We start from the raw sequence: 72,089 nt of genomic DNA, 5'->3' as shown, positions 1-72,089 counted from the left end.
GTTGCCAAGAAGGCCAATGGCATTTTGGGATGTATAAGTAGGGGCATAGCGAGCAGATCGAGGGACGTGATCGTTCCCCTCTATTCGACATTGGTGAGGCCTCATCTGGAGTACTGTGTCCAGTTTTGGGCCCCACACTTCAAGAAGGATGTGGATAAATTGGAGAGAGTCCAGCGAAGGGCAACAAAAATGATTAGGGGACTGGAACACATGAGTTATGAGGAGAGGCTGAGGGAACTGGGATTGTTTAACCTGCAGAAGAGAAGAATGAGGGGGGATTTGATAGCTGCTTTCAACTACCTGAAAGGGGGTTCCAAAGAGGATGGCTCTAGACTGTTCTCAATGGTAGCAGATGACAGAACGAGGAGCAATGGTCTCAAGTTGCAGTGGGGGAGGTTTAGATTGGATATTAGGAAAAACTTTTTCACTAAGAGGGTGGTGAAACTCTGGAATGAGTTACCTAGGGAGGTGGTAGAATCTCCTTCCTTAGAGGTTTTTAAGGTCAGGCTTGACAAAGCCCTGGCTGGGATGATTTAACTGGGAATTGGTCCTGCTTTGAGCAGGGGGTTGGACTAGATGACCTTCTGGGGTTCCTTCCAACCCTGATATTCTATGATTCTATGATTCTATGATTTTCAAAGCACCCAACCCACATTGAAATCCTTTTGAAAGTCCCACTAGGCATGTATATGCATATTTAGATGCCACATTTCTTTAACAATCTGACCCTAAGTCACTTTTAAAAATGTAACTTAAGATCCTAAATCATTTGATGCATCTGAATATCCACCTCATTCCTTGGTCTTTACAAATTATGAATCACAATGTAAAGTTTTTCAGACTCTTTTGAAGAGAACCACCCTTTCCCATCTGAGCATGTCTTTGAAGGCACCTCTTACTTTCTCATTCCTGAGGCTGTATACGAATGGGTTTAGCAAAGGGGTGACCATGGTATGAATAATGGCTGATGCTTTGTAGAACCTTGATGAGTGGCTCTTTGGGGGTAATATGGACATGCATCTGAAGAAGTGGGTTTTTAACTGATGAAAGCTTATGCCCAAATAAATCTGTTAGTCTTTAAGGTGCCACCAGGCTCCTCATTGTTTATATACATGAAAATGGAACAGCTGTAGAAGATGACACCACCGTGATGTGAGCTGCGCAGGTGGAAAATGCCTTTTAATGACTGGTGGTGAATGGGATGTGTGGTATGGTGGTGATGATATACATGCAGGACTCTGTTGTTAAGCAAAGAGCTAAGCACCACAGTGGAAGTGTATAGGGAGCCCACCTATTCAATGATTTGTGTGTCTGTACAAGCCAGTTTGAAAAGGGATCTTATGTCACACAAGAAATGGTTAATGTCATTGGGGCAGCAGAATGGCAAGCAGGACACCAGGATGGCTGGGCAGGGAACTGATTTAAAGGCTCCCAACCAGGCACCAATAATCAGCTGGAGAGGCAATTGCCCATTCATGATGGCCGGTCAATACAAAGGCTTACAAATAGCTATGTATCTATCAAAGGACATCACAGCTACCAGGGTATATTCCGAGGTCCCAAGGAAGAAATAGATTTGGTTGAAACACCCACTGATGAATCTTAGGTTAGCACATCAAGCTATTTCTTTCATTGTTTTGGGAAGGATGACTGTGGTGAACCATATCTCCGTGATGGACAAGTTGCAGAGAAACCAGTACATGGGAGTGTGGGGGTGATAATCACTCCACACCAACACTATGATCACCACCTTCCCCATAAGCGTCAGCACATAGATCACCAGAAGTAATTTCTTATTTACAATAAAGCACCTCAGTCTACTTTAGATCAGATTTTTCAAGGAGTAAAAGGGAGTTGTCCAACTGTCCCTGAAATTCAACGGGACTCGTGTGTGTTGTTTTTGAATAATGATCTGCAATGGCTCAAATGGTATTATGTCCTCAAAGATTATTAATCCAAGAGTAATACAGCCCTCTACAGCATGCAGAAAGAGGCCCTACTTTACCACGCTGGGTGGATGTTGAAGAGAAGGGAGTTTGGTCCCTTTCTTTGTACCTGGTGGAATGCTGACAATATTCACTCCCAAACTAACTTTCCAGATCTTTCCTTTCATAGGATGAGAGACACAATTCCTTTTGCAGGGAAAAATACTTTCCCCCGACATAAATATAAAGGGACCGGTAACCACCTTTCTGTATACAGTACTATAACATCCTTCCTGGCCAGAGGCAAAATCCTTTCACCTGTAAAGGGTTAAGAAGCTTAGGTAACCTGGCTGGCACCTGACCCAAAATGATCAATAAGAGGACAAGATACTTTCAAATCTGGTGGTGGTGGGGGGGAAGGCTTTTGTCTGTCTGTGTGATGCCTCTGCTGGTGACAGATCAATAAAGCAAGCAATTCAACTCCTATAAACATAGTAAGTAACCTAGCTAGAAAATGCATTAGGTTTTCTTTTGTTTTTTGGCTTGTGAAATTCACTGTGCTGGAGGGAATGTGTATTCCTGTTTTTGTGTCTTTTTGTAACTTAAGGTTTTGACTAGAGGGATTCTCTATGTTTTGAATCTGATTGCCTGTAAGATTATCTTCCATTCTGATCTTACAGAGTTGTTCTCTTATCTTTGTTTGTTCTTCTAATAAAGTTCTGTTTTTTTAAGAATTTGATTGGGTTTTTTGGGTCTTAAAAATCCAAGGCTGGTTTGTGCTCATCTTGTTTATTCTCAAGCCTCCCCAGGAAAGGGGGTGTAAGGGCTTGGGGGGATATTTTGGGGGAAGATGTCTCCAAGTGGTCTCTTCCCTGATTCTTTGTTAATTCGCTTGGTGGTGGCAGAATACCAGGTTTTAACCTAAGCTGGTAAGACAAGGCAAAAATTGTGCCTTGGGAACGTTTTTAACCTAAGCTGGTAAAAATAAGCTTAGGGTTTTTTCATGTGGGTCTCCACATCTGTACCCTACAGTTCAGAGTGGGGAGGGAACCCTGACACCCCCCCCCCATTAATTTCACCGTGTGTTCAGTTTTTCTTAGTGCTGATGGACCATAAAAGAAATTATTTAATTTACCTAACTGATGAGTATAAAGGAATCTCTAGCATCATTATTACTCATAGCTGTAATAACTACCAGTTCTTCATGAGCTAAAAACATCTTTCAATGGGTCATTATTTCATCTATGATAGAACTTATCTGTAATAATAAGTACCCCTTAATAATTGCTCAGTGTTGTTTATAACATACTGCTGTAGACACTTTTCAGAAGTTTAAGGGTTCTCCTCCCTGGCCACCTGGACTCTATTGGTAAAGTCAGAGTTAAAAAATTGCACATATTCCATCTCGTTCCCTTTACGTTTAACTGAAGGTCAAAATTTTTTAGATTCAATACGTATAAGGCAATAAGTGTATTCACACACACACACACACACATACACGGGCTTTTGTAAACAAATGAATACATATAGTATACAAATGAATGACTAGAGCTCAGCATATAAAAAGTTAGTGAATATTAACATCAGCTTTTTGAAACCCCCAGCCTTACCCTTAAAAATTAAAGAGAAGTGGCAAATGGAACATAGTCAATAAGACTCTACATGGTGAGAATACCTCAGAGCAGTGATGTCTTCTTATTCTAGCAGGCAAAGGCATAATAAGACCGGTTGGATGGAAGTTAAGGCTAGAGAAATCCCAACCAGAATTAAAGCACTGATTTTTAACAGCAGCGTGGGCCGGATCACTGCTTTCCCCATCTCCCATTGATTGGGAACTGAGAACCGCAGCCACTGGGAGCTGCAGGGCTCCATGCCTGTGGATGCTCAGGTAAGCAAACCACCTGGGCAGCCCACCAGCGGCTAAGCCTGACGAACCACTTCCAGCCTGCAGACCAGAGGTTCCCCACCGCTGCTCTAGGCTGTTATCTAACTCATTGATGAAGATATTAACAGAACCGATCCCTGTGGGACCCCACTCGTTATGCCCTTCTAGCATCACTGTGAACCACTGATAACTACTCTCTGGGACAAAGGGGGATTTTGATGAAAGCTTATGCCTGAATAAATCTGTTAGTCTTTAAGGTGCCACCGGACTCCTCGGGTTTTTTTTTACTCTCTGGGAATGGTTTTCCAACCAGTTCTGCACCCACCTTACAATAGCTCTATCTAGGTTGCATTTCCCTAGTTTGTTTAGTGAAGCTTTTGATACTGTCTCACATGACCTTCTCATAAAGTCAAGATATACCATGTCTACCGCTTCCCTGCTATCCACAAGGCTTGTTACCCCATCAAAGAAAGCCTTCAGGTTGGTATGACGTGATTCGGTCTTGACAAATCCATGCTGACTGTTACTTATCACCTTATTATCTTCTAGGTGTTTGCAAATTGATTGCTTAATTATTTGTTCCATTATCTTTTCAGGTCCAGGGCAATAGCCGCATGGCCCTCAGTCCAACCCAGCCTTGCACTCCATAAACCTGCCTTACACTGCTCAACCCCCCACCCTCACCCCCGTTGGAAAGTGCAAGCTCATACATCTGTCATTTTATCAAAGAGAATGAATCTGCACCGGCTCTTGTTAATCTGAGCAGAGATTCCCCAAACAAGTCAAGCAACATACACTGGTTTAGATTATAACTTAAAAGAATATTGTCTTAAATGATTAAAACCAGTTAAAATTTCAGTGATACAGGCACAAAAGGTCAGAATTGGTTACAAAAATAAAAGATAAACATGAGTCCTATTCCTAAGCCTCTACCAAGCTAAATAAACTTTGAAGCAAACAACTTTTCTCACTCCTTTGGCTGTTGCAAGCAGTTCACAGTTCTGCATATACGGTCTGGATTCCCTTCCCAGCTGGTGACCAATCCCTCCAGCTCAAAGTCTTTCAAACAATCTTGTTTCAGTAGAGCTGGGAGAGAAGAGAGGCCATAATCTGGAAAATGAAAGGGACACTGCTGTTTTAAAGTCCAGCTTTTACCCTGGGGGATGTCACATTATCTCCTCGTCTGAGTGAGCATATTTTCACCAATATGATAGCTTCACAGTCGAGATCCAAAATCACATGGTTAACAAAATTACCTTTCTTCCGCTACAGAATACAATTGCTTTAGTAATGGAGCATGCCTTATATATTCCTACTGATACTGCAGTTTATGTTACAGGCCTCACCATCATATTACTCTTCTTCAGTATATAATTCACACAGTTATTTCCTTTCCTGGATATTCTCACTCACAGAACCTGGACAACTGCTTTTTTCATCAGCATCTCCAGCCTCAGAGTGTGACACAACTGCTTTTATTATAGCTTGGGTCATGAACTCCAAGTCTGTAGTTTACACTCCCAGCTACAGTCAAACACCAGTGGGACCAAATGCTCATTAATACATTTTTTTTCCTGAGCCTGCATTCACCAATTAAGATGATGATTCTAGTATGAGTCAAGGAGATAAATAAACATGATTTCCTTGGAATTATGTTGATTTAAGGTAAGCTGAGGATCTGGTGCAAGGAATCTATGGTTTTTCTAGTCTACGATTTTCTGCCTCTCTGCTGGTTCCTCATGAATGTTCCTTTATGGTCCAGTGCAGGAGTGTTCTCTACAGAAATAATATCTTTTGGTTAAGGGACTCAGAAGATCTGGCTTTAATTCCTGGCTCCGTCAGAAACTTTTGGGAATTTGGGCAAGTCACTTAATACTTGTGCAATGGATGTAAAGAGAGTTTTTATCCTCACACTACCAAGCTGAGATAGCATTCTTTAATGTTTGCATGGGGCTTCACCAAAAAATCAACCTTCCATTTGGATGACAAATTAAAATACAACTGCTGGGTTTACATTTGCCAAGGAGTTACACAGGGTAGTCATGTCATATCTGCTAACAAAAATCTCTGTCACCTAATGTGTAATGAGACGCATTCATTCCTGATGTATCTCCTCTGAAGGCAATGGAGGTTTGACTGAAAAGTGAAATTCACCTCTGGGCAGATGGCCAGAACTAGAGTTGTTTGAAGATATTCTGACTGAACAGTTTTCCCTCTGAAAATGCTGCCTCAACTGAATAAAAAATGTGAGGGAATAGATGGATTTCATTAAAACTTTCATGGGAAATTATTGACATTTCATTCCAATGAGGTGAAAAGTTTATTTTGATGTCCTCATGTAGAGATTTCCCTTTTGCATAGAATTTGAAAATTTGGGGGAGGGTTGTTCCCAATCAGCTTGCAATCAAATTCCGAGATAGTGAGATCCTCCCTGAAATGAAGTGACCTTTCTCTTCACATCTCTAACCATACTTCATTTTGCATAATAGCTTAGCCCATGAGAAGATTTAGTTGAGGATAGTAGCAATGTAAAGGATTACCCCTTGGGCCAAAGTGTGAACCCAATACTCTTAGTTTATCACCTTTTCTCATTCAAGATTCCCATTGGTGTGCAAGGGACACTGCTTAACTGAGCAATAGCTCACCAGCGGCATTACAGGACTTCAGAAACAGTTGTGCAGTGTGAATAAAGGTGGCAACATCTCACCATTGAGTAAATTCTGGGTACGGCTGGTAGGGTTATGTGCTATGAACTACATTGTGAAACTCTTACTCATATTAGTGAGTTTCACAAAGCCAGTGAGACTCCCCCTGCAGCCCACCTATGTGATGGGAATCCAACTCCTGGATTTCAAAGTTCTCAACAGCAGTGTTTCCTCACTGGTGTATTTCTTGGGCACTGGCTCTCAGTCTGTTACCCCATCATGGAAATAGAGGCCCTTCAGCCAACCTGACTCAGTTCCCAGTGGCAACCCCCTGCCCCCTACAAGATACCCAAGAGTTTAAACAGCCTTATCCAGATTCCCACCGAAGATGAGAGTTTTCTAGGTGGCTGTTTAACTGTTTCAGGACGCACGTGGTAGTTGTGAGCTTAGTCTTCCCTGGGGGTTTCTTTGGGGACCATCTGGGATTCAGGTAGCTAAGCAGGGTCCCCTGCCTCATCAAGCTCCTACATGCTGGGTTGCTTCTCCTAATTGGAGTCTTTCAGCCCAGCTTGCCCTCTCTTGGTCCTTGACTGGTCTGTTCCCTTCCTCTCTCTTGCCTAACGCTTCCTGTTACTCTAGTCATCCTGTTGGTCCACTACAGTAAGGGAGGTGAGGTGAGAGTTCCCCACTTCCTCCTCCAGCCACGGTATGTGAGGCAAAGCAGGTGCCTCTCCCATTGGCTAGCTTAGGTGGCTTCCCAACCACAGTGTTTAAAGCTTCTGCCACTAACACCGCTGCTGCTTTGTTCTCAAAGAGTAAAGTGCATAGCCTCCCCCTCCCCCCTGCGCCTTAAACTTTCAGTAAGATTTGGGCATCTAACTCCTTAGGTCCCTTTGAAAATTCCAACCAAAATAGTCTAGATAGTCTTTCATCCTACAAAAAGAGACACAGCGATGCACACAAAAGTGTGTGTGTGTGTGTGTGTGGGAGAGAGAGAGAGAGAGGGAGAGAGATCTCAGTGGTTTGAGCATTGGCCTGCTAAACCCAGGGCTGTGAGTTCAATCCTTGAAGGGGCCATTTAGGGATCTGGGGCAAAAATTGGGGATTGGTCCTGCTTTGAGCAGGGGGGTTGGACTAGATGACCTCCTGAGGTCCCTTCCAACCCTGTGACTCTGTGTGTGTGAGAGAGATGGGGGCTTAGGGGAATAGAAACAGACAGAGATGGGTGTGTATGGGGATAGAGAGATTGAAAATACAAAAGTCAGAAGAAAACATTTGCTGTTTTTTCTGTTCACTGCTAACAGGAAGGTACTGGGAGGAAATAACTTTTGTTGGTTTGCCGGATGATACAGTTGCTACAGTAACCTGGACCAAAGAGGGTTATTGCTTGTCAAAATAAATCCCCTCCCCCCACCATCCTTCCCCTGCACTATGTCAGTTACTAGCAGGCGCCCAAATGAGGCAGGATGCTGCGGTGACAGCCGCTCAGCTAGTCACGCCATGCAAAACAACAGCCTCATGCTCATTTCAGAAAAACATTTTAACCGCCACCGTCTTTGATGTGATGTTTTTCTGATGCTGACCTCAGTGCCCCAGTTTGATGCTAAGTGCTGGGCTGTAGGTTGAGCTGTGAGGCAGGGTGAAGTTCAAAGTCTCAGTCCTTATCTCCATGGTGCTTAGTGGCCCAGGAAACCTAAAGCTTTGGAAAAGTGGAATATTCAGTCATAAGAGTAACACTGGTCCATCCAGAAACCAGAGATTTTGTGGTGGCTGGTCTGGGACTGGGGAATGATCTTCCACAGGAACTAAGGACTACCCCAAACCTCACTCCCTTCCACTCCAAGTACAAGCTTCACTTAATCAATCTACCCTCTGTAACATGGACACAGAGCAGCATGAGACATTTTAAAAATATCTACCCCACCCCCCACAACAAAACCCTACCAAAACACAACGCTCCACCGCAGATACAACTCTCTCCTCGGAAAGAGGAGGAGAGAGAGAAAACAAAGCACGTGTGACAGATGTTAGTTGCAATTAAGGGGTCGGGACAAAATTTTTTGCTCTGTCGTCACCCTTGTTGTCATCTCTGGAGGGCCCGAGTAGAGAAGAGAATTTTTTCTTTTTGACATTTGTGTAACTCTTTTCTAGAGGGCCAATCACCCACTCTGCTGGACAAACACCAATTTCCCTCTCCAGTCAACTACAGAAAATAGGTCAGACAGAGACACACATACACTTTGCTGTTCATGTCACAAGCTACCACAGACGTTCTGTTGTTCTGCAGATGAGAAATGTTTCCTTAACCAAAGCAAGCTATTTTGTGCATGAAGAAGCAAGACTCTTTCACCCTTGGAAGGAGACGGGCTAACACATGGGCAACTGACGGACTTGGGGACATAATTACATTGGGAGAGGTGCTAAATCACAGAGTTACTGTTATGACTAACAGTAATGGTGGTCACTAGTCAGAGATAGAGGGTGATGGAAGAGGTATAAGGAAGACAGGTAGCAGGGTGAGTATGGAAAGATGTAAATTGGGATTTTCAAAGAGATTTAGATGCCCAACTCCAATTGAATTTGAACGTCTAACTCCCTTCGGCCACACACTTAATCTGTTGTCCTTTTGGGAAAGGACACCCAGGATCTCCTTATGGGACCCCATGGAAGCTGCCTTCGGAATTTGACACCAAATTCCCACGTGAAATTAATGGGAATCAGGCCATCAAATCCCCTAGGCACTCTTGAAAAGTGCAGACTTAATGCCAGATGCTACGCTTAAAGTTACTTCAAAAGCTGTTACTGAGGGTGTTTCCACATACCCCAGAATATTCTCACAACTTTCTGTGTTTGCAGACAACCAGCATGAAGCCTGAGGTCATATATGTGTGTCAGTTTATGAGAGGCACTGGGTCAAAACCAGTTAGGGTTAACACAAAAATACATGTTCTTTTATACCCCATTAGCCCACAGGGGGCAGTAGATGCACAAAAACCAGACACATTTCCACAGTGATAAATAGCAAGTTTACCATCCTAATTTTTTACATTAGAATCATAGAATATCAGGGTTGGAAGGGACCTCAGAAGGTCATGTAGTCCAACCCCCTGCTCAAAGCAGGACCAATCCCCAATTTTTGGTCCCAGATCCCTAAATGGTCCCCTCAAGGATTGAACTCACAACCCCGGGGTTTAGCAGGCCAACGCTCAAACCACTGAACTATCCCTCCCCTCATTTCCTGTAACTCTTCTGGATTTAGTTTCGACAGGCACCCTGTTATGAATCTATGTTCTATGCAGGAAATCAGAAAACAGGTGATTTTCCAGGGGAGTCAAAGAAGCTGTTTTAAGAGGTAGATAGGCACAGACTTCCTATAAACTCCTTCAATTTTGGTGTGAGGAGAGCCTGAGATATTTAAGTGCCTATTGATGCAGATAGGGCCTGGGAATGGAGTTTGAAAGGTATTTAGGTGCCTAAAGAGGGAGATAGGCTTCTAATGGAGTTTACAAAGGCACCTAAGTGAGTTAGCTGCCTAACTGCCATTGACATAAAAAAAAAAAAGTAAGAGAAATTAAATATTTTGAGGTAGAGAATCATCTTTGCAGCATTTTTGATCTAGACTTGTTCATTTGGTCAGAGGGGGCGAGGCTTTGGACAGCTTTTTCTCACACACTGCTGCCTACATTTAGCCCACCTTTATCACAACTTTGGTTAATAAGTTTTTCCGTCCCATCTTGACTGCATGCTTTCTTTGCACAAACCAGCTTTCCCCCGTGCCAGAGATTCAATTGCACTGTTTAAAACCACAAAGTCTTCTTATGCCACAGAACTCCCTCCCCCTTAAATATGCTATACGTTAGGTCTGAAAGTATGAGAACTGAGATTCTAGGCACTTTCCAAAAAGAGAAGGAGGAGGATCCACCCCAGGGAACACACAATGTAGAAATAGACAGAGAAGTTAACAAGCAGAGGGTGGGTAGAGGAAAGATTTGCAACCAGCATGGAGTTGTATAAACAAATGATATCAAAATACGATAAAAGCATTATAGTGAGATTGGGTTCAATTTTACCACTTCATATTTCCTCTAGAAACATTAACCTGAACATATATGTCAATGATAGGTTCAGGGTAATGTTGCTGGGACTGCAATTAAGGATTTGTGTTACACTGTTGGTGGCAGAAAGAAGATCCCTGTGAGGTGCCGAGACCTTCACTGTCAGTGGAAACTTACTGTATAGAAAGTCCTTTATGGTTAAACTATGTCCCATAACTTTACCCTCCATTGCTTTTCAGTATGTCTCTGTGTGTGTGTGTGTGTGTGATATCAGCTTTGACTACCCTTAACTGGATTTAGACAATTGTTTTCTTTGTGGAATCCTGTGCGTAAGGTGAATTCTCTTTTTATAATGGAGATCTGTCTACCAGGCTACAAGCGCATTGGCAGTGCAAACCATGCTATGCTGCCAGAAACCAAAGGGACTCTTCTGATAGAAGACAAAGATGAAAAGTTGAACAGCGAATCATTTCAGAACCGGGCTTGCTGCAGTTCCAAGGAAGCATTTGCCCACATGGGCAGCTCCAGGTAGCAACTCATTTCTCTGGAATACAATTCTCAGAAGTTGTGTTGAATCCCCTCTGAGCCACAAAGACAGTTTATGTAAAGAGGTTTAGCACGGTGACTGGGATATACAAACACAGTGATACAGACACCATAGATCCCTGCACAAAAACCTTGAACATAACAAACACCTTTTTTCCTCAGGCAAATGTCAAGCCTTTGGGTTTTTTTGACATTTTCAGAGGAAGTTACATGAGAAGACAGAAGAAAGGGCCAGCAAAATGTTTGTCAATGTCTTTCTAAAAAATAAATAAATCTTAATTATGATTTACACTTTTAAATCCCTAGTTTTTTGTTTATTGTGAAGGAAAAGGGAGAGATTATCCATATGTTGTTGCATTGGTTTAATAATAATATTTTAATTACTTCTTTTACCTTTGCACATTTCTTTATATGCTGTAGAGTACACATGCCTAATTACTCGGCTTTAGGGTTTTATCCTCATTAGTTAAATTAAAGAAGTAAAACATCCATAACTATTTTTATTATTTGCAAAACACAGTGTTGCCTTGCTACACGGTCCCACATATGGCATGTTGCCATTCTTTGGGACCCCTAATCAATCCTTCTCAACCCACTGGCAGATCTTGACTTTGAGAGATGGAATTTGTTTCTGAAAGCAGGACATTTTGGGAGTCAAGCATCAAAATTCTTCTGTAAGGCCCTGCTCCTACAGAAACTGAGAGTGTGTTTAAATTTACACATTGTAATAGACTCACTGAAATGTGAATAGGGCTACTCAGCGGGACAGATCCTCAGCTGGTGTAAATTTTTATATTGGCTTCAATGGTGCCAGGACTATTTACACCAACCGAGAATCTGCCTCAGGTTATACAAAGTCTTTGCAGGACTGAGGCTTCAAAAGAATAAGAACAGGTAAGTGCTGGAACAGGTTACAAGGGAAGGTTGTGGAATCCCCATCTTTGGAGGGTTTTAAGAACAGGTTAGACAAACAGCTGTCAGGGTGATCTACATAAACCTGGTTCCATCTTAGAGAGGAGGGCTGGACTAGATGACCTCTCAAGGTTCCTTCCTGCCCTACACTGCAAACGGCACAGCGGTGCAGCTGCAGCATGTCAGTGTAGTTACGACCTATACTGATGGGAGAGTTTCTCCCTTTGGTGTCAGTGATCCATCTCCCCAAGAGGTGATAGCTAGGGTGACAGAATAAACCTTCTATTGACCTATTTCCTTCTATGTAGGGACTGAGGTTGCTTTACCTAAGGCCTTTTCTACACTGGCAAGTTGGAACACATGAAATCAGCGCCGGGTGCTGTAGCTCCTGAGATGTCCACATTGGGAAGGCACATAGACCGCCCGGACTCCACAGCTGGAGCGCTCCTGGTAATCCATCTCCATGAGAGGTGCAGAGCTTTCTGCGCCAGGTCTCTTACTGCGCCCTAATCGGCCTCCAGAAGTGCCCCACAATGCCTGTTCTTGCCACTCTGGTCATCACTTTGAACTCTACAGCCCTGCCTACAGGTGACCAACTGTCAGCCCAGGGCTGTTCTTACTCATATGCAAGGTACACAGCTGCGCAGGGCACCAGGAAATTTGGCACCATTTCCTGGTGCCCTGCGCAGCTGCTTGCAGCTCCAGTCCCTCCAGAACCTCTGCCTCTTCCCCATGGCCCCCACCCTGCTCCTCCCCACCCCTGCCCCACTCCACTGCTGCCCCAACCCCCCGCCTTGCTCCGCCCCAGCCCCGCCCCTTCCCACCCCTGACTCTGCAGCAGGGCAGGGCCAGCACTAATCGGTAGCGGGAAGTGCAGTGACCCGGTCCAAGCTACGCTGCGGAGGGGCTGCGGAGGGCCCCAGAATAGCCAGGGACAGCCCTGCATCAGCCCCACCCTTTAAATTCTCTGGGAATTTTGAAAGTCCCCTTCCTGTTGGCTCAGCCAGGCATGGAGTGCTCTCAGCGAATCTGTCCAGGTGACCATGCCTCCATGGGCCAGGCGATCCCCAGCATGGAGCAATGTTGAGGTACTGGACCTCCTCAGTGTTTGGGGGGAGGAGGCTGTCCAGTCCCAGCTGTCCAGTCCCAGCTGCGCTCCAGCTGTAGGAATTACGATACCTTCGGACAGATATCAAGGGCCATGATGGAAAGGGGCAATGACCGGGATGCAGCGCAGTGCAGGGTAAAAGTGAAGGAGCTGCAGAATGCCGACCACAAGGTGCAGAAGGCAAACCGCCACTCTGGTACTGCGCCCACAACCTGGTGGTTCTACAAAGAGCTGGACGCAATACTTGGGGATGACCCCACCTCCACTCCAAAGAGCACCATGGACACTTCAGAGGCCATGCCAGCCAGAGGAAGGGCACTTTCAAAATTTCCAGGGAATTTAAAGGGTGGGGCAGTAGAGTTCAAAGTGATGACCAGAGTGGCTAGAAGAGGCATTGTGGGACACATCCCAGAGGCCTATCAGAGTGCAGTAATAGACCAAGGTGTCCACACTGGCATCGCAGCGCTTCAGCCCGGGCACAGAAAGGTCTATGCTTCTCGTGGAGGTGGATTACCAGGAGCGCTCCAGCCATGGAGTCCAGGCGTGCTACGTGCCTTGCCAGTGTGGACACCTCAGGAGTTATAGCTCCCGGGGCTGATTTCATGTGCTCCAACTTGCAAGTGCAGACAAGGCTTAAGTCTCATGTTGCTTGTGATGGCTTTCCAGGATAATTTTATTCTTAAAGGCTTTGGAGATTCCTCAGATTAGTAGGCGCTAAAGTTACATCTTTCTTACAACCTTCTTTTCCAGGTGTCCAGGCACAAATTAGATTTGTGGAATCTGGAAGGGATGTGAAGCAGCCTGGTGACTCCCTCCACCTCTCCTTCAGTTTTGGAGACCACTGGCTAAGCTGACTCTGACTGTCTCCTGGCAAAGGACTGGAGAGGGTTGCCACCATTATCTTTTGGACAGGAGACACTAAACATTATGCTGCTTCTGTAACAGGGCGGTTCAGCATCTCCAGATCCAATGCCCAGAATATGCTCTATTTGCAAATGAATAACCTGAAACCTGAAGACACAGCTATAGAATCACAGAACTGGAAGGGACCTCGAGAGGTCATCAAGTCCAGTCCCCTACACTCATGCAGGACCAGCAACATTTAGACCATCCCTGACAGGTGTATGTCTAACCTGTTCTTAAAAATCTCCAATGAAGGAGATTCCTCAACCTCCCTAGGCAATTTATTCCAGTACTTAACCACCCTGACAGTTAGGAAGTTTTTCTTAATGTCCAACCTAAACCTCCCTTGCTGCTATTTAAGACCAGTGCTTCTTGTCCTATCATCAGAGGTTAAGGAGAATAATTTTTCTCCCTCCTCGTTAACAACCTTTTAGGTATTTGAAAACTGTTATCATGTCCCCTCTCAGTCTTCTCTTCTCCAGATTAAACAAACCCAGTTCTTTCAATGTTCCCTCGTAGGTCAGGTTTTCTAGACCGGTAATCATTTTTGTTGCTCTTCTCTGGACTGTCTCCGATTTGTCAATATCTTTTCTGAAATGTGGCGCCCAGAACTGGACACAATACTCCAGTTGTGTAGAGTGGAAGAATTACTTCTCGTGTCTTGCTTACAAGACTCTTACTAATACAACCCAGAATGATGTTTGCTTTTTTTGCAACAGTGTTACACTGTTGACTCATATGTAGCTTATGGTCCACGATGACCCCTAGATCCCTTTCCACAGTACTCCTTCCTAGGCAGTCATTTCCCATTCTGTAGGTGTGCATCTGATTGTTCCTTCCTAAGTGGAGTACCTTGCATTTGTCCTTACTGAATTTCATCCTATTTATTTCAGACCATTCCTCCAGTTTGTCCAGAACATTTTGAATTTTCATCCTATCCTTCAAGGCACTTGCAACCCCTCCCAGCTTGGTATCGTCCACAAACTTTATAAGTGCACTCTCTATGCCATAATCTAAATTGTTGATGAAGACATTGAAAAGAACTGGACCCCAGAACTGATCCCTGCAGGACCCCACTCTTTATGCCCTTCCAGCCTGACTGTGAACCATTGATAAATACTCTCTGGGAGCGGTTTTCCAGACTGTTATGCACCCACCTTATAGTACCTCCATTTGGTTGTATTTCCCTAGTTTGTTTAGAAGAAGGTCATGCGAGACTGTATCAAAAGCCTTTCTGACATCTAGATATGCCACATTTACCGCTTCCCCCCTATCCACAAGGTTTGTTACCCTGTCAAAAAAAGCGGTCAGGTTGGTGTGACAAGATTTGTTCTTGACAAATCCATGTTGATTATTACTTATCGCCATATTATTTTCTAGATATTTGCAAATTGATTTCTTAATTATTTGCTCCATTATTTTACCAGGTACAGAAGTTAAGCTGATTGGTCTGTAATTGCTTGGGTTGCCCTTGTTTCCCATTTTATAGATAGGCACGATATGTGCTCTTTTCCAGTCTTCTGTCTTTCCATGTCTCCTGTCTTCCACGACTTTTCAACGATAATAGCTAATGGCTCAGATATCTCCTCAGCCGGTTCCTTGAGTATTCTAGGATACATTTCATCAGGCCCTGGTGACTTGAAGACCTCGAACTTGTGCAAGTAACTTTTAACTTGTTCTTTCCCTATTTTAGCATCTGAACCTATCCCATTTTCACTGGCATTCACCATGTTAGGCGCCCAAATACTACCTGCCTTCTCAGTGAAAACCGAAACAAAGAAGTCATTAAGCACCTCTGCCATTTCCACATTTTCTGTTATTGTTTTTCCCTCTTCATTGGGTAATGGGCTACCCTGTCCTTGGTCTTCCTCTTCCTTCTAATGTATTTGTAGAATGTTTTCTAGTTACCCTTTATGTCTCTAGCTAGTTTGATCTCGTTTTGTGCCTTGGCCTTTCTAATTTTACCCCTATATATATGTGTTAATTATTTATATTCATCCTTTGTAATTTGACCTTGTTTCCACTTTTTGTGGGACTCTTTTTTTGTTTTTTAGACCATTCAAGACCTCCTGGTTAAGCCAGGGCAGTCTCTTGCCATACTTCCTATCTTTCCTACTCAGGGGGTTAGTTTGCACTTGTGCCCTTAATAATGACTCTTTGAAAAACTAAAAACTGTCTTCTACTGTTTTTCCCCTCAGACTTGCTTCACCTGAGACCTTACCTCCCAACTCCCTGAGTTTGCTAAGTCTGCCATCTTGAAATACATTGACTTTATTGTGCTGTTTTCCCTCCTACCATTCCTTAGAATCATGAATTCTGTCATTTCATGGTCACTTTCCTGAAGCTGCCTTCCACTTTCAAATTCTAAACCAGTTCCTCCTTATTTGTCAAAATCAAATCTAGACCAGCCTCTCCCCTAGTAGCTTTCTACACCATCTGCAACAAAAAATTGTCTCCAATACATTCCAAGAACTCGTTGGACAATCTGTGCCCTGCTGTGTTATTTTCCCAACAGATGTCGGGGTAGTTGAAATCCCCCATTACCACCAAGTCCGGTGCTTTGGATGTTTTTGTTAGTTGTTTAAAAAAAGCCTTATCCACCTCTTCTTCCTGGTTAGGTGGTCGGTAGTAGTCCTCTACCATGACATCACCCTTATTTTTTACCCCCTTTATCCTTTCCCAGAGGCTTTCAACAAGTCTGTCTCCTATTTCCATCTCAACCTCAGACCAAGTGTATACCTTCTTTATATATAAGGCAACACCTCCTCCCTTTTTTCCCCTGCCTATCCTTCCTCAGAAAGCTGTACCCTTCTACACCAATATTCCAGTCATGTGTATTATCCCACCAGGTCTCTGTGGTGCTAACTATGTCATAGTTGTGTTCATTTACTAGCATTATGAGTTCTTCCTGCTTATTCCCCATACTTCTCGCATTAGTATACAGACATTTAAGATATGATTTGATTTCCCCCCGCCTCCAGTTCTGTCTTGCCTCTCATTGATCTCTGCTATTAAAGCCCATGCTCCTCCAAATTGTTCACCCTTCTCCCAGGTCTCCATGTCTTGGACTTACCTGTGAGCTTTGCTCTCCTTCGCCCTTCAAACCTAGTTTAAAGCCCTCCTCACTAGGTTAGCCAGTCTGTTTCCAAATATGCTCTTCCCCTTCCTCGGTAGGTGGGCCCTATCTCTGCTTAGCAGTCCTTCTTCCTGGAACAGCATCCCATGCTCAGGGAAGCCAAAGCCCTCCTGGCGACACCATCTTAGCAGCCAGGCATCACCTCCAGGACGCCTCTGTCTCAGCCTGGGCCCCTACCCTTGACCAGAAGGATCAAAGAGAACACCACCTGTGCTCTGAGCTCCTTCACCCGAACTCCCAGAGCTCTGTAGTCATTTCTGATCTGCTGAGGGTCAGACCTTGCAGTATCATTATTTATTATTGGAGCCAAGCACAGTGTGTCAGAGTAATTCTGAGCTCACACAGGAGCCTGGAATCGTGGCTGTTCTGGGCGGAGAGTGCTGCTGGCCAGATGAAAGATCTGGACACTAGGGCAGAGAGTTTTAAAGCCACATACAGGACTGTGATGCACAGACCTCATTGTAATGAATAGGACGTCCTCAAAAAGGCCTTTCCATGATAAAAATGACCCTTTCACTGGAGGTCTTCCCATTTATCGCAGACACAATATTATGAGCTTCAGAGGGTTAGCCGTGTTAGGCTGTTTCAGCAAAAACTACGAGGAGTCCTGTGGCATCTTAAAGACTAATAAATTTATTTGGGCATTGTAGGGAGCCAGGGTGGCCTCCGTCCGAACCAGAGGGTAAAGAGCTGCTCTCTCATCCTGAGTTGGTGGAGCCAGGCCAAGCCTACTCCACCCCCCGGAAAGGAAGTGGGTGGAACAGGACGTACAAAAGGCAAGGCCCTTAGCTCAGTCCGGGCAGCACCAGGGAGGGAGACAGACACAGACTGCTGGCTGTTCCCTCCAGACCCTGCTGCAGAAGCAGGAGATGGCCTGGACCAGGATAAACCTGACCTGGAGGAAGGACTCAGGCTACTCAGGCTGGATGCAGAGTCCCCGAGGGCGGGAGGAGCCGGGCAGCGGCCCGAGCCCGAGTGAGCCCAACACTGAGAGTGAGCTGGAGCTACTGGGGCTACCGGCGGTTGAATATCCCAACGAGTGGGATGAACCAGAGGGACCTACTCAAGTGATCCGGTAGGAGGTAGCTCGGGGCGGAACTGGACAGTGTGGTGAGTTAGTATTTGGTCAGTGTGTTGCGGACGGATCCCCGCTGACCCAGTGGCGGGACCCTCTCCCCCCTGTCAGGGCCCTGGGCTGGAACGCAGTGGAGTTGGGTGGGCCTGCGTTCCCCTGCCCCTGCCACCCAGACTCGGGTGGCAGAACCCCGATAAAGAGCTAAGGACTCTTGCCGGCACTCCCCTGCCTCAGGGGCGCTTCACTGACCCTTGTCAGCGCTCCCCTGCCCGAGGGGCAAGCCATGGACTCTTGCCGACGCTCCCCTGCCTCAGGGGCGCTTCACTGACCCTTGTCAGCGCTCCCCTGCCCGAGGGGCAAGCCATGGACTCTTGTCAGCGCTCCCCTGCCTCAGGGGCGCTTCACTGACCCTTGTCAGCGCTCCCCTGCCCGAGGGGCAAGCCATGGACTCTTGCCGGCACTCCCCTGCCTCAGGGGCGCTTCACTGACCCTTGTCAGCGCTCCCCTGCCCGAGGGGCAAGCCATGGACTCTTGCCGACGCTCCCCTGCCTGAGGGGCGCTTCACTGACCCTTGTCAGCGCTCCCCTGCCCGAGGGGCAAGCCATGGACTCTTGCCGGCACTCCCCTGCCTGAGGGGCGCTTCACTGACCCTTGTCAGCGCTCCCCTGCCCGAGGGGCAAGCCATGGACTCTTGCCGACGCTCCCCTGCCTGAGGGGCGCTTCACTGACTCTTGCCAGTGCTCCCTGGCTTGAGGGCGTGTCATGGACTCTGGACGGTACTCCTGTGTCATGCCAATTACAACGGCACATCTCCCTGTGCTAATTCCCCATTGACAGAGAGGTGTGACCAAGGCCTTTCGATGAGGCAGTAGCTCCCCACCGCCCCCAGCAGCTTGGCGGACCAACTGAGACCTTGCTACAGGCATAAGCTTTCATGGGCTGGAGCTTGCAATATTATGAGTCTTACAATCTCTTTCCCCCCTTAGGTGGCTAAACTGCTAAATTCATAGAGTCTGTGGGAGACATTAGAAAAACTTCAGACTCTCACTACCTCTCCCGTAAAACCTCCAGATTCAAATTTGGTGACTACTGGATGAGCTGGTATCGACTGTCTCCCAGCAAGGGACTGGAGTGGGATATTCTGTCATAAGGGTAACACTGGTCCTTGCAGAAACAAGAGATTTTGCAGTGGCTGGTTTGGGACTGGGGAATGATCTTCCACAGGAACTAAGGACTACCCCAAACCTCACCCCCTTCCACTCCAAGTACAAGCTTCACTTAATCAACCTACCCTCTGTAACATGGACACAGAGCAGCATGAGACATTTTAAAAATATCTTCCCCGCCACCCCTCAACAAAACCCTACCAAAACATAACGCTCCACCACAGACACAACTCTCTCCACAGAGCAAGGAGGAGAGAGAGAAAACAAAGTGCGTGTGACAGATGTTAGTTGCAATTAAGGGGTCGGGACAAAATTTTTTGCTCTGTCGTCACCCTTGTTGTCATCTCTGGAGGGCCCGAGTAGAGAAGAGAATTTTTTCTTTTTGACATTTGTGTAACTCTTTTCTAGAGGGCCAATCACCCACTCTGCTGGACAAACACCAATTTCCCTCTCCAGTCAACTACAGAAAATAGGTCAGACAGAGACACACATACACTTTGCTGTTCACGCCACAAGCTACCACAGATGTTTTGTTGTTCTGAAGATGAGAAATGTTTCCTTAACCAAAGCAAGCTATTTTGTGCATGAAGAAGAGAGATTCTTTCACCCTTGGAAGGAGACGGGTTAACACATGGGCAACTGACGGATTTGGGGACATAATTACATTGGGAGAGGTGCTAAATCACAGAGTTACTGTTATGACTAACAGTAATGGTGGTCACTAGTCAGAGATAGAGGGTGATGGAAGAGGTATAAGGAAGACAGGTAGCAGGGTTGGAAAGATGTAAATTGGGATTTTCAAAGAGATTTAGATGCCCAACTCCAATTGAATTTGAATGTCTAACTCCCTTCGGCCACACACTTAATCTGTTGTCCTTTTGGGAAAGGACACCCAGGATCTCCTTATGGGACCCCATGGAAGCTGTCTTCGGAAGTTGACACCAAATTCCCACGTGAAATTAATGGGAATCAGGCCATCAAATCCCCTAGGCACTCTTGAAAAGTGCAGACTTAATGCCAGGTGCTACACTTAAAGTTACTTCAAAAGCTGTTACTGAGGGTGTTTCCATATACCCCAGAATATTCTCACAACTTTCTGTGTTTGCAGACAACCAGCATGAAGCCTGAGGTCATATATGTGTGTCAGTTTATGAGAGGCACTGGGTCAAAACCAGTTAGGGTTAACACAAAAATACATGTTCTTTTATACCCCATTAGCCCACAGGGGGCAGTAGATGCACAAAAACCAGACACATTTCCACAGTGATAAATAGCAAGTTTACCATCCTAATTTTTTACATTAGAATCATAGAATATCAGGGTTGGAAGGGACCTCAGAAGGTCATGTAGTCCAACCCCCTGCTCAAAGCAGGACCAATCCCCAATTTTTGGTCCCAGATCCCTAAATGGTCCCCTCAAGGATTGAACTCACAACCCCGGGGTTTAGCAGGCCAACGCTCAAACCACTGAACTATCCCTCCCCTCATTTCCTGTAACTCTTCTGGATTTAGTTTCGACAGGCACCCTGTTATGAATCTATGTTCTATGCAGGAAGTCAGAAAACAGGTGATTTTCCAGGGGAGTCAAAGAAGCTGTTTTAAGAGGTAGATAGGGTTAACACAAAAATCCATCTACTTTTATACTCCTTTAGCCCACAGGGGGCAGTAGATGCACAAAATCCAGACACATTTCCACAGTGATGAATAGTGAGTTTACCATCCTCATTTTTTACATTAGGTTTTAACTCCTTCACGTCTCCTGTAACTCTTCTGGATTTAGATTAGAAAGGCACCCTGTTATGAATCTATGTTCTATGCAGGAAGTCAGAAAACAGGTGATTTTCCAGGGGAGTCAAAGAAGCTGCCTTAAGAGGTAGATAGGCACAGACTTCCTATAAACTCCTTCACTTGTGGTGTGAGGAGAGTCTGAGATATTTAAGTGCCTATTGATGCAGATGGGGCCTGGGAATGGAGTTTGAAAGGTATTTAGGTGCCTAAAGAGGGAGATAGGCTTCTAATGGAGTTTACAAAGGCACCTAAGTGAGTTAGCTGCCCAACTGCCATTGACCACAAAGCCTTCTTATGCCATGTAACTCCCTCCCCCTTAAATATGCTATACGCTAGGTCTGAAAGTCTAATGACTAACAAGGTCAGCTCCTAGACTGCTGCGCTGGGCATCACAACATGGGGAATAGATGGCCAGCCCTCTGTGGAGAAAGAGGTGGTTAGGAACTATTTAGAAAAGCTGGACATGCACAAGTCCATGGGGCTGGACGAGTTACATCCGAGAGTGCTAAAGGAACTGGCGGCTGTGATTGCAGAGCCATTGGCCATTATCTTTGAAAACTCGTGGTGAACGGGAGAAGTCCCGGATGACTGGAAAAAGGCTAATGTAGTGCCAATCTTTAAAAAAGGGAAGAAGGAGGATCCTGGGAACTACAGGCCAGTCAGCCTCACCTCAGTCCCCGGAAAAATCATGGAGCAGGTCCTCAAAGAATCAATCCTGAAGCACTTGCATGAGAGGAAAGTGATCAGGAACAGCCAGCATGGATTCACCAAGGGAAGGTCATGCCTGACTAATCTAATCACCTTCTATGATGAGATTACTGGTTCTGTGGATGAAGGGAAAGCAGTGGATGTATTGTTTCTTGACTTTAGCAAAGCTTTTGACACGGTCTCCCACAGTATTCTTGTCAGCAAGTTAAAGAAGTATGGGCTGGATGAATGCACTATAAGGTGGGTAGAAAGTTGGCTAGATTGTTGGGCTCAACGGGTAGTGATCAATGGCTCCATGTCTAGCTGGCAGCCGGTGTCAAGTGGAGTGCCCCAGGGGTCGGTCCTGGGGCCGGTTTTGTTCAATATCTTCATAAATGATCTGGAGGATGGTGTGGATTGCACTCTCAGCAAATTTGCAGATGATACTAAACTGGGAGGAGTGGTAGATACGCTGGAGGGCAGGGATAGGCTACAGAGGGCCCTAGACAAATTGGAGGATTGGGCCAAAAGAAATCTGATGAGGTTCAATAAGGATAAGTGCAGGGTCCTGCACTTAGGACGGAAGAACCCAATGCACAGCTGCAGACTAGGGACCGAATGGCTAGGCAGCAGTTCTGCGGAAAAGGACCTAGGGGTGACAGTGGACGAGAAGCTGGATATGAGCCAGCAGTGTGCCCTTGTTGCCAAGAAGGCCAATGGCATTTTGGGATGTATAAGTAGGGGCAGAGCGAGCAGATCGAGGGACGTGATTGTCCCCCTCTATTCGACATTGGTGAGGCCTCATCTGGAGTACTGTGTCCAGTTTTGGGCCCCACACTACAAGAAGGATGTGGATAAATTGGAGAGAGTCCAGCGAAGGGCAACAAAAATGATTAGGGGTCTGGAACACATGACTTATGAGGAGAGGCTGAGGGAGCTGGGATTGTTTAGTCTGCAGAAGAGAAGAATGAGGGGGGATTTGATAGCTGCTTTCAACTACCTGAGAGGTGGTTCCAGAGAGGATGGTTCTAGACTATTCTGAGTGGTGGAAGAGGACAGGACAAGGAGTAATGGTCTCAAGTTGCAGTGAGGGAGATTTAGGTTGGATATTAGGAAAAACTTTTTCACGACGAGGGTGGTGAAACACTGGAATGCGTTGCCTAGGGAGGTGGTGGAATCTCCTTCCCTGGAAGTTTGTACGGTCAGGCTTGACAAAGCCCTAGCTGGGATGATTTAATTGGGGATTGGTCCTGCTTTTGAGCAGGGGGTTGGACTAGATGACCTCCTGAGGTCCCTTCCAAGCCTGATATTCTATGAAAGTATGAGAACTGAGATTCTAGGCACTTTCCAAAGAGAGAAGGAGGAGGATCCACCCCAGGGAACACACAATGTAGAAATAGACAGAGAAGTTAACAAGCAGAGGGTGGGTAGAGGAAAGATTTGCAACCAGCATGGAGTTGTATAAACAAATGATATCAAAATACGATAAAAGCATTATAGTGAGATTGGGTTCAATTTTACCACTTCATATTTCCTCTAGAAACATTAACCTGAACATATATGTCAATGATAGGTTCAGGGTAATGTTGCTGGGACTGCAATTAAGGATTTGTGTTACACTGTTGGTGGCAGAAAGAAGATCCCTGTGAGGTGCCGAGATCTTCACTGTCAGTGGAAACTTACTGTATAGAAAGTCCTTTATGGTTAAACTATGTCCCATAACTTTACCCTCCATTGCTTTTCAGTATGTCTCTGTGTGTGTGTGTGTGTGTGTGTGATATCAGCTTTGACTACCCTTAACTGGATTTAGACAATTGTTTTCTTTGTGGAATCCTGTGCGTAAGGTGAATTCTCTTTTTATAATGGAGATCTGTCTACCAGGCTACAAGCGCATTGGCAGTGCAAACCATGCTATGCTGCCAGAAACCAAAGGGACTCTTCTGATAGAAGACAAAGATGAAAAGTTGAACAGCGAATCATTTCAGAACCGGGCTTGCTGCAGTTCCAAGGAAGCCCACATGGGCAGCTCCAGGTAGCAACTCATTTCTCTGGAATACAATTCTCAGAAGTTGTGTTGAATCCCCTCTGAGCCACAAAGACAGTTTATGTAAAGAGGTTTAGCACGGTGACTGGGATATACAAACACAGTGATACAGATGCCATAGATCCCTGCACAAAAACCTTGAACATAACAAACACCTTTTTTCCTCAGGCAAATGTCAAGCCTTTGGGTTTTTTTGCCATTTTCAGAGGAAGTTCCAAGAAAAGACAGAACAAAGGAAAAATGTTTGTCAATGTCTTTCTAAAAAATAATAAAATCTTAATTATTATTGACTCTCTTAAATCCTTTGTTTTTCATTCATTGTGAAGGAAAAGGCAGCTATTATGCATATGTTATTATGTTGGTTTAATAATTGAAGGAACATAAATCCACACCGTGTAGAATCAAGCACTGGAGTTTATTACGCTCAGCGCTGGCGGAGTGTCATCTTGCTTATTAGGCTCAGAGACACTGCAGAACAATTCATTACAATAGATCATATAGGGTGCTCATTGGGTGGAGAGAAGCAACGTGGATGGGTTTTCCGAAGCCCTGGGATAGGTTCTAGCAGCAGGACAAGATAAGCACAATAAGCCAGTGGTCTAAAAGATTACATAATGGCTCTGCCCAAGGACCAAATTAACATATTGCTGACACCCAGGTAATTACCCCCTAACTATATCTATTAAAGTATATAGGTTAAATCCTAATTTTGGGGTCCAGGGGAATGAGGTAGCAGCTCTCTCGGTTGACCAGCAGGTACGTTCCTAGAGATTTAAAGCAAAAAAGCAGTAATTAGTATTTAACAAAAACAATTGTTTCGAAGTTTACCCTTGCATTTCTCTGGGCTAGGATTTGCATACATCTGTGAAGGGAGGGTGTGATAACTCATGTCAATCATATTAGGCCTCTCCCCAAACTCTCTCTGGGATCTGAGGGGCATTGTACCACTATCTCCTCCCTGCATTAGGGAGTAACCATGAGGCTTTTCTCAGCACTTCATGTGTCTATAACTCATGATAAGGATGCCCAATTACATCTGGAGTTATGCTGACTCCGCTTACTGACTTGAAACACACAAGGTTATTTGTTTACCCCAGCTTTCTCTTAGTGATGTATTGTTCTTTATTAGCTAGTCCTCACCCAGGCCGATATGAAAAGTTCTTAGCAGAACTGTAGTTAAGATTTTACATCCACAGCAAATGGATTTTGGCCCTTCAATAATAATATTTTAAATACTTCTTTTACCTTTGCACATTTCTTTATATGCTGTAGAGTACACATGCCTAATTACTCGGCTTTAGGGTTTTATCCTCATTAGTTAAATTAAAGAAGTAAAACATCCATAACTATTTTTATTATTTGCAAAACACAGTGTTGTCTTGCTACACAGTCCCACATATGGCATGTTGCCGTTCTTTGGGACCCCTAATCAATCCTTCTCAACCCACTGGCAGATCTTGACTTTGAGAGATGGAATTTGTTTCTGAAAGCAGGACATTTTGGGAGTCAAGCATCAAAATTCTTCTGTAAGGCCCTGCTCCTACAGAAACTGAGCGTGTGTTTCAGTTTACACATTGTAATAGACTCACTGAAATGTGAATAGGGCTACACAGCGGGACAGATCCTCAGCTGCTGTAAATTTTTATATTGGCTTCAATGGTGCCAGGACCATTTACACTAACCGAGAATCTGCCTCAGGTTATACAAAGTCTTTGCAGGACTGAGGCTTCAAAAGAATAAGAACAGGAAAGTGCTGGAACAGGTTACAAGGGAAGGTTGTGGAATCCCCATCTTTGGAGGGTTTTAAGAACAGGTTAGACAAACAGCTGTCAGGGTGATCTACATAAACTTGGTTCCATCTCAGAGAGGAGGGCTGGACTAGACTGTGACAGATTTTGTTACCAATCTGCCTGAAGGCATCGGTTGATCAGGCTGAGGCCATGGGATCTTGTAGGGAGGAGATGACGAGGCACACCAAGGGTCTAAGTTTAAAGCTTTATTGATAAAATAATAACAGCAGAGAGTGCTGGGAATGCTCCCACGTCACTCGGGGGAAGAAAGAAAGCGTTAGTGCCCCAAGCCCTAACCCACTTTCATACTCACATACGCTACCCAAGGCTGGCCAGGCCTGGGTGTAACGTCAGAAGAAGAGAGCGGGGAAGGGTGGACGGGAGTTCTTGTCCTGGGCCCAGGCCATCCGGGTCTGCTGCTGATCTCTGAATTGCTCCAGTTCTCAGGAGGGTTTTAAGCCCTGGGCTCCTTTGGGGGTGTTCCATTCCGCGACCTCTGTTCCTGGTGCTCTTTGTGACAGTCCAAACCGGCTTGCTGTGGCCTTCTTGGTTTCCCAAAACATCCCGGCTCTGGAGACTTTGTTTTCCCTTCTATTGACCTTTGCTGTCATGTCTCATTTGCTCTCACTGTTCCTGCTGTTATCTTTGCAGCTTTGCTCCACTTAGTTTTTCTCTTCTTATGGCTGGTCAGGGGGGTTGGACTTTCCCCCTTCTGTCTTGGCAGGTAGCCACTGGCCGTGGGCTGAAGTCAGCTTCTTATCTTCGGAATGAGCTTGCTAGCTGCAGTGTTGAGTTAACCCATTCTCTGCTCTCTTCTTTCTCTCCCCCCCTCTCGGCCTCTCATACCTCCAAAGGAAACTTCCACTCTCCACTCACACATTTTTAGGCCTCCCCATAATGCTTTGCAATGCTTGCAACAGTGTTAGCCACATACAGTACTGATCTGCCTTCCCTGGAGACTCCCTGAGGGGGGCAGGCATTGGGGTGTGACAAGACGATCTCTCAAGATCCCTTCCAGCCCTACACTGCCAAGAAACGCCACAGCGGTGCAGCTGCAGTGTGTCAGCATAGTTACTACCTATACTGACGAGAAAGTTTCTCCCTTTGGCGTCAACAATCCACCTCCCCAAGAGGTGATAGCTAGGGTGACAGAAGAAATCTTCTATTGACTTATTTCTTTCTATGTAGGGACTGAGGTCACTTTACCTAAGGCCTTGTCTACACTGGCAACTTGGAGCACATTAAATCAGCGCCGGGTGCTGTAGCTCCTGAGATGTCCACATTGGGAAGTCACATAGACTGCCCGGACTCCACAGCTGGAGTGCTTCTGGTAATCCACCTCCATGAGAGGCATAGAGCTTTCTGCGCCCAGGCCAAAGCATCACGGTACCAGTGTGGACGCCCTGGTCTATTACTGTGCTCCGATCGGCCTCTGGGATGTGCCCCACAATGCCTGTTCTAGCCACTCTGGTCATCACTTTGAACTCTACTGCCCTGCCCTCAGGTGACCAACTATCAGACCCGCCCTTTAAATTCTCTGGGAATTTTGAAAGTCCCCTTCCTGTTGTCACGGAGTCCCCAGGTGATGCTCTGCTCCCTACGAAGCCAGGCAGGACTCTGGTGAAGTCTCCTCTCTGCGAGCAGACCGTCTTCAGGGCAAGAAGCTCACATGGCTTCCACCTTCATGGGTCTGACCTTGGAGCATTCTGCATCCTCTGCCCCTCCGTGCGCTTCTGTCAAGGTTCCTTCCTCACTCTGAACTCTAGGGTACAGATGTGGGGACTTGCACGAAAGACCCCCTAAGCTTATTCTTACCAGCTTAGGTTAAAAACTTCCCCAAGGTACAAACTTTGCCTTGTCCTTGAACCCTATGCTGCCACCACCAAGCGTCTTACACAAAGAGCAGGGAAAGAGCCCACTAGGAGATGTCTTCCCCTAAAATATCCCCCCAAGCTCTGCACCCCCTTTCCTGGGGAAAGCTTGATAAGAATCCTCACCAATTTGTACAGGTGAACACAGACCCAAACCCTTGGATCTTAAGAACAATGAAAAATCAATCAGGATCTTAAAAGAAGAATTTTAATTAAAGAAAAGGTAAACGAATCACCTCTGTAAAATCAGGATGGTAAATACCTTACAGGGTAATCAGATTCAAAACACAGAGAATCCCTCTAGGCAAAACCTTAAGTTACAAAAAGACACAAAAACAAGAATATACATTCCATTTAGCACAGCTATTTTACCAGCCATTTAACAAAAGGAAATCTAACACATTTCTAGCTAGATTACTTACTAACTAACTGTTGTAAGGCTGCATTCCTGATCTGTTCCTGGCAAAAGCATCACACAGACAGACGAACCCTTTGTCCCCACCCCTCCAGATATGAAAGTATCTTGTCCCCTCATTGGTCATTTTGAGTCAGGTGGCAGCGGGGTTATCTTAGCTTCTTAACCTTTTATAGGTGAAAGGATTTTGCCTCTGGCCAGGAGGGATTTTATAGCACTGTCTATGGAAAGGTGATTACCCTTCCCTTTATATTTATGACAGTTCCCACAGCAAGTCCACCTCGGCGGGGTCCCAGGGAAGCCAGAGGGTCCTGCACCTCAACTCCACAGTCAGACGTGACTCTCAGCCAGCCAGTAAAACAGAAGGTTTATTAGATGACAGGAACACGGTCCAACACAGAACTTGTATGTACAGAGAACAGGACCCCTCAGCGGGGTCCATTTTGGGGAGCAGTGAGCCAGACAACCACATCTGTACTTCACTCCTTGTCCCCAGCCATCCCCAAACTGACTCCCCCTCCAGCCCCTCCTCCTCTGGGCTTTGTTCCTTTCCCGGGCCAGGAGGTCACCTGATTCCTTTGTTCTCCAACCCTTTAGCTCTCACCTTGCAGGGGGGAAGGGCCCAGTCCATCAGATGCCAGGAAACAGTGTTGGCCACTTATGTACCCTGGCCCTTTGCTCTGCAACAATTATACCCTCTTATCCCACCACCTAGAGACTTAAGAAATGCATAGGGGAAACTGAGGCACCCCTACAGTATTCAGAGGAAACAGTAAGAACAGACGCACTTCATCACACCTATTTGTTCAGCCAGGTGTGGAGTGCTCTCAGTGCATCTTTCCAGCTGACCATGCCTCCACGCACCAGGCAATCCCCAGTATGGAGCAATGCCAAGGTGCTGGGCCTCATCAGTGTTTGGGACGAGGAAGCTGTCCAGTCCCACCTGTTCTCCAGCCGTAGGAATTACGATACCTATGGGCAGATATCAAGGGCCATGATAGAAAGGGGCCATGACCGGGATGCACTGCAGTGCAGGGTTAAAATGAAGAAGCTGCAGAATGTCTACCACAAGTTGCAGGAGGCAAACCACCTCTCTGGTGCTTCAACCACAACCTCCTGGCTCTACAAAGATCTGGACAAGATACTTGGGGGCGACCTCACCTCCACTGCGAAGAGCCCCATGGACACTTCAGAGGCCATGGCAGCCCGGAATGTAACAAGGCAGGAGGAGGAAAGCGCGAGCAAGGGTGCTGAGGAGGAGAGGAGCCCAAAGCCAAAGGACGACTCACCATCCACAGATGCATGCAACCAGGAGCTGTTTTCAAGCCAGGAAGAAGGTAGCCAATTGCAGCGGATGGTGCTTGGGGAAGAACAGACTGCAGAGGAGACGCCTGGTAAGCGGCATTGATTTTGAGAAGGGAGTTGTTGGGTGCAGGCTGTTGGCATGAGGAGGGTTGCAGAAAGAAGGGTCAGGGCTGTGTGCATGCCTAGTTCCAGAATAGGGCGTTGGCGTGCTCTCTCACATTGTGGTAATTGGCTTCCGTGATCTCATCGAAGGTCTCATGCAGAAACTGGGCAATCCACTTGTGCAGGTTCCTTGGCAGAGCTACTGTGCTCCTTGTCCCAGTAAGGCTAACATGTCCGCACCACTGTGCCGTGAGTGGGGGGACCATTGCTGCACACAGGCAAGCCGCATAAAGGCCAGGGTGGAAGCTGCATTGTTGCAGAAGACCCTCCCTTGCTTCCCAGGTCACCCTCAGCAGTGAGATATCTTCTGGGACGAACTTAACTTGTGGAAAATGTGGGGACAGTGTTTAGTATAGGGGCTCTCTGCAGCTGCTGGCTCTTCCCAAGACACAGGACCCCAGAGGACAGTACGGCCCTGGAACACTCAGTTCCCGTTGCCCCTGTGGTTACTCACCATTTCAGGGCTCTTGTGGGTTATGTGCGCTCGCCTTGGGACAGGCAATTTGTGCTAGGTGTGTGAACTGAGCTTGTATTTAAGATCGGCCGAATCGTTACTCTGTCTCGCATTAACAATGGTGCCTCTGTAAAATGTTGCATTTTGGCTTTACAGATGCAACCTTGAGATCCCAGCCGTCCTTGTTATCAACGGCCAAATGGCTCCGCAGACTCAGGAAGCGGCCACGAAGAAGCAAGGAGGACCTTCCTCATGAAGTCATGCAGCAGGCCCTTACTGAAAATAAAAAAATACAGGAGTGGCGGGAGTGAGAAAGGAGGCTCCACCAGGAGAATGCGGATCACCGGCAACAAACCATGGAGCGGCTCCTAAGCACTCTGGAGTGCCAAGCGGACTCAATGTAGGCACTCATAGCAATGCATACAGAGCAGATCCACGCCCACCCCAGCTGCAGCCCGTGTCCCAACACTCTTTCCCTTGCGCCCCCATGTCACCGCCAACCCACTTCCCCCAATATCTGGTTTCTTATCACCACCAGCTGCCTCCAACACCTGTACCTTCACCGTCCAGCCCTGCACACTCCAACCCTTACCCACTGCCCTCCACCTCTTTGCCCATGCAGTTTAGCAAGCCTGAAGTGCAGAGCACACTGCACTCCTGACAGTAAGGCTGAATATGATACCTGGACATACGCAAATCTGTAAATGTTCCGTTCCCCCCCCGCCCTTCCTTCCTCCCACACACTACAGATGTGTCATGCCGTTTGTGTTTCTCCATCTCATAGAATCATAGAATCATAGACTTTAAGGTCAGAAGGGACCATTATGATCATCTAGTCTGACCTCCTGCACAATGCAGGCCACAGAATCCCTCCCACCCACTCCTGTAACAAACCTCGAACCTATGTCTGAGCTATTGAAGTCCTCAAATCATGGTTTAAAGACTTCGAGGTGCAGAGAATCCTCCAGCAAGTGACCAGTGCCCCATGCTGCAGAAGAAGGTGAAAACCCCCAGGGCCTCTGCCAATCTACCCTGGAGGAAAATTCCTTCTGGACCCCAAAAATGGCGATCAGCTAAACCCTGAGCATGTGGGCAAGACTCACCAGCCAGATACCCAGGAAAGAATTCTCTGCAGTAACTCAGATCCCACCCCATCTAACATCCCATCACAGGCCACTGGGCATATTTACTGCTAATAGTTGAAGATCAATTAATTGCCAAAATTGGGCTATCCCATCATATCATCCCTTCCATAAACTTATCAAGCTTAGTCTTGAAGCCAGATAGGTATTTTGCCCCCACTTCTTCCCTTGGAAGGCTTTTCATAGAATCATAGAATCATAGAATATAAGGGTTGGAAGGGACCCCAGAAGGTCATCTAGTCCAACCCCCTGCTCGAAGCAGGACCAATTCCTAGTTAAATCATCCCAGCCAGGGCTTTGTCAAGCCTGACCTTAAAAACCTCTAAGGAAGGAGATTCTACCACCTCCCTAGGTAACGCATTCCAGTGTTTCACCACCCTCTTAGTGAAAAAGTTTTTCCTAATATCCAATCTAAACCTCCCCCACTGCAGCTTGAGACCATTACTCCTCGTTCTGTCATCTGCTACCATTGAGAACAGCCTAGAGCCATCCTCTTTGGAACCCCCTTTCAGGTAGTTGAAAGCAGCTATCAAATCCCCCCTCATTCTTCTCTTCTGCAGGCTAAACAATCCCAGCTCCCTCAGCCTCTCCTCATAAGTCATGTGTTCCAGACCCCTAATCATTTTTGTTGCCCTTCGCTGGACTCTCTCCAATTTATCCACATCCTTCTTGAAGTGTGGGGCCCAAAACTGGACACAGTACTCCAGATGAGGCCTCACCAATGTCGAATAGAGGGGAACGATCACGTCCCTCGATCTGCTCGCTATGCCCCTACTTTCCAGAACTTCCCTCCTCTGATGGCTAGAAACCTTTGTCTAATTTCAAGCTGATGGCCAGTTTATATCCATTTGTTCTTGTGTCCACATTGATACTGATCTTAAATAATTCTCTCCCTCCGTGGTATTTATCCCTCTGATATATTTATAGAGAGCAATCATATCTCCCCTCAGCCTCTTTTTGGTTAGGCTAAACAAGCCAAGCTCTTTGAGTCTCCATTCATAAAACAGGTTTTCTATTCCTTGAGTCATCCTAGTAGCCCTTCTCTGTACCTGTTCCAGTTTGAATTCATCCTTCTTAAACATGGGAGACCAGAACTGAACCCAGTATTCCAGGGGAGGTCTCACCAGTGCCTTGTATAATGGTAATAACACCTCCTTCTCTCTACTGGAAACACCTCGCCTGATGCATCCCAAGACCGCATTAGCTTTTTTCACGGCCATATCACATTGGCGGCTCATAGTCATCCTGTGATCAACCAATACGCCGAGGTCCTTTCCTCCTCTGTTACTTCCAAGTGATGCATCCCCAGTTTATAACAAAAATTCTTGTTATTAATTCCTAAATGCATGACCTTGCACTTTTCACTATTAAATTTCATCCTATTACTATTACTCCAGTTTACAAGGTCATCCAGATCTTCCTGTGTGATATCCCGGTCCTTCTCTAAATTGGCAATACCTCCCAGCTTTGTATCATCTGCAAACTTTATTAGCACACTCCCACTTCTTGTGCCGAGGTCAGTAATAAAAAAATTAAATAAGATTGGTCCCAAAACCAATCCCTGAGGAACTTCACTAGTAACCTCCTTCCAGCCTGACAGTTCACCTTTCAGTGTGACCCATTGTAGTCTCCCCTTTAACCAGTTCCTTATCCACCTTTCATTTTTCATATTGATCCCCATCTTTTTTAATTTAGCTAATAATTCCCCATGTGGACCCGTATCAAACGCCTTACCGAAATCTAGGTAAATTAGATCCACGGCGTTTCCTTTGTCTAAAAAATCTGTTACCTTCTCAAAGAAGGAGATCAGGTTGGTTTGGCACGATCTACCTTTTGTAAAACCATGTTGTATTTTGTCCCAATTACCATTGACCTCAACGTCCTTAACTACTTTCTCCTTCAAAATTTTTTCCAAGACCTTGCATATTACAGAAGTCAAACTAACAGGCCTGTAGTTACCCAGATCACTGTTTTTCCCCTTTCTTAAAAATAGGAACTATGTTAGCAATTCTCCAATCATACGGTACAACCCCTGAGTTTACAGATTCATTACATTTTTTTGTTAATGGGCTTGCAATTTCATGTGCCAGTTCCTTTAATATTCTTGTATGAAGATTATCTGGCCCCCCAGATTGTTTCTTTTCAGTAAATGTTTTTTTTTGTTTGTTTGAAAGCATTCTTTATTGCATTAATTAAAAGCAAGCATAGCCCAGGAAAGCAACAGGAATTTCTAGTCAGTGCATCATACGTAGCAAACACAGATGCCGACTGTCACTGGAACCACTGCACTTCAGTGCAGGGCACCAAACATTATTGGCTTTCAGCATCGAATTGCTGCCTCAGGGCATCCCTAATCCTTACCGCCCAGTGCTGTTCCCCTCGAATGGCCCTGGTCTCTGGCTGCCAAGGAACATGAGTAAGCAGATTGCCCATATTCTTCATGAGATCTTCGATGAGATCACTGAAGCTGATTACCATGATGTGAGAGAGTATATCAATGCCCTGTTGATATACTGGCAAGCTTCCTCCGGGCTTGAAAACAGACCTTGGCTGCATGCATCTATGGATGATGAGTCGTCCTCTGGCTGGCACAGCTGATCAGAGTGCAGTAATAGACCAAGGTGTCCACATTGGCATTGTGACACTTCAGCCCGGGCACAGAAAGGTCTATGCTTCTCATGGAGGTGGATTACCAGGAGCGCTCCAGCCATGGAGTCCAGGCGCGCTACGTGCCTTGCCAGTGTGGACACCTCAGGAGTTATAGCTCCCGGGGCTGATTTCATGTGCTCCAACTTGCAAGTGCAGACAAGGCCTAAGTCTCATGTTGCTTGTGATGGCTTTCCAGGATAATTTTATTCTTAAAGGCTTTGGAGATTCCTCAGATTAGTAGGCGCTAAAGTTACATCTTTCTTACAACCTTCTTTTCCAGGTGTCCAGGCACAAATTAGATTTGTGGAATCTGGAGGGGATGAGAAGCAGCCTGGTGACTCATAGAATCATAGAATCATAGAATATCAGGGTTGGAAGGGACCTCAGGAGGTCATCTAGTCCAACCGCCTGCTCAAAGCAGGACCAATCCCCAATTAAATCATCCCAGCCAGGGCTTTGTCAAGCCTGACCTTAAAAACTTCTAAGGAAGGAGATTCCATCACCTCCCTAGGTAACGCATTCCAGTGTTTCACCACCCTCGTCGTGAAAAAGTTTTTCCTAATATCCAACCTAAACCTCCCCCACTGCAACTTGAGACCATTACTCCTTGTCCTGTCCTCTTCCACCACTCAGAATAGTCTAGAACCATCCTCTCTGGAACTACCTCTCAGGTAGTTGAAAGCAGCTATCAAATCCCCCCTCATTCTTCTCTTCTGCAGACTAAACAATCCCAGTTCCCTCAGCCTCTCCTCATAAGTCATGTGTTCCAGACCCCTAATCATTTTTGTTGCCCTTCGCTGGACTCTCTCCAATTTATCCACATCCTTCTTGAAGTGTGGGGCCCAAAACTGGACACAGTACTCCAGATGAGGCCTCACCAATGTCGAATAGAGGGGGACGATCACGTCCCTCGATCTGCTCGCTATGCCCCTACTTATACATCCCAAAATGCCATTGGCCTTCTTGGCAAAAAGGGCACACTGCTGGCTCATATCCAGCTTCTCGTCTACTGTCACCCCTAGGTCCTTTTCCGCAGAACTGCTGCCTAGCCATTTGGTCCCTAGTCTGTAGCAGTGCATTGGATTCTTCCATCCTAAGTGCAGGACCCTGCACTTATCCTTATTGAACCTCATCAGATTTCTTTTGGCCCAATCCTCCAATTTGTCTAGGGCCCTCTGTAGCCTATCCCTGCCCTCCAGCGTATCTACCACTCCTCCCAGTTTAGTATCATCCGCAAATTTGCTGAGAGTGCAATCCACACCATCCTCCAGATCATTTATGAAGATATTGAACAAAACCGGCCCCAGGACCGACCCCTGGGGCACTCCACTTGACACCGGCTGCCAACTAGACATGGAGCCATTGATCACTACCCGTTGAGCCCGACAATCTAGCCAACTTTCTACCCACCTTATAGTGCATTCATCCAGCCCATACTTCCTTAACTTGCTGACAAGAATACTGTGGGAGACCGTGTCAAAAGCTTTGCTAAAGTCAAGAAACAATACATCCACTGCTTTCCCTTCATCCACAGAACCAGCAATCTCATCATAGAAGGCGATTAGATTAGTCAGGCATGACCTTCCCTTGGTGAATCCATGCTGACTGTTCTTGATCACTTTCCTCTCATGTAAGTGCTTCAGGATTGATTCTTTGAGGACCTGCTCCATGATTTTTCTGGGGACTGAAGTGAGGCTGACTGGCCTGTAGTTCCCAGGATCCTCCTTCTTCCTTTTTTTAAAGATTGGCACTACATTAGCCTTTTTCCAGTCATCCGGGACTTCCCCGGTTCGCCACGAGTTTTCAAAGATAACGGCCAATGGCTCTGCAGTCACAGCCGCCAGTTCCTTTAGCACTCTCGGATGCAACTCATCCAGCCCCATGGACTTGTGCATGTCCAGTTTTTCTAAATAGTCCCTAACCACCTCTTTCTCCACAGAGGGCTGGCCATCTATTCCCCATGTTGTGATGCCCAGCACAGCAGTCTGGGAGCTGACCTTGTTCGTGAAGACAGAGGCAAAAAAAGCATTGAGTACATTAGCTTTTTCCACATCCTCCGTCACTAGGTTGCCTCCCTCATTCATTAAGGGGCCCACACTTTCCTTGGCTTTCTTCTTGTTGCCAACATACCTGAAGAAACCCTTCTTGTTACTCTTAACATCTCTCACTAGCTGCAGCTCCAGGTGCGATTTGGCCCTCCTGATATGATTCCTACATGCCCGAGCAATATTTTTATACTCTTCCCTGGTCATATGTCCAACCTTCCACTTCTTGTATGCTTCTTTTTTATGCTTAAGATCCGCTAGGATTTCACCGTTAAGCCAAGCTGGTCACCTGCCATATTTACTATTCTTTCGACACATCGGGATGGTTTGTCCCTGTAACCTCAACATGGATTCCTTGAAATACAGCCAGCTCTCCTGGACTCCTTTCCCCTTCAAGTTAGTCCCCCAGGGGATCCTGGCTATCCGTTCCCTGAGGGAGTCGAAGTCTGCTTTCCTGAAGTCCAGGGTCCGTATCCTGCTGCTTACCTTTCTTCCCTGTGTTAGGATCCTGAACTCAACCAACTCATGGTCACTGCCTCCCAGATTCCCATCCACTTTTGCTTCCCCCACTAATTCTTCCCGGTTTGTGAGCAGCAGGTCAAGAAAAGCTCCCCCCCTAGTTGGCTCCTCCAGCACTTGCGCCAGGAAATTGTCCCCTACGCTTTCCAAAAACTTCCTCCACCTCTCCTTCAGTTTTGGAGACGACTGGTTAAGCTGACTCTGACTGTCTCCTGGCAAAGGACTGGAGAGGGTTGCCACCTTTATCTTTTGGACAAGAGACACTAAACATTATGCTGCTTCTGTAACAGGGCGGTTCAGTATCTCCAGATCCAATGCCCAGAATATGTTCTATTTGGAAATGAACAACCTGAAACCTGAAGACACAGGTATAGAATCATAGAAGTGGAAGGGACCTTGAGAGGTCATCAAGTCCAGTCCCCTACACTCATAGCAGGACCAGCAACATTTAGATCATCCCTGACAGGTGTATGTCTAACCTGTTCTTAAAAATCTCCAATGATGGAGATTCCTCAACCTCCCTAGGCAATTTATTCCAGTGCTTAACCACCCTGACAGTTAGGAAGTTTTTCCTAATGTCCAACCTAAACCTCCCTTGCTGCTATTTAAGCCTCTTGCTTCTTGTCCTATCATCAGAGGTTAAGGAGAATAATTTTTCTCCCTCCTCGTTAACAACCTTTTAGATATTTGAAAACTGTTATCATGTCCCCTCTCAGTCTTCTCTTCTCCAGACTAAACAAACCCAGTTCTTTCAATGTTCCCTCATAGGTCATGTTTTCTAGACCGGTAACCATTTTTGTTGCTTTTCTCTGTACTCTTCTATTTGTCCGTACCTTTTCTGAAATATGGCTCCCAGAACTGGACACAATACTCCAGTTGAGGCCTAATCAGTGCAGAGTAGAGCAGAAAAATTACTTCTCGTGTCTTGCTTACAACACTCTTACTAATACAACCTAGAATGATTGATTTTTTTGCAACAGTGTTACACTGTTGACTCATATTTAGCTTATGGTCCACTATGACCCCTAGATCCCTTTCCGCAGTACTCCTTCTTAGGCAGCAATTTCCCATTCTGTAGGTGTGCATCTGATTGTTCCTTCCTAAGTGGAGTACCTTGCATTTGTCCTTATTGAATTTCATCCTATTTACTTCAGACCATTCCTCCAGTTTGTCCAGATCATTTTCAATTTTCATCCTGTCCTCCAAAGCACTTGCAACCCCTCCCAGCTTGGTATCGTCCACAAACTTTATAAGAAAAGGAGTACTTGTGGCACTTGTGTGCATCGGATGCATCCGATGAAGTGAGCTGTAGCTCAGGAAAGCTCATGCTCAAATAAATTGGTTAGTCTCTAAGGTGCCACAAGTCCTCCTTTTCTTTTTGCGAATACAGACTAACACGGCTGTTACTCTGAAACTTTATAAGTGCACTCTCTATGCCATGATCTAAATTGTTGATGAAGACATTGAAAAGAATCAGACCCAGAACTCATCCCTGAGGGACTGCACTCTTTATTCCCTTCCAGCCTGGCTGCGAACCATTGATAAGTACTCTCTGGGAGTGGTTTTCCAAATAGCTATGCACCCGCCTTATAGTAGCTCCATCTAGGTTGTATTTCCCTAGTTTGTTTAGAAGAAGGTAATGCGAGACTGTATCAAAAGCCGTACTAAAGTCCAGATATGCCACATCTACCCCTTCTCCCCATCCACAAGGTTTGTTATCCTGTCAAAAAAAGCTATCAGGTTGGTTTGACATGATATATTCTTGACAAATTGATGCTGACTGTTACCTATCACCTTATTATCTTCTAGATGTTTCCAAATTGATTCCTTATTATTTGCTCCATTATCTTACCAGGTACAGAAGTTAAGCTGACTGGTCTGTAATTGCTTGGGTTGCCCTTGTTTCCCGTTTTGTAGATAGGCACATATGTGCTCTTTTCCAGTCTTCTGGAATCTCCCCTGTCTTCCATGACTTTTCAACGATAATAGTTAATGGCTCAAATATCTCCTCAGCCGGTTCCTTGAGTATGCATTTCATCAGGCCCTGGTGACTTGAAGACATCTAACTTGTGCAAGTAAATTTTAACTTGTTCTTTCCTTATTTTAGCATCTGAACCTACCCCATTTTCATTGGCATTCACTACGTTAGGTGTCCAAATACTACCTGCCTTCTAGGTGAAAACCAAAACAAAAAATCATTAAGCACCTCTGCCATTTCCACATTTTCTGTTATTGTTTTTCCCTCTTCATTGAGTAACAGGCTACCCTGTCCTTGATCTTCCTCTTCCTTCTAATGTATTTGTAGAGTATTTTCTTGTTACCCTTTATGTCTCTAGCTAGTTTGGTCTCGTTTTGTTCCTTGGCCTTTGTTAAGGTTCCTTTTTGACTTTGAATTTTAGGGTACAAATGTGGGGACCTGCATGAAAGACCCCGTAAGCTTATTTTTTTTAGTTTAGGTTAAAAACTTTTTTAAGGTACAAATTTTGTTTTGTTTTTGAATTTTATGCTGCTACTACCAAGTGTGTTAAACAAAGAACAGGGAAAGAGCCCGCTTGGAGATTTCTTTCCCCAAAATATTCCCCCAAGCCCTACACCCCCTTTCCTGGGGAAGGCTTGATAAAAAATTTTACCGATTTGTACAGGTGAACACGGACCCATGCCCTTGGATTTTAAGAACAATGAAAAAACAATTAGGTTCTTAAAAGAAGAATTTTAATTAAAGAACAGGTAAAAGAATTATTTTTGTAAAATTAGGATGGTAAATACCTTACAGGGAAATTAGATTTAAAACATAGAGAATTTTTTTAGGCAAAAATTTAAGTTACAAAAAGACACAAAAACCGGAATATACATTTTATTTAGTACAGCTTATTTTATTAGCCATTAAACAAAAGGAAATTTAATGCATTTTTAGCTACATTATTTACTAACTTTTTATAGGAGTTCTGAGCTGCATTTTTTAATTTGTTTTTTGCAAAAGCATTACACAGACAGACAGACCCTTTGTTCTCCCCCTCCCCCCAATTCAGCTTTGAAAGCATTTTGTTTTTTTATTGGTCATTTTGGTCAGGGGTCAGCGAGGTTATCTTAGCTTCTTAACCCTTTACAGGTGAAAGGGTTTTGCCTCTGGCCAGGGGGGATTTTATAGTTCTTTATACAGAAGGTGGTTACCCTTCCCTTTATGTTTATGAGACGTTCCCCCAAATTACAGATAGGGTGAAACACTGGCTGTGATTTTTTTCTTGGAGCTTTAGGAGAAAACAGAGTTAATAAGACATATGCACTTTTAAATATATTACTAGGTGCATAAAGACTAACAATATTTTCCACATCTTAAGGACAATTTTAACCAGTTGATTCTGGGAAACTTTCATGGCAGAGTGCATCAGCCACTTTGTTAGAAGCTCCTAAAATGTGTTGTATGTTGAAATCAAAATCTTGGAGAGCTAAACTCCACCGAATAAGTCTTTTGTTGTTTCCCATGGCGGTATGAAGCCACTGTAGCGCAGCATGGTCAGTTAGCAGGTGGAAACGCCGTCCCCAAACATATGGGCGTAGCTTTTCCAGGGCGTAGACAATGGCGTAACATTCTTTTTCACTGACTGACCAGTTGCTTTCCCTCTCAGACAGTTTTTTGCTGAGAAACACGACAGGATGGAACTTTTGATTTGGTCTTTTTTGCATTAAGACTGCTCCTACACCACGCTTGGACGCATCTGTGGTTACTAGGAACGGTTTGTCAAAGTCTGGGGCTCCTAGCACAGGGTCAGACATGAGTGTCGCTTTAAGCTGGTTAAAGGCCTTCTGATACTCTTCGGTCCACTGAACGGCATTTGGCTGTTTCTTTTTGGTTAGGTTTGTTAGTGGGGCAGCGATTTGGCTGTATTGTGGTACAAATTGCCTGTAATAACCGGCCAAGCCTAAGAAGGATTGGACCTGTTTTTTTAACTTTGGGACAGGCCACTTTTGGATAGAATCATAGAATCATAGAATATCAGGGTTGGAAGGGACCCCAGAAGGTCATCTAGTCCAACCCCCTGCTCGAAGCAGGACCAATTCCCAGTTAAATCATCCCAGCCAGGGCTTTGTCAAGCCTGACCTTAAAAACCTCTAAGGAAGGAGATTCTACCACCTCCCTAGGTAACGCATTCCAGTGTTTCACCACCCTCTTAGTGAAAAAGTTTTTCCTAATATCCAATCTAAACCTCCCCCACTGCAGCTTGAGATCATTACTCCTCGTTCTGTCATCTGCTACCATTGAGAACAGTCTAGAGCCATCCTCTTTGGAACCCCCTTTCAGGTAGTTGAAAGCAGCTATCAAATCCCCCCTCATTCTTCTCTTCTGCAGGCTAAACAATCCCAGCTCCCTCAGCCTCTCCTCATAAGTCATGTGTTCTAGACCCCTAATCATTTTTGTTGCCCTTCGCTGGACTCTCTCCAATTTATCCACATCCTTCTTGTAGTGTGGGGCCCAAAACTGGACACAGTACTCCAGATGAGGCCTCACCAATGTCGAATAGAGGGGAACGATCACATCCCTCGATCTGCTCGCTATGCCCCTACTTATACATCCCAAAATGCCATTGGCCTTCTTGGCAACAAAGGCACACTGCTGACTCATATCCAGCTTCTCGTCCACTGTCACCCCTAGGTCCTTTTCCGCAGAACTGCTGCCTAGCCATTCGGTCCCTAGTCTGTAGCGGTGCATTGGATTCTTCCATCCTAAGTGCAGGACCCTGCACTTATCCTTATTGAACCTCATCAGATTTCTTTTGGCCCAATCCTCCAATTTGTCTAGGGCCCTCTGTAGCCTATCCCTGCCCTCCAGCGTATCTACCACTCCTCCCAGTTTAGTATCATCCGCAAATTTGCTGAGAGTGCAATCCACACCATCCTCCAGATCATTTATGAAGATATTGAACAAAACCGGCCCCAGGACCGACCCCTGGGGCACTCCACTTGATACCGGCTGCCAACTAGACATGGAGCCATTGATCACTACCCGTTGAGCCCGACAATCTAGCCAACTTTCTACCCACCTTATAGTGCATTCATCCAGCCCATACTTCCTTAACTTGCAGACAAGAATACTGTGGGAGACTGTCAAAAGCTTTGCTAAAGTCAAGAAACAATACATCCACTGCTTTCCCTTCATCCACAGAACCAGTAATCTCATCATAAAAGGCGATTAGATTAGTCAGGCATGACCTTCCCTTGGTGAATCCATGCTGGCTGTTCCTGATCACTTTCCTCTCATGTAAGTGCTTCAGGATTGATTCTTTGAGGACCTGCTCCATGATTTTTCCAGGGACTGAGGTGAGGCTGACTGGCCTGTAGTTCCCAGGATCCTCCTTCTTCCTTTTTTTAAAGATTGGCACTACATTAGCCTTTTTCCAGTCATCCGGGACTTCCCCCGTTCGCCACGAGTTTTCAAAGATAATGGCCTATGGCTCTGCAATCACAGCCGCCAATTCCTTCAGCACCCTCGGATGCAACTCGTCCGGCCCCATGGACTTGTGCACATCCAGCTTTTCTAAATAGTCCCTAACCACCTCTATCTCCACAGAGGGCTGGCCATCTATTCCCCATTTTGTGATGCCCAGCGTAGCAGTCTGGGAGCTGACCTTGTTAGTGAAAACAGAGGCAAAAAAAGCATTGAGTACATTAGCTTTTTCCACATCCTCTGTCACTAGGTTGCCTCCCTCATTCAGTAAGGGGCCCACACTTTCCTTGGCTTTCTTCTTGTTGCCAACATACCTGAAGAAACCCTTCTTGTTACTCTTGACATCTCTTGCTAGCTGCAGCTCCAGGTGCGATTTGGCCCTCCTGATATGATTCCTACATGCCCGAGCAATATTTTTATACTCTTCCCTGGTCATATGTCCAACCTTCCACTTCTTGTAAGCTTCTTTTTTATGTTTAAGATCCGCTAGGATTTCACCATTAAGCCAAGCTGGTCGCCTGCCATATTTACTATTGTTTCGACTCATCGGGATGGTTTGTCCCTGTAACCTCAACAGGGATTCCTTGAAATACAGCCAGCTCTCCTGGACTCCTTTCCCCTTCATGTTAGTCCCCCAGGGGATCCTGGCCATCCGTTCCCTGAGGGAGTCGAAGTCTGCTTTCCTGAAGTCCAGGGTCTGTATCGTGCTGCTTACCTTTCTTCCCTGTGTCAGGATCCTGAACTCAACCAACTCATGGTCACTGCCTCCCAGATTCCCATCCACTTTTGCTTCCCCCACTAATTCTACCCGGTTTGTGAGCAGCAGGTCAAGAAAAGCGCCCCCCCTAGTTGGCTCCTCTAGCACTTGCGCCAGGAAACTTGTCCCCTACGCTTTCCAAAAACTTCCTGGATTGTCTGTGCACCGCTGTATTGCTCTCCCAGCAGATATCAGGAAAATTAAAGTCACCCGTGAGAATCAGGGCATGCGATCTAGTAGCTTCCGTGAGCTGCCGGAAGAAAGCCTCATCCACCTCATCCCCCTGGTCCGGTGGTCTATAGCAGACTCCCACCACTACATCACTCTCGTTGCACACACTTCTAAACTTAATCCAGAGACACTCAGGTTTTTCTGCAGTTTCGTACCGGAGCTCTGAGCAGTCATACTGCTCCCTTACATACAGTGCTACTCCCCCACCTTTTCTGCCCTGCCTGTCCTTCCTGAACAGTTTATAACCAGTTTATAGCATGCACTTTGGCCTGTAGGGAGTTCATAGTTCCTTGACTTACTTGGCTTTTCAGGTAAGTTACTTTGTTTAGGCCTATTTGATACTTTTTAGCCTTTGTCATAAATATAAAGGGAAGGGTAAACCCCTTTAAAATCCCTCCTGGCCAGAGGAAAAATCCTCTCACCTGTAAAGGGTTAAGAAGCTAAAGGTAACCTCGCTGGCACCTGACCAAAATTACCAATGAGGAGACAAGATACTTTCAAAAGCTGGGAGGAGGGAGAGAAACAAAGAGTCTGTGTCTGTCTATATGCTGCTTTTGCCGGGGATAGACCAGGAATGGAGTCTTAGAACTTTTAGTAAGTAATCTAGCTAGGTATGTGTTAGATTATGATTTCTTTAAATGGCTGAGAAAAGAGCTGTGCTGAATAGAATGACTATTTCTGTCTGTGTATCTTTTTTGTAACTTAAGGTTTTGCCTAGAGGGATTCTCTATGTTTTGAATCTAATTACCCTGTAAGGTATCTACCATCCTGATTTTACAGAGGAGATTCGTTTACTTCTGTTTACTTCTATTTCTATTAAAAGTCTTCTTGTAAGAAAACTGAATGCTTTTTCATTGTTCTCAGATCCAAGGGTTTGGGTCTGTGGTCACCTATGCAAATTGGTGAGGATTTTTACCAAATCTTTCCCAGGAAGTGGGGTGCAAGGTTTGGGAGGATTTTGGGGGGAAAGACTTGTCCAAACTACATTTCCCAGTAAACCCAGTTAGAGTTTGGTGGTGGCAGTGGATATTCCAAGGACAAAGGATAAAATTAATCTGTACCTTGGGGAAGTTTTAACCTAAGCTGGTAAAAGTAAGCTTAGGAGGTTTTCATGCAGGTCCCCACATCTGTACCCTAGAGTTCAGAGTGGGGGAGGAACCTTGACAGCCTTAATAGTTAGTTCTGCTTCTTTTATGCGCTTGAAGACTTTTTGTAGATGTTCCAGGTGTTCTGCCCAGGAATTCGAAAATATGGCCATGTTGTTAAGGTAGGCGACTGCATATTATTCTAATCCCGCTAGGAGACCATCTACAATTCTTTGGAAGGTGGTGGGTGCATTCCGAAGCCCAAAAGGGAGCACATTAAATTCATACAGCCCGAGATGTGTGGTGAAGGCTGACCTTTCCTTGGCAGATTCATCTAGCGGTACCTGCCAGTACCCCTTGGTTAAGTCCAAGGTAGAGATAAACTGGGCCCGTCTCAGTTTCTCTAATAGTTCATTTGTGCGTGGCATTGGATAGTTGTCTGGGCGAGTTACAGCATTTAGCTTACATTAGTCCACGCAAAAACGTATTTCCCCATCTGGTTTGGGAGCTAGAACCACTGGAGATGCCCATGCACTTTCAGAGGGGCGGATTACACACATCTGTAACATATCCTGGATCTCCCGGTCTATAGCAGTTTTAGCTTGAGGAGACACCCGGTAAGGTTGGACTTTAATTGGGTGAGCATTACCTGTGTCAGTGGAGTGGTATGCCCGTTCAGTCAGTCCTGGGGTGGCTGAGAACGTTGGCGCGTAGCTAGTGCACAGCTCCTGGATCTGCTGTCGCTGCATACGCCCAAGAGTCAGGGAGAGGTTCACCTCTTCCACACCACCAGCACTTTTCCCTTTGTAGTAGACACCTTCAGGCCACTCAGCATCATCTCCTCCCTGGGCTGTAAACTGACAAACCTTTAATTCTTGGGAATAAAAGGGCTTTAGAGAATTAATATGGTACACCTTAGGCTTTCGGTTGGAGGTGGGGAATGCTATGAGATAATTAACAGCTCCCAGACACTCTTGCACCGTGAATGGCCCTTCCCAAGACGCTTCCATTTTATGGGCCTGGAGCGCCTTTAAGCCCATGACCTGGTCCCCTACTTTGAAGGAACGCTTTTTGGCATGTTTATTATATTAGGCTTTTTGCTTTTTTTGAGCATTTTATAGGGTTTTTTTTAGCAAGGGCTAAAGAGGTTTGGAGGGTGTTTTGTAGGTTGGTTACAAAGTTTAGAATGTTAGTTCCTGGAGAAGGTGTAAACCCCTCCCATTGCTGCTTCACCAACTGTAATGGACCCTTAATCTTGTGGCCATATACAAGTTCAAATGGTGAAAACCTTAAACTGGGATGCGGTACAGCTCTGTAGGCAAAGAGCAACTGCTGCAACACTAGGTCCCAATCATTGGAGTGCTCATTTACGAATTTATGTATTATGGCCCCCAAAGTTTCATTAAACTTTTTTAGGTGGCTATTTGTTTGATGGTGGTAAGGAGTGGCAACCAAGTGATTCACCCCATGAGCTTCCCAAAGACTTTCCATAGTTCCTTCCAGGAAATTAGTTCCTGCATTTGTGAGGATATCGGAGGGCCAACCTACCCTGGCAGAAATGTCTGCTAGTGCCTGTCACACATTTTTAGCCCTGGTGTTGCTTAGAGCTACTGCTTCCGGCCATCGGGTGGCAAAATCCATGAAAGTCAGTATGTACTGCTTTCCTCTGGGTGTCTTTTTCGGAAAAGGACCCAGAATATCCACAGCTACTCACTGAAATGGAACCTTAATGATGGGGAGTGGCTGGAGAGAGGTTTTGACTTGGTCTGGGGTTTTCCCACTCTTTGGCACACCGTACAAGACCGGACATAGGTAGAAACATCCTTGCTTATTCCCTCTCAGTGGAATGATTTTTTTAAATGGTTTTTGGTTTTGTTTATTTTAGCATGGCTACTAGGATGATTGTGGCTAAGCTTAATAGCTTTACCCGGTACTTAGTTGGAACTACCAACTGTCTCTGAGGATGCCAGTCTTCCTGGTGTCCACCAGAAAGAGTTTCCTTGTATAAAAGTTTTTTTTTTTACAACAAACCTGGATCGACTAGAAGAGCTGAGAGGTGGTGGGTTGCTTTGTGCCGCCATCCAAGCTCTCTGGAGGTTCTTATCTGCTTCCTGTTTGGTTTGGAACTGTTCTCTTGATGCTGGAGATATCAGTTCCTCATTGGATTGTGGACCTATGCTTGGTCCCTTTGGAAGCGATGTCGGGGTTCAGGCTCTGGCTGAGCCTCTTGTGTATGGTTATTTGTTGCTGGTGCAGGTTCGGTGGGGCCCTCTGGTGTTGGGGTTGCAAGCACTGGATTCAGTGCGGGCACTGGTTCTGGTGCTGGTTGTTCCGCCGGTTCCAGTTCTGAGACTGGTTCCGTCTGGGTCTCTGTGACTAGATCCACTACTGCTGTTGCAGACATTGGCCTGGGGTCCGGGTCCATCACCTCTGACTGGGTCCTGATAGAAGTTTCCGGAACAGAGCTAGGCCTCACGGCTTGTTTAGCCTGGCTGCGGGTGACCATTCCCACCCTCTTGGCCTGCTTCACATGATTGGCCAGGTCTTCCCCCGACAGCATGGGGATGGGATAATCATCATAGACTGCAAAAGTCCATGTTCCTGACCAGCCCTTGTACTGGACAGGCAACTTGGCTGTAGGCAAGTCAAAAGAGTTGGACTTGAAGGGTTGAATCATCACTTGGACCTCTGGGTCAATTAAATTGGGGTCCACTAAGGAAGCATGGATAGCTGACACTTGTGCTCCGGTGTCTCTCCACGCGGTGACCTTCTTCCCACCCACACTCACAGTTTCCCTCCGCTCTGAGGGTATTTGGGAGGTATCTGGGCCTGAGGACCTCTGGTGTGATTCCGGTGCAACGAACTGTAATCTGTTGGGGTTCTTGGGGCAGTTGGCCTTTACATGCCCTGGCTTTTTACGTTTAAAACATAGTCCAGCTGATGGGCCACTGGGGTGAGGTGGGTTGCTGGAGAATGGTGTGGCAGGATGATAAGGTGTCTGGAGCGTTCCTTGGTGTGTAGTTGGGACCTTGGGCTGCCCCCGGTAGTAGGGTGTGGTCTGAGGTTGTCCCTTCTGGTATTTGCTTTAACTGCAACCAGGTTTTTTATTTTTGCTACCTCCACCCATTTGGCTCCAATCTCCCCCACGTCGATTACAGTTTTGGGCTTCCCATTTAGGATGTATTTTTTAATTTTTTTAGGAACACGTTTTAAGAACTGCTCCATTTGCATTAGGAAGGGTAAATCTTCTGGAGATTTAACACTTGCTTTTGATATCCAGACATTCCAATTTTTAACAATGTGGTAGGCATGTCGGGTAAATGACACGTCTGGTTTCCACCTTAGGGGTCTGAACCTCCGACGGGAATGCTCGGGTGTTAGCCCCATTCTGATTTTCGCCTTGGTTTTAAACAGTTCATACTTGTTCATATGTTTTTTAGGCATTTCAGCCACCACCTCGGCTAAGGTCCACTGAGCTGTGGCCTCAGCTCTACCATTTACTGGTCTGTAGAGATGCTGTACCCAAAGCAGGCCCTTTCGAAGTTTTCTAAGCGGCAAATCTGGTGGCCAAACTTTGTGACTTTGTCCTCACTCATAACTATTTCACATTTGGGGACAATGTATACCTTCAAATCAGCAGCACTGCTATGAGTACCCGCATGGCCCCATAGTATGCCAACATTTTTATGGCTGACTTAGAACAACGCTTCCTCAGCTCTCGTTCCCTAATGCCCCTACTCTACTTCACTACATTGGTGACATCTTCATCATCTGGACCCATGGAAAAGAAGCCCTTGAGGAATTCCACCATGATTTCAACAATTTCCATCCCACCATCAACCTCAGCCTGGACCAGTCCACACAACAGATCCACTTCCTGGACACTATGGTGCTAATAAACGATGGTCACATAAACACCACCCTATACCGGAAACCTACTGATCGCTATTCCTACCTACATGCCTCCAGCTTTCACCCAGACCACACCACACAATCCATTATCTACAGCCAAGCTCTACGATACAACCGCATTTGCTCCAACCCCTCAGACAGAGACAAACACCTACCAGATCTCTACCCAGCATTCTTACATCTACAGTACCCACCTGCTGAAGTGAAGAAACAGATTTACAGAGCCAGAAGAGTTCCCAGAAGTCACCTACTACAGGACAGGCCCAACAAAGAAAATAACAGAACACCACTAGCCATCATCTTTGGCCCCCATCTAAAACCTCTTTAACACATCATCAAGGATCTACAACCTATCCTGAAGGATGACCCATCACTCTCACAGATCTTGGGAGACAGGCCAGTCCTTGCCTAAAGACAGCCCCCTAACCTGAAGCAAATACTCACCAGCAACCACACACCACACCACAGAACCACTAACCCAGGAATCTATCCTTGCAACAAAGCCCGTTGCCAACTGTGTCCACATATCTATTCAGGGGACACCATCATAGGGCCTAATAACACCAGCCACACTATTAGAGGCTCGTTCACCTGCACATCTACCAAAGTGATATATGCCATCATGTGCCAGCAATGCCCCTCTGCCATGTACATTGGTCAAACTGGACAGTCTCTACATAAAAGAATAAATGGACACAAATCAGATGTCAAGAATTTTAACATTCAAAAACCAGTCGGAGAACACTTCAGTCTCTTTGGTCACTTGATTACAGACCTAAAAGTGGCAATATTACAACAAAAAAACTTCAAAAACAGACTCCAATGAGAGACTGCTGAATTGGAATTAATTTGCAAACTGGATATAACTAACTTAGGCTTGAATAGAGACTGGGAGCGGATGTGTCATTACCCAAAGTAAAACTATTTCCCCATGTTTATTCCCCCCCCCCACTGTTCCTCAGACATTCTTATCAACTGCTGGAAATGCCTCACCTTGATTATCACTACAAAAGGTTTTCCCCCCCCGCCCCGCTCTCCTGCTGGTAATAGCTCACCTTAAGTAATCACTCTGGTTACAGTGTGTATGGTAACACCCATTGTTTCATGTTCTCTGTGTATATAAATCTCTCCACTGTATTTTCCACAGTATGCATCCGATGAAGTGAGCTGTAGCTCATGAAAGCTTATGCTCAAATAAATTTGTTAGTCTCTAAGGTGCCACAAGTGCTTCTGTTCTTTTTAAGAAGACCTCGGTATTCTTATCTGCTTTGTAGGTGGGGAACTTTCTGGGCTGGGAAGCGGCACCTGAAGAAGGATTGCTAGGGTTTGTTGGTATATTCTGCTGAGCTTTTGCCTTCTCCATCTCCAGTGCATGCTTCCTCTCTTTTTTTTTTCTTTTACACCTTTTCTGTGGGCAGCTTTTTGGGCTTTTTTTGCTGTTTCCAGTCTGGTTAACTTCAGTTTGTGTTCGCAAAAAGAAAAGGAGTACTTGTGGAACCTTAGAAACTAACCAATTTATTTGAGCATAAGCTTTTGTGAGCTACAGCTCACTTCATCGGATGCATACTGTGGAAAATACAGATGTTTTTATATACACAGACCATGAAAAAATGGGTGTTTATCACTACAAAAGGTTTTCTCTCCCCCCACCCCACTCTCCTGCTGGTAATAGCTTATCTAAAGTGATCACTCTGCTTACAATGTGTATGATAATCAAGGTGGGCCATTTCCAGCACAAATCCAGGGTTTAACAAGAACATCTGAGGAAGGGGGAGGGTGGAGGAAAAAACAAGGGGAAATAGGTTACCTTGCATAATGACTTAGCCATTTCCAGCCTCTATTCAAGCCTAAGTTAATTATACCCAATTTGCAAATGAATTCCAATTCAGCAGTCTCTGGTTGGACTCTGGTTTTGAAGTTTTTCTGTTGTAACATCACAACTTTCATGTCTGTAATCGCGTGACCAGAGAGATTGAAGTGTTCTCCGACTGGTTTATGAATGTTATAATTCTTGACATCTGATTTGTGTCCATTTATTCTTTTACGTAGAGACTGTCCAGTTTGACCAATGTACATGGCAGAGGGGCATTGCTGGCACATGATGGCATATATCACATTGGTGGATGTGCAGGTGAACGAGCCTCTAATAGTGTGGCTGATGTTATTAGGCCCTGTGATGGTGTCCCCTGAATAGATATGTGGACACAGTTGGCAACGGGCTTTGTTGCAAGGATAGGTTCCTGGGTTAGTGGTCCTGTTGTGTGGTATGTGGTTGCTGGTGAGTATTTGCTTCAGGTTGGGGGGCTGTCTTTAGGCAAGGACTGGCCTGTCTCCCAAGATCTGTGAGAGTGATGGGTCATCCTTCAGGATAGGTTGTAGATCCTTGATGATGCATTGCAGAGGTTTTAGTTGGGGGCTGAAGGTGACGGCTAGTGGCGTTCTGTTATTTTCTTTGTTAGGCCTGTCCTGTAGTAGGTGACTTCTGGGAACTCTTCTGGCTCTATCAATCTGTTTCTTCACTTCTGCAGGTGGGTACTGTAGTTGTAAGAATGCTTGATAGAGAACTTGTAGGTGTTTGTCTCTGTCTGAGGGGTTGGAGCAAATTCGGTTGTATCGCAGAGCTTGGCAGTAGACAATGGATCGTGTGGTGTGGTCAGGGTGAAAGCTGGAGGCATGTAGGTAGGAACAGCGGTCAGTAGGTTTCTGGTATAGGGTGGTGTTTATGTGACCATCATTTATTAGCACTGTTGTGTCCAGGAAGTGGATCACTTGTGTGGACTGGACCAGGCTGAGGTTGATGGTGGGATGGAAATTGTTGAAATCATGGTGGAATTCCTCAAGGGCTTCTTTTCCATGGGTCCAGATGATGAAGATGTCATCAATATAGTGCAAGTAGAGTAGGGGCGTTAGGGGACGAGAGCTGAGGAAGCGTTGTTCTAAGTCAGCCATAAAAATGTTGGCATACTGTGGGGCCATGCGGGTACTCATAGCAGTGCTGCTGATTTGAAGCTATACATTGTCCCCAAATGTAAAATAGTTTTGGGAAAGGACAAAGTCACAAAGTTCAGCCACCAGGTTAGCCGTGACATTATCGGGGATAGTGTTCTTGACGGCTTGTAGTCCATCTTTGTGTGGAATGTTGGTGTAGAGGGCTTCTACATCCATAGTGGCCAGGATGGTGTTATCAGGAAGATCACCGATGGATTGTAGTTTCCTCAGGAAGTCAGTGGTGTCTCGAAGGTAGCTGGGAGTGCTGGTAGCCAGACAATCCTGCTGTCAGGGTGCCAATGCCTGAGATGATGGGGCGCCCAGGATTTCCAGGTTTATGGATCTTGGGTAGTAGATGGACTATCCCAGGTCGGGGTTCCAGGGGTGTGTCTGTGCAGATTTGATCTTGTGCTTTTTCAGGGAGTTTCTTGAGCAAATGCTGTAGTTTATTTTGGTAACTCTCAGTGGGATCAGCGGGTAATGGCTTGTAGAAAGTGGTGTCGGAGAGCTGCCGAGCAGCCTCTTGTTCATATTCTGACCTATTCATGATGACAACAGCACCTCCTTTGTCAGCCTTTTTGATTATGATGTCAGAGTTGTTTCTGAGGCTGTGGATGGCATTGTGTTCTGCACGGCTGAGGTTGTGGGGCAAGTGATGCTGTTTTTCCACAATTTCAGCCCGTGCACGTCGGCGGAAGCACTCTATGTAGAAGTCCAGTCTGCTGTCTCGACCTTCAGGAGGAGACTACCTAGAATCCTTCTTTTTGTAATGTTGGTAGGGAGGTCTCTGTGGATTAGTATGTTGTTCAGAGGTGTGTTGGAAATATTCCTTGAGTAGGAGACGTCGAAAATAGTTTGTGATGTGCCTTGGTTTTTGTTATTTTAGCTTTTTAGTTTTTAACTAACTTTACACCTGAGAGTTAGAAAGAAAACCACAAAACAAACAATGAAAAAACCTGGCTTGTAAAATTTTGCTGTGCTGTAATTTGATACCTATGTTTTTTTATAGCTATTTTTTAGCTTACAGAAAAATCCTTTAAAAAAAAACTAACACCTTTGTCTCCAGGCAAATAGACAGAAAAAACCTCTAGCTGCTTTTAGCTAAAAAAAAAAAAAAATCTTTTCAGGTCTCTGAAAAACTTGTGAATTGCCCTGCAGGAGGTTAACTACCCTGCTTTTAGGTAGAGAAAACTCCAGCTCAAAAAAGAAAGATCCCTTTTGCTATGCCTGCTGCTATGTCCCCCAGGCAGAGACACAGAATTTACAAAAACATTTAAAATCCTGCTGTGTTTCTGGTTCAAAATGATCTCAAAATGATCCCCCCAAAAATCTCAAAATGATCTTAAAATGATCCCACCCCTGCCACCATGTCAAGGTTCCTTCCCCACTCTGAACTCTAGGGTACAGATGTGGGGACTTGCATGAAAGACCCCTTAAGCTTATTCTTACCAGCTTAGGTTAAAAACTTCCTCAAGGTACAAACTTTGCCTTGTCCTTGAACCCTATGCTGCCACCACCAAGAGTGTTAAACAAAGAGCAGGGAAAGAGACATCTTCCCCCAAAATATTCCCCCAAACTCTACACCACCTTTCCTGAGGAAGGCTTGATAATAATCCTCACCAATTTGTACAGGTGAACACAGACCCAAACCCTTGGATCTTAAGAACAATGAAAAATCAATCAGGATCTTAAAAGAAGAATTTTAATTAAAGAAAAGGTAAAAGAATCACCTCTGTAAAATCAGGATGGTAAATACCTTCCAGGGTAATCAGATTCAAAACATAGAGAATCCCTCTAGGCAAAACCTTAAGTTACAAAAAGACACAAAAACAGGAATATACATTTCATTCAGCACAGCTATTTTACCAACCATTAAACAAAAGGAAATCTAACGCATTTCTAGCTAGATTACTTACTAACTTTTTACAGGAGTTCTGAGCTGCATTCCTGATCTGTTCCCGGCAAAAGCATCACACAGACAGACAGACCCTTTGTTCCCCCCACTCCAGCTTTGAAAATATCTTGTCTCCTCATTGGTCATTTTGGGTCAGGTGCCAGCGAGGTTTTCTTAGCTTCTTAACCTTTACAGGTTAAAGGGTTTTGCCTCTGGCCAGAAGGGATTTTATAGCACTGTATACAGAAAGGTGGTAACCCTTCCCTTTATATTTATGACAGCCTTTCTAGTTTTGCCCCTAAAAACTTGTGTTATTTATTTATATTCATCCTTTGTAATTTGACTTTGTTTCCACTTTTTGTAGGACTCATTTTTGTTGTTTAGATCATTCAAGATCTCCTGGTTAAGCCAGGGCAGTCTCTTGCCATACTTCCTATCTTTCCTACTCAGGGGGTTAGTTTGCACTTGTGCCCTTAATAATGACTCTTTGAAAAACTAAAAACTGTCTTCTACTGTTTTTCCCCTTAGAATTGCTTCACCTGAGACCTTACCTCCCAACTCCCTGAGTTTGCCGCCTTCTTGAAATCCATTGTCTTTATTGTGCTATTTTCCCTTCTACCATTCCTTAGAATCATGAATTCTGTCATTTCATGATCACTTTCCCCAAGCCGCCTTCCACTTTCAAATTCTCAACCAGTTCCTCCTTATTTGTCAAAATCAAATCTAGACCAGCCTCTCCCCTAGTAGCTTTCTACACCATCTGCAACAAAAAATTGTCTCCAATACATTCCAAGAACTCGTTGGACAATCTGTGCCCTGCTGTGTTATTTTCCCAACAGATGTCTGGGTAGCTGAAATCCCCCATTACCACCAAGTCCGGTGCTTTGGATGTTTTTGTTGGTTGTTTAAAAAAAGCCTTATCCACCTCTTCTTCCTGGTTAGGTGGTCGGTAGTAGTCCTCTACCATAACATCACCCTTATTTTTTACCCCGTTTATCCTTTCCCAGAGGCTTTCAACAAGTCTGTCTCCTATTTCCATCTCAACCTCAGACCAAGTGTGTACATTCTTTATATATAAGGCAACACCTCCTCCCTTTTTTCCCCTGCCTATCCTTCCTCAGAAAGCTGTACCCTTCTACACCAATATCCCAGTCATGCGTATTATCCCACCAGGTCTCTGTGGTGCTAACTATGTCACTGTTGTGTTCATTTACTAGCATTATGAGTTCTTCCTGCTTATTCCCCATACTTCTCGCATTAGTATACAGACATTTAAGATATGATTTGATTTCCCCCCGCCTCCAGTTCTGTCTTGTCTCTCATTGATCTCTGCTATTAAAGCCCATGCTCCTCCAAATTGTTCACCCTTCTCCCAGGTCTCCATGTCTTGGACTTACCTGTGGGCTTTACTCTCCTTCCCCCTTCAAACCTAGTTTAAAGCCCTCCTCACTAGGTTAGCCAGTCTGTTTCCAAATATGCTCTTCCCCTTCCTCGATAGGTGGGCCCTATCTCTGCTTAGCAGTCCTTCTTCCTGGAACAGCATCCCATGCTCAGGGAAGCCAAAGCCCTCTTCGCAACACCATCTTAGCAGCCAGGCATCACCTCCAGGACACCTCTGTCTCAGCCTGGGCCCCTACCCTTGACCAGAAGGATCAAAGAGAACACCACCTGTGCTCTGAGCTCCTTCACCCGAACTCCCAGAGCTCTGTAGTCATTTCTGATCTGCTGAGGGTCATACCTTGCAGTATCATTATTTATTATTGGAGCCAAGCACAGTGTGTCAGAGTAATTCTGAGCTCACACAGGAGCCTGGAATCGTGGCTGTTCTGGGAGGAGAGTGCTGCTGGCCAGATGAAAGATCTGGACACTAGGGCAGAGAGTTTTAAAGCCACATACAGGACTGTGATGCACAGACCTCATTGTAACGAATGGGACCGCCTCAAAAAGGTCTTTCCATGATAAAAATGACCCTTACAACACTGACACCCTCTCCTGATCCTAAATACCCTCAAGTAATAATAGCTAAAGCCAAACCCCTATTCCAAGCTGACTTTTTACCCCCAAATGGGAGATGTTCCAGAGAATTCTGGAGGTGACTAGGGACTTTGTTATTGATTATTTTGTGAAAGGCATGCAGATACTGGGATAGATAGCTAGATAGATAAGATCTATTGCTCTTTTTATTATTTGCAGTGAGATATCTCAAGCAACTCCTTGAGATATCAGCTCTTTATTGTAAAGTCGTGAAAGCTACATGTGGCCAGCTCTGAGGTGCTTTCAGTCAAAATACAAGATAAGAGGTGGCTGTAAGAGATGGGGCAGTATACGAGATGGAATTCAATTAGTTGCTAGTAAAATGAGGGTATGCAAATCATTTTCCTGTTTAAGGCCAGAGATTCCCTGAACCTTTCAGCTCTCTCTGTGTGCCACCACAGTACAGGGAACACCCTTCCTTAGAGGTTTTTAAGGTCAGGCTTGACAAAGCCCTGGCTGGGATGATTTAATTGGGGATTGGTCCTGCTTTGAGCAGGGGGTTGGACTAGATGACCTCCTGAGGTTCCTTCCAACTGTGATATTCTGTGATTCTATGAACACCAAACTCTCCTCAATAATTTTTTTCCCAATCTCAAAAATATGATATTTGTGATACATTTCATTTTATTTACAACCGTTGTAAAAGGTAATTGAATTTCACTGAAAGTCTCCCTATTTATTGCAGACACAATATTATGAGTTTCAGAGGAGTAGCTGTTTTAGGCTGTTTCAGCAAAAACAACGAGGAGTCCTGGTGCCACCTGAAGGACTAACACATTTATTTGGGCACAAGCTTTCGTGGGCTGGAGTTTGGATCTGATGAAGTGGGCTCCTGCCCATGAAAGCTTATGCCCAAATAAATGTGTTTGTCTTTAAGGTGCCACCGGACTCCAATATTATGAGTCTTACAATCTCTTTCCCCTCTCAGGTGAATTAATATGCAAACTAGATACCATTAACTTGGGTTTGAAGAGAGACTGGGAGTGGCTGGGTCATTACACATATTGAATCTATTTCCTTAAGTTAAGTATCCTCACACCTTCTTGTCAACTGTCTACATGGGCCATCTTGATCATCACTAATAAAATTTTTTTCTCCCGTTGATAATAGCTCATCTTAACTAATTAGCCTCTCACAGTTTGTATGGTAACTTCAAACTTATCTGTATGTATATGTATATATATCTTCTTACTGTATGTTCCATTCTATGCATCCGATGAAGTGAGCTGTAGCCCACGAAGGTTATGCTCTAATAAATTTGTTAGTCTCTAAGGTGCCACAAGTACTCCTGTTCTCTTTCCCCCCTCAGGTGACTGGACTGCTAAATTCGTAGAGTCTGGGGGAGACATTAGAAAACCTGCAGACTCTCACTACCTCTCCCGTAAAACCTCCAGATTCAAATTCAGTGACTACTGGATGAGCTGGTATCGATTGTCTGCCGGCAAGGGACTGGAGTGGGTATGCAGTATGAAGCAGTCTCCTACGAGTGATAAATATTATGCCAGTCGGTGAAAAGGCGATTCACAATATCCAAGGACAATTCCAGGAACACGGCATATTTGCAAATGAACAAACTGAAGCCTGAGGACACTGCTAGGTACTACTGTGGCGATGCACAGTGTGTAAACTTGGTTCTGAGTTCCTACAAAAACCTTCACTTGTGGTGTGAGGAGAGCCTGAGATATTTAAGTGCCTATTGATGCTGATGGGGCCTGGGAATGGAGTTTTAAAAGAATGTCGGTGCCTAAAGAGGGAGATAGGCTTCTAATGGCATTTACAAAGGCACCTAAGTGAGTTAGCTACCTCACTGCTGTTAGGATATAGATATTCAGGTGTGTCTGTAAAGGCCTGTACTCTAAGAATGTGGGTGTCTTCTTATCACTTGGCTAGTTCTAGAGGTACAAAAGAGAGAATCAAAATCACTGTCTGACTGTCTGACTTCTCTTACTGTGACAGTCTGAGGCCCTGTTCTTAGGCTAAGGCCTTTGGCTAAGGAGCAGAAGCAGCCATAAGCTGGGAAGTGACCGGTCACCTCCTCACATCCCAAACTAGTCCCATTGAAAGAAGGCAATCTGGGGCTGTTAGAAAGGTGATCTAATGTATCACCTCAGAGAAAGGGAAGAGCCTAGAGGATGTAAAAGAAAGTATAGTTTAATAGTTTTCTCTTCGGTAAGAACTCACTTATCAATAGACTCAACTGGGAAACCCTTATGTCTTTATAGATGTAGTTGTGAAATCCTCACTTCTGTATTGTTTTGTCATTATAGTTCCCACTTTGCTATTGTTTATTTGCATGGTCTCTGTCTGGTTCTGTGATTGTTCCTGTCTGCTGTGTAATTAATTTTGCTGAGTGTAAACTAATTAAGGTGGTGGGATATAATTGGTTACATAATCATGTTACAATATGTTAGGATTGGTTAGTCACATTTCAAGAAAATGATGGGTTAAGGTATAGCTAAGCAGAACTCAAGTTTTACTTTATAGTCTGCAGTCAATCAGGAAGTAGGGAGGCGGGGGTGTGGGTGGGGGAAATGGGAACAGGGAATGGGGGTGGGGAAATTGGAATCATGTTTGGCTAAGGGTAGGAATGGGAACAGGGACACAGGTGTAAGGCTCTGTGGTGTCAGAGCTGGGAAGGGGGACACTAAGGAAGGAAACTGGAATCATGCTTGCTGGAAGTTCACCCCAATAAACATCAAATTGTTTGCACCTATGGACTTCAGGTTTTGTTGCTCTCTGTTCATGCGAGAAGGACCAGGGAAGTAAGCGGGTGAAGGAATAAGCCCCTAACAACTGCCATTGACATTAAAAAAAAGTAAGAGAAATTAAATATTCAGAGGTGAGACTCATCTTTACAGCATGTTGATCTAGACTTGTTCATTTGGTCAGATGGGGTGAGGCATTGGAAAGCTTTTTCTCACACATTGCAGCCTACCTTTAGACCACCTTTACTACAACTTTGGTTAATAAGTTTTTCAGTCCCATCTTGACTGCATGCTTTCTTTGCACAAACCAGCTTTCCCCCGTGCCAGAGTTTCAATTGCACTGTTTAAAACCACAAAGTCTTCTTATGCCAAGTAGCTCCCTCCCCCTTAAATATGCTATACACTAGGTCTGAAAGTATGAGAACTGAGACTCTAGGCACTTTCCAAAGAGAGAAGGAGGAGGATCCATGCCCCAGGGAACACGCAATGTAAAAATAGACAGACAAGTTACCAAACAGAGGGTGGGTAGAGGAAAGATTTGCAACCAGCATGGAGTTGTATTAACAAATATTATAGAAATATGGTAACAGCATTATAGTGAGATTGGGTTTGATTTTACCACTTCGTACTTCCTTGTAGATTCAGGGTAATGTTGCTGGGACTGCAATTAAGGATGTGTTACATTGTTGGAGGAAGAAAGAAGATCCCTGTGAGGTAGCCGAGACTGTCTCTGTCAGTGAAAACTTGCTGTATAGAAATTCCTTTATGGTTAAATTTATATCCCATAACTTTGACCACCATTGCTTTTCAGGGTGTGTGTGTGTGTGTGTGTAATATCAGACTTGATTACCCTTTGTGGAATCCTGTGCATAAGGTGAATTCTCTTTTTATAATGGAGATCTGTCTACCAGACTACAAGTGCATTAGCCGTACCAACCATGCTATGCTGCCAGAAACCAAAGGGACTCTTCTGATAGAAGACAAAGATGAAAAGTTGAACAGCGAATCATTTCAGAACCGGGCTTGCTGCAGTTCCAAGGAAGCATTCGCCCACATGGGCAGCTCCAAGTAGCAACTCATTTCTCTGGAATACAATTCTGAGAAGTGCTGAATCCCCTCTGAGCCACAAAGACAGTTTATGTAAAGAGGTTTAGCATGGTGACAGGGAGATACACACACAGTGATACAGACACCGTAGATCCCTGCACAAAAACCTTGAACATAACAAACACTTTTTTCCTCAGGCAAATGTCTAGCCCTTGAGGTTTTTGACCTTTTCAGAGGAAGTTACTTGAAAAGACAGAAGAAAGAGCTGGAAAAATATTTGTCAAAGTTTTTCTTTAAAAAAAATATTAATTAGGATTGATTCATTTACATCCCATGCTTTTCATTTATTGTGAAGGAAAAGGGAGAGATTATCCATATGTTGTTGCATTGGTTTAATAATAAAATTTTAAATACTTCTTTTACCTTTGCACATTTCTTTATATGCTGTAGAGTACACATGGCCAATTACTCGAAACAGGGTTTTATCCTCATTAGTTAAATTAAAGAAGTAAAACATCCATAACTATTTTTATTATTTGCAAAACACAGTGTTGTCTTGCTACACGGTCCCACATATGGCATGTTGCCGTTCTTTGGGACCCCTAATCAATCCTTCTCAACCCACTGGCAGATCTTGGCTTTGAGAGATGGAATTTGTTTCTGAAAGCAGGACATTTTGGGAGTCAAGCATCAAAATTCTTCTGTAAGGCCCTGCTCCTACAGAAACTGAGTGTGTGTTTCAATTTACACAGTGTAATAGACCCACTGAAATGTGAATAGGGCTACACAGCGGGACAGATCCTCAGCTGGTGTAAAATTTTCATATTGGCTTCAAAGGTGCCAGGACCATTTACAGCAACTGAGAATCTGCCTCAGGGTGTACAAAGTTGAGCATGTTTGTAAATCTTTTCAGGACCCAGTTTTCCATATGTTAATTGTAAAGACTCAAATAGACAACAAGAATCATGCCTCTTTGAGCCAATTTTCTTGTTCTGCAGCTAAAATACAAATTACCTTTTGCATGGAAAAGTTTTCTGATTTAGCACAAGATTACATCACAAACTGGAGATGAATAATCTAACCCAGACTCAGAATAAAATAAATAAATCCTAGCCGTTGTTTCAATTTTCTCTGGAGAGGTTTTTGCACAGCTGTGTCACACTGTGGATTGACTACTTTAACTTTCAAGGGACCAAAGTTTCTCTAATACCAAGTAAGTGACTGAACCTTAATGCTCAGGAAAGGGTGTTTTAAAACTTTACATTTAAGAAAAAGAAATTTCTTAACAATTTTTGAAGGCGTATTGATGGTGAAATTAAAAGAACCCTGGGACGATGCAGGGATGCTTATTGTCTGTGCTGGTAGTCGTGGTTTTTAGCAATGCACACTTTGGATCCAGAGACAACAGGTCCTTCTGGAAATTTGTGTGTATAGAATACCAGCTTCTGTCTGACTTTCAGTGATAATTTGACATTCCTCCTTTCTAGAAGAAAGAAATTACATGGCAAATATATTTAAAATAGTCATGTGTTGCTCTGCACTGTTAATTCATTTTTTCACTGTGATCATTTCAAAATGTTCTATTGAAAAGTTTCAACATCCATATTAAGTTCATATGATCACTGTTAATAAAGGATTTTTATGATTGCATAATCAAGCACTCAAAAGTTAGGAAATGACAGAATTAAGGTTGTACGAGCAACATTAACTCTTCCTCCTTATGCTACAACTTCTAATGAAATGATCACGTGCTGTTTTTCCCCACAACCCCCATTGTTAAGTTCTTCTTCTTCTTCTTCTTCTTGAAATCCTGCCTTCAAATGATACTCTAGAAGCTCAATCTATTTAGTTTATCAAAGTTTAGATTAAAAGAAGTCTATATCATGTACTTATCAAACAGGTACTCTCTATATACCACCATAGGGCAAAGATATTCATTGGTTTTAAGTCCAGAAGGGACCATTATGATAATCTTTTAATTAAATTTCAAATGCAACATTCACTTTCCAGGAGATCAAACCCCTTCTGTGCCCTCTGTCTCCATTATGAAATCAGAAAATGAGAGCATTGCTGCTTGCCTGGCGAAAGATTTCTACCCTAAAGAATTGAAGATATTCATGAATTCTGACAGTCAAACTATATATGAAGCAACATCTATCCTCACATCTAGTGGGAAATACAGTGCCGTGAAAGTTGCCAAGTTGTCTTCAAATGAACTAGTGTCTTGCGCCGTTCAACATAACAGAAAACTTATTAAGAAAACCCAAACAGCTGAGGAGCCACCAGGTATGTTTTCGGGGTTTAAAGCTGAATAAGATAATATCTTTAAGATTAATTCAAATTTTATTTATCACATAGGATCACAGGGAAAGCCAGAATGGATCAGAGCATTCATCTACTCCAATGCTCTGTATGCTCTATACAGTATCCTGCTTCAAGGAAATTGAAAGAAATCCTACATAAAATTCTTATGTAAAAACATGTTTTGTACTAGAAACTCTAGGGCTCATATGCTTTCTCAGAGGGAAAGACTCTCCTTGACTTCACAGCACTATGGACCGGGCTAGAACTGTGCACAGGGTGAATTTCCACCATCCTGAATTGCAAATAAGTTTAGTGGGATTATTATATATCAGTATAAATCATTTCTGTTGGGTGTGGTTTACTGTCTTTCTTTTAGATTTCACATCTCCTGCTCCTGAGCCGTGCAACATTTCAAACTCCAGTCTTGAAGGTGAGTACCCAAATGAATGATTCTGTTGCTTACAAGCAACTTGTGAGATCTGGGGGGAAGCTATTGACTTCAACATCAGCTGAGAATCTGGCCTTGCTGTGTCTGGTAATTTAAATGTAACAAACATAGGACCAGGTTGTGCAACCTTTACTTATGTTGGTGAGCAGCTATTCACGCAAGTGGTCTCACTGGTGTGAATGGGAGGAAGTGCTCAGCAGCGTGCATAGGGGTCCTGCAGTCTAGCTCTGAGAGTCCAGTCCCTGCTCCCATCAACGTCAAGGGCACAGGACTGGAAAAAAAAATCTCCCCTGTGGTCTATTGGCTCCTACACATTGTTAACTCGTATTCCACATGTGCCCATTTCCCACTAACATCAATGAAAGTTCATCACATTCGTCTTCTTCTCTAATCATTTTCCACGGCAGAAGAGAGCTGCACCTTGCCAGCTTCACCTTTCTTACTCCTTCCCTCTAGCACAGAGATAGGCTTGGAAGGATGAGATTTTTTTATTCATAAAGGTCCATCAATATCAGTTTCACCTCACACACAGAAACCAACAACAAAAATATTTCTACTAATAATAATGGAAATTTTCAAAGTAAGCAAAGCAACATAAGAAAAATGCTGCTTGAGAACTTATTAGAGTTTGACTTAAGGGTATTTACTTTGTATATTTTGACATAGGATATTGACAATCCGCATTTTAATGTTTATAAAGCTGTAACTTATTGAATCTCAAAATCTACTATTATTAAATAATTATTGTCTGACCCCCAATAATTTCATACAACTGTGAAAAATTTAAATCAATAGAAATGGAAAAAATACTTAAAACCATTGATATTATCTGTCTAAAATATTGAAAAATAAAATTTGTATTCTGTCAAGCCTATACAGACAAACACACACACACAAATATCTTTCATCATTCTATTTGGCTTTGTGATAATATGAATTTTCATGGTGAACCCACAACATTGTTTCATATTTTGTAGACAAGAATGAGGAGAAAAGCGTGAAGATGTTATCCGCGGCTCTGCTGGCTTTGGAAATTGTGCTTGCAAAGAGCATCGTCTTCAATGTGAGCATGATTGCAAGATTAGTCTTTGAGGTACGTGATACTTTGCAGTGGAGACAGGGCTCTGACATTTTTCACACTAATGTCTGCTAACAGCACCTAGGGCAGGTCTTTTTAACATGCTAGTAAAAGGCAGATCATCATGCCTAAGTCCTGCCTAGACTAGCAGGAAGAGAAGACATAGAAGGAGAAGAATTGTTTTGTGGTTAGGGGCTTGGTTTCCTTCCCTGCTCTTCCATGTTCTGTGTCAGTTTGAGCAAGTCACTTATGTTCTTTTGAATGTTCTGACTTTAGTCTCTCTCTGTCTTGGGTCTCCAGGTGTAGAATGGGAATAACAGTATTCCCCTACCTCACAGAAGGTGTCCGAAAGTTCTCAGCTATTACACTAAAGGATGTCATATAAGTACCTTAGAGTGATAGCACTCACACAGTTGCTACCATTAGTCATGAAATAGTGGTTTGCTGTGTTGATTTCAGGATATTAGAGAGACAAGGCAGGTGAGGTAAAATCTTGTACTGGACCAACTTCTGTTCGTGCAAGAGACAAGCTTTTGAGCTACACAGAGCTATTCTTCAGCTCTCTTTCTCCAACAGCAGTTGGTTCAGTAGAAGATATTGCCTCACTCACCTTGTCTCTATGAAATGGCAGGACATTTCACAGAATGTTTGTGTAATCAAGGCTCCTGATTTAATCAAAGATCTCCTGTCTCTAGTGTGGATGTTCATATTTATTCGCGATGCACTAGTGCCTAGTATAGGGCCAGCTGAGGTGAGGGCTCCATTATTCTGGGCACTGCTCAGACACATGATGAGAGGCAGTCCCTGCCTCACATTGCTGACAATTGAAATACAAAAAAAAAAAAAAAAAAAAAAAAACGGATAAAAGAAGGATCAATATTCCCATTTTACAGATGCAGAGAAGGTCTACGGTTACATAGGGAGTTTGTGGCGGAGCCAGGAACTGAAGCCAGATCAGAGAGTCCTAGCATGGTGCCTCCCACAGCACCATCCTTCATGGCTGGAAGTTGAAGCTAGACAAATTCAGGATGGAAATAAGGGGCAAATTTTTAATGTTGAGAAAAATGAACCCTTGCAACAATTTACCCAGGATCATATGGATTCTCCATCAGTGAAATTTTTTAAACCAAGAGGGGATACTTTTCTGAAAGATCTATAGGAATTGTTCTGGGGCAAGTTCTATTGTCTGTGTTATCCAGGAGGGCAGGATCCCAATGGTCCCTTCTGGCCTACGAAAGCCTCATTCTGGAATTGGTTCACTTGTGAAAGTCCCCCGGATGTCACTATAACTTCAGCACCTGTGTGATGAATATGTAATTGGGATTCGCCATGTGGAAAAGACCAAATAATTTAGCTGTAACAAAATAAATGAACATAATAATTAATAACAATGTCACTGTTGTTATTCTAGGTTTGCAAGAAGGAGCGAAGAAGGACCTGAGAAACAGTGCTAAATTTCTGTCAACTTTAATTATATATACTGCTTTCGATATTGACAATTAGTCTGCATTTGTTGTTGCTAGGAATAGATTTTTAACAAGCTAATTTTGGTAACTGAATAACAATTGTAGAGACTGGAGGAGATTTTCTATTTTAAAGTTTATTTTGTATTCTCTCAAATCTTTTCTTGCCCCGTGGAAAAAAAACCAACAACCTGACTTTAATACAAACCTACCACGTTTCTTAGGCTAGAAAAATACTAGAATGTCTGACAGCTAAGTTATACTGATTGTGCAAGGATTTTTGGGAGCATAGACTTTGAAAGATGATGGTCTTTTTAAAAATGTCTTCTGATGTTTTGCATTCATGTATTTTCCTTTCCTATTTTTATATGAAAACAATGTTTTATGTTTTGCTGGATGTTGCTTACACAATAAAAAATTGTCGCACAACAAGAGTTGTTTCTTTTAACAATATTAAATGATTTAACCCTATAAATAGAATAGAGAGAACCTATAAATGGCAGAAACTTTCCCCTCCAGAGGTGCTAGCTCCAATCCAGCTCCATGTTGTGGGGGAGACTTTCTGATTTGGGGGAACAGGGAGTGGAATACGGGCCTTTCCTCTCTAGGGGGCGTCAGCTCTGATCCAGTGCCCAGGCAGGGAGACTGGCTGACTCCGGCGGTGGGGAATGAAATGCAAGACCTTTCCCGGCTCGGGGTGTTGGTTCTGATTTCGCCCCAGGCCAGAGAGATTGGCTGGGGTGAGTGAATAGGATACAGGGCCTTTCTCCAGTCTGGCCACACTTTGGAGGAACTAGATGTGGAGCAAAGGCGGAAGTGAGGGAATGGGATTTGACGACTATTTTAAAAAATGAAAACAAAGAAATTAGTTAGTTTTTCCTTCTGCTACATGAATAAAATGATGCTTATTCTCTCTTAACCAGAGTCCATGAAACTCAGATTTTCTGGGTGTGAGCTCATTGGCCCTCATAAAATGAGGATACGCAAATCGTGTAACTAACGAAAGGAAATCCATAAAATAAAGAAATTCATGAATCCTATTAATTGTGACTATTAAAAAAAATATCTGGGTGCAGCAAAGTCAGGACTAAAGCTGAGCAAATAACTGATTTTTTGGTTCAGTGCTTGTATGAAAAATAAAAACAGAAAAGTTTCATTTTGCATTGAGCACAAATGACAGTTTTTCAGTTTTTCTCACCAAAATGAAAACATTATGTTTTGGGTTTAATACAATGATTTGTTCAACCTGAAATGAAACATTTCAGTTTAGGATGTTTTTTACCTTTATTTAAAATAGTTAAATCTACCTAACATCATTCTGATACACAAAGTCAAAGTATTTTTGTTTCAAAAATCCCAAAATGAAACGTTTTGACTTTTTTTGGAAAGTTTTTTTCCCCCTCCAGTTTTTCTGGCTGCAACTATTTGCTGAATTTGACTCATATTCATGAACAAACTTGATTGACTTGAAACTGTGTATTTTGGAGAATAAACTAGTCACAAAACCAAAAGCCCAACCCTCACCCTGCTCTAGGCAGGGCTGAGGTGCCTTAGCACAAAGGAGCTGGAGAAGCTTGCCAAGAGTCAAAGAGTTTCAGAAGCACACTGGGGATTTAGGAGTACAAATCCCATTGACTCAGAATAGAAATTGTACTTCTAAATCCGAGAGGTATTTTCTAAAATCTCACTCTCTTCCTAGTTCTAGTCAGGGATTTTCTGCCCCGAAAAATGAGGCACTCTATTCCCCAAAGAGTTTTCAGTCCAGGAAAACTGAGTAAGAAATCCAGAATTAGAATGCCATTATTTATCATGTCTATTTTGGTCCTACCTAGAGATTGGTGCCTGATGGTGCTGGGCACTGAACATACCCAGTGGGTAACTGAGATCTGGGCCCTATTGTGCTGGGAGTGGCACAGACAGAGAGTAAGAGACAGCCCCTGCCCTGAAGAGTTTATAGTCTACATAGACAAGGCAGGAAAAGGGAGGTGGAATTGGCTACAGCACAAACCAGAGTGGGCAGAGTTTTGGGACACACCTGTTAGGTCTGTTCTTAGTACTTTCCACCAAAGAGCTAAGCAGCATGCAGCCCAGAGTCTCTGAAACTCAGCTCACTCTGGGGTGGAGTTCATTTATCTTATAAAACAGGCGAATATGCAAATTGCATAGCCACATTTCCTGCTTAGCGCTGGCTAGTCCCCTGACCCTGCAGCTCTCGGAGACACAACCCACAGCCCCTCGGGTCCGTGCAGTTACCAGCCAACCCCCTGGGACCTCTCCCCAGAGTCAGAAAGATGAAACACTGGCTCAGCATCACATCCATTCTATTTGCTTTCAAAGGTAATTTAATTGCTAAAGATGTTGGAGGTTCTTTTACATATGAGTCTTACTGTCTGTTTTTTCCATCCAGGAGTCCAGACAATCGATGAATTTGTAGCATCCGGTGGAGAAATTAAAATGCTTGGGGACTCTCTCCAGATCTCCTGCATAACCTCTGGATTCACCTTTAGTTCCTACAGCATGAACTGGGTAAGACACGCTCCTGGGAAAGGACTGCAGTGGGTTGCCTATATTAGCCAAGCCGGGGATACAATACATTACTCTGAGTCTGTGAAAGGGCGATTTACCATCTCCAGAGACAATTCCAGGAGCCTGCTGTATTTGCATATGACTGCGCTGAGACCTGAGGACGCTGCTGAGTATTACTGCATGTGGGACACAGTGTGCAGAAGGCAGCCGGAGCTCAGACAAGAACCTTCACTTGTGGTTGTTGGGGGAGCAGATTTCTGCTGAGGAAGCTGAAGGCCTGAACACTAGAAAATCCTGATAGAAACAGGTGGAGACAATCCACTCTGCGTTAACTATAGTACAGGGTTACCTGCTTCCATCCACTTTCTTTCTCTGGAACTGAATACCAAGAAACTTTTCCTTTTCCCCTGGCACCAGCTCTTTCCTGTCCCCTTGAGCACCCGCGTTCCCCTCCACCCCTGCCCCACAACTCTCACCAAAGGGGCTTACCTGTGCTTCATGATGGGGCAGAAGGAGATCTTGCAAGGTGTGGGGGGATGTCTCCAACATTGGCTGGGGTTAAAGAGAATATACAAGGTTTTATGTTTTTCTTGAACAGGGCACAAGGACTGGGTGTTTCTGACATACTGGATGTGCCCATCTATCTATCTGGGTTGTATGCTATGTTTTGTAGCCGTGTTGGTCCCAGGATATTAGAGAGACAAGGTGGATGAGGACACATCTTTTATTGGACCAACTTCTGTTGGAAAGTGAGACAAGTTTTTGAGCTACCAGACCTGCGGAAGAGCTTTGGGTAGCTCAAATGCTTGTCTCTGTCAACAACCGAAATTGGTCCAAAAAAAGATATTACCTCACCCACCATGTCTCTCTCCCTACCGAGTGGCTATTATAAAGTAAATAATAAATACTAGTACTTGCGCTTTGAGCTGTTAATAAAAACTATACAGGACCCGGATGGCAACACCCTTAATCAGGCTGAATAGTTCCAGTGAAGGAAGGTGGCTATTTTGGGGATAAAGTACTACCAAATGTAGAAGGATCACAGGTTTCAGAGTAACAGCCGTGTTAGTCTGTATTCGCAAAAAGAAAAGGAGTACTCGTGGCACCTTAGAGACTAACCAATTTATTTGAGCATAAGCTTTCGTGAGCTACAGCTCACTTCATCGGATGCATACCGTGGAAACTGCAGAAGACATTATATACACAGAGACCATGAAACAATACCTCCTCCCACCCCACTCTCCTGCTGGTAATAGCTTATCTAAAGTGATCACTCTCCTTACAATGTGTATGATAATCAAGTTGGGCCATTTCCAGCACAAATCCAGGTTTTCTCACCCTCCGCCCCCCCCCCCCCACAAACTCACTCTCCTGCTGGTAATAGCTTATCCAAAGTGACCACTCTCCTCACAATGTGTATGAAAATCAAGGTGGGCCATTTCAGGGGGTGAGAAAACCTGTATTTGTGCTGGAAATGGCCCAACTTGATGATCACTTTAGATAAGCTATTACCAGCAGGAGAGTGGGGTGGGAGGAGGTATTGTTTCATGGTCTCTGTGTATATAATGTCTTCTGCAGTTTCCACAGTATGCATCCGATGAAGTGAGCTGTAGCTCACGAAAGCTCATGCTCAAATAAATTGGTTAGTCTCTAAGGATCACAGTGTGACCCAGACTAATGGACAGACCTTCTCCCAAGCAGCTTACATCTTGAACAGATCAAAAAAAAAAAAAAAAAAAACAAAGAAAAGAAAAGAAAAGAAAAGAAAAGAAAAGAAAAGAAAAGAAAAGAAAAGGGGAGTGGGACCAGGCTAGGACAGAAGGCAAAGTAGTCAGCCCATGGGAACCTGAGCCCACCTGTGGTTAACTCCATGAATATTATTTTTCCCCCTCAGTCAAGCAACACCAAACTGTGGTATATAAAATGCTGGTTCTCCTGGGCTGGAGTTCATCTGACTTTTATAAAATGGAACCTGTGCAAAATGCATAACTGAACTTCCCGTTTAAAGCCTGTGATTCCCCTGACACTGCAGCTCTTGGAGAGAAAATCTACACAATCTGCATCTCTCTGTGTCCGTGCAATTAACAGCAAATTCCCCTGAAAACTCTCCTCAGAATCAGAGATATGCTATTATGGCTCCATATTGCATCCTTTCTATTGGTTCTCACAGGTGATTTAATCCCTATGGACATGGGAGATGCCCAAGTATTATTAGAGAAGTCTTAATGTCTCTTTTTTCTACCCAGGGAGTCAGTCAAAATTAGAAATTGTGGCGTCTGGTGGAGAAGTTAAAATGCTCAGGGACTCTCTCCAGATCTCCTGCAAAACCTCTGGATTCAGTTTTGATGATTATGGGATGACCTGATACCCTATATGCTTGGACAGGGACTGGAGTGGGTATCAACCATTAGCTATTGGGCTGGAGATACAAAAAATTACGCTGATTCAGTGAAAGGCCAATTCACCGTCTCCAGGGACAATCCCGGTAACCTGCTGTATTTGCACATGACTAACCTTAGACCTGAAGATGCTGCTGAGTATTACTACATGTAGGACACAATGTGCGCCAGGCAGTCTGTGCTCAGACGAGAATGGGTTTTACTGCAGAAGATTTCTGCCGTGGAGGCTGAAGACCTGAACAGTAGCAAATCCCAAAGGAAACCAGCTCAGACAATCCGCTCAGCTTTAACAATAGTAGCAGGTTACCTGTTTCCATCCACTTTCTTCCCTGACACTGGATCCTGGATTCCTTCCCCTAGTACCAGCTTTCCCCTTGTGGCAACCTTCATTCCCCCGCTCCATCCACTCTTAGTCTCCAAGGGACAACAGAAACCAAGGCCTCTCACCTCTCAAGGCCTTGTAGGGACTCCAGCCAAAGGAACTTAATTGTGCTTCAAAATGGGGGCAAAGGGAGGTCTTGGAAGATGCATGGGGATGTGTCCACATGGGAGAGGGGACAGAAAGAACATGCAATGTATTAGTGGGTTTCTTAAACAAGACGGCAAGGACTGGTGGGCTTTGCCATATTAGATGTGACCAGTGCAGGCCTCTATCTACTTAATTATCTAATATAAACAATACAGAGTCGTGTTTGTGCTTTGTTCAGTTAAAACAAACAAACGCCACAGAAGGCCAGCTTGCAATAGCCTTACCTGGGTGAATTGTTCCACTGAAGGCAAGGTGGCTTGTGGAATAAGGAACAACTTATTGTAAGGATACCACAATGTGACCCATAGCAACAGACAACCCTGAAGAGCTTGGCTTTTAAATGGGAAAACCAAAGAAATAGACAAAGGGAAAGGGAGCAAGATACAAAATAAAGCAGGGGTTCTCAACCTTGGACCGCAGCTTGTTCAGGGTAAGCCCCTGGCGGGCCACGAGATGCTTTGTTTACCTGAGCATCTGCAGGTTCGGCCACTCCCAGCTCCCAGTGGCCACGGTGTACTTGCATATGACTACCCTTAGATGTAAAGACCCTGCTGAGTGTTACTGCATGTGGGACACAGTATGCAGAAGGCAGCTCAGACAAGAACCCAGAATTGTGGTTCTTAGGAGCAGATTTCTGCTGGAGAAGCCAGAAAAACATGGTAGAAAAAAGCAGAGAAATTCCAGTTTTCTTGAAGGAAAAGAAAGAAAAAAAATAAAGAAACTCTGGGTCTCTCTGTGTAAGAGAAATTTCATTTGCATGCACATCTATTCAGGGTTTGGTGGCAATGAATAGGTACATGCAAATGTGAATGCCTTATACACTGCATTTTACTGAAGAAGCCAGATTAAGAACTAAAAAATGGGTCTTTTTAGACTCTAAAATGATGACTCTCATTATATCTTTCTTTATACATTGGGATGCAAATTGGGGCTGATAATTTAGGGCTAATTTTAGCCACTATACCATATTCATTATGGGCCAGATTTCCCAATGTACGTAGATCCCTACAGATGCAGATGGGACTCAGGTGATAAATATCTTTGAGGATCCAGGTCCTAGTGAGATTTTTAAAGAGTCTAAGTAGGTTAGGCAGCTAACTGCTATTTAAATCAAAACTATTCAGCATCTAGCCTATTTAGACACCTTTGAAAATCCCATTAGATGTCTATCTGCATCTTTAGGCATCTAAGTACATTGGAAAATCTGGCCACATGGTTAGGATTTTCAAAGGAGCCTAATGAGTTTGGTGCCCAACTCGCACCTTTGATAATGCCATCCAAAATAAGATTAGTTGAGAAGTACAGTACAATATGAGCAAAGAGCTGGGGAGGGGGAGGAAGAACAGAACTGGAAGCTTAAACATTTCAGATTGTGAAGACAGGAGATATCTATGGATTCTTTTATCACTACACACCTCCATTGTGAAGTTCATAAAATCAAATATTTAACCACAAACATCAAGGTGGGTATTTTTAAAGTGAGTTAGGCACCTTAATCTCATTGAAATCCAATAGGAGTTAGGTGCTGAACTCACTTATGCCCTAGAAAATTTATCTAAGGTATTTATATGGGTCACATTAGCATAGTATCTGTTTTAACATATTTATCCTCACAGTGCTCCTGTCAGTAACCCCGTGAAGCTCTAATGCTTGTACTTCCCACCAACAGAAGCTGGTCCAATAAAAGATTATCTCACCTCCTTTGTTTCCCTCATACTTTGGGGCCAACATGGCTACAACAACACTGCAAGTTACTCCCAGTCGGCACATGGGAAAATGAGGTATAAAGAGCATGAGGGTATGTTTCTCAAAAGTACCAAGTGATTTAGGAGCCTCTAGGTCCCATTTTCAAAAGTATCTTTTAAAATCAATCCTATGCTTGGTTCAGTCAGAATCTTCACCTCTCAGGTTCTCCTGAATTCTTTTCTTTCAATAAGAGTTTGTTGGCATTTGTTGTTTGCAAGTCTCATCTCATCTATGTATTTTGGTTTCCCAGCTAAGAGAAAGTATTTGTTCAGAGTCAGAGAAAAGAGTCTCTGGGTGGATTAGTGTGAAAACGTTTTAGAAAAGCCTTTGAATTTACAGTTTGTTTAATCTGGTTCCAGAATACGTGCATCAAAAGAGTCAGCACAGCATGGGAACATTGCTTCCAGAACTTCACACGACAGATAATAGAACTGGTCTAGAGAACGTTACACCGACAACAGGCTGTCAGGCTTCTCTGCCCATGAGCAGCTGATACCATTTCCTCTTTCTCACACTGGGACCTAAAAGGACAGATTCCAGATCTGGTGTAAACTGTGCTATGGCAGTGTACAGCAGATGAGGGACTATCCCCAAACGTAAAATCCTTGGGAAAAGGATACAAGAGTCTCAAAGCCATTTTCTTTTTAAAAAATCTCAGTATTAGAAGTGTTTGGGAAGACTCTCTCAGGTTAGACAAAGTGCTCAGCTGTAATTCTATCTGATACTTTTAAACTAAATAATTTGGAATTGATGCGTCAGCTTCTCAAGGGGTATAAATCATCAGAGCTCCATTGACTTCACCATAGCTGTGCTGATTTACAGCAACCAGAGTTCTGGGGTAAAATTTTCAAAAGACACCTAATGACCTAGAAGTCTAAGTCCCATTTTCAAAAAGGTATTTAGGCACTTTAAGATGCCGATAGGTGCCTAGTGCGATTTTCAAAAGCACTTAAGCAATTTAGGCAGCTAACTGCCATTGAAATGAATGAGAGTTAACTGCCTAACTCACTTAGGTATTTTTGAAAATGTGACCCTGAAAGTGCTAAGTCATTTTTGAAAATGATACTTAGGCTTAGATAGTTTTGACTTTTTTACCCTTGGTCTGATATCTTCGAAATGAATATACTGTGGCCTTGGTAAGAGGCAGAAAGCACATGGCTTTTTATGGTTAATTTGAAAAATTCAAACGGAAGGAATGACTCAACTAACTTTTTAAGAGAATCTCCCCTCAGATATTTTGTTTTGGGATGGGTAAAGGCAGTAATACAAGACAT

General features: G+C 44.3%; 1 long non-coding RNA gene and 1 gene segment (V, D, J or C); one reads left to right on the top strand and one right to left on the bottom strand.

The window, feature by feature from the left end:
• Positions 1–24,270: 24,270 nt before the first annotated feature.
• Positions 24,271–26,579, bottom strand: LOC140896680 (uncharacterized). The gene is made up of 2 exons (XR_012154603.1): positions 25,978–26,579; positions 24,271–24,638 (listed from the first exon to the last, which is right to left on the bottom strand). It is a non-coding gene; the product is annotated as an uncharacterized lncRNA (long non-coding RNA).
• Positions 26,580–60,314: 33,735 nt separating this feature from the next.
• Positions 60,315–63,885, top strand: LOC140896677 (T cell receptor delta constant-like). The segment is given in 4 exon segments: positions 60,315–60,608; positions 61,003–61,056; positions 62,052–62,167; positions 63,564–63,885. Coding segments are annotated over 4 exon segments (441 nt in total).
• The last annotated feature ends 8,204 nt before the right edge of the window (positions 63,886–72,089 follow it).

This window comes from Lepidochelys kempii, chromosome 13 (genome assembly GCF_965140265.1).
Source record: "Lepidochelys kempii isolate rLepKem1 chromosome 13, rLepKem1.hap2, whole genome shotgun sequence".
In the NCBI taxonomy this organism is placed as follows: domain Eukaryota; kingdom Metazoa; phylum Chordata; order Testudines; family Cheloniidae; genus Lepidochelys; species Lepidochelys kempii.
The sequence above is the reverse complement of the archived record's forward strand: the minus strand, read 5'-3'. Positions and strand labels throughout refer to the sequence as shown.